Here is a 72,089-nt window from a genome sequence, read left to right as displayed (position 1 = left end):
GGACAAGGCCCTTGCAGTAGTCACAAATCTACATGTTAGAAAAACAAATTGTGAAAATTTCAAGCACTACATGTTGGATTCTAAATCAGTCAGCATGCTAATACTCTGAATTAATTTAAGTTGAAACTGATACCCTATGAGTCTTGAATAAGATTATAAAGATCACACAAATCACTGAAACATTAATTCACTTACTATTTAGAAGCTCACATTTTGCAGACAGTATTTGAAGCAGTTTATAATAATTTCCAGGTATAATAAAACCATTAAAACTAGAGTAAAACATCCAGCTAATATATAAACTATAGTCAAACTCACAACCAGGAATTTTCTAGGAGCCCAGGACAATACGGAAATATGAAATGGCAGAAAAAAATTTTTTAAATTCTCAGTTGGTACCACATTTTAAGAGGACATTATCATATGATCGAATCAGCTAATTATATTTAAATAAGAGCTGCTATATTCAAGACAAGACACAGCAAGAGTGATATCTTTAATTGGTAGGGATGTCCTGGAGCACTCCATTAAAAAATATTCTGAGGTTAAGTTTGGGCACAGCAGAAACAACAGAGTGACTGATGTCTACCGTGGACTCAAGCATGCGGACAGGTAGCCCTTATTATTTGCCATTCATAACTCAGTCCACCAATTTGCTTCATTTTTTTGAGAAAATCAAGGCTCAGATAATGATGTAAATTTTTCAAGGTCACATATTAAATATTTAACTTTGCACACCAACAAAAGAGGAGATTATGGAAAATCTAGAGATTTAACAGAGTATTATAGAAATTCTATTGTTTAAGAATTCAAACCATAACAAGTATCATTGTAGACTAGCTGAAGACAAAAAAGGAAAGCTTCATATGGGATGAGACCTTGTTTAAAATTTTAACCGGATTTGTGTGTAAAAATGTCACAATTTCCTTATACTTATTTATCCCTTATTTCCCATATGGCCCTGAACATAGTAGGTGATCAATACATGTCTGTTGAATTAATTATTGAAGTAATGAAATATTAGTGTATAAGTTATGAGGACAGAAACAAAATTAGGAGAGAAGAGAAATATCAGGTACTGTTTTGTGAAGAGCTTTTCTAATCTCTGCTAATTTTCCTCCTGTCATGATGCTTGGTATTTAACATTCAAGAATCTAGTGTTATTGGAAATATTTATTTCATTTTCATATTCTAATCTCTGCTACAAATTACCATTTCACCATTTCCAGTTCCTGATAGCTATATGTGGAGGCCTTTAAAAGATGTTGAGTGAAGGAGAAAGAATGACAGAATACAAGAAATGGGCCATTTTTATTCAAAACATTTGCTTGGACTTTGGGGATTAAGGTCCTATCAGTGGCAAAACAAATTGATGCAGCTGGTGCACTTCATTATGGTCACGGTGTACAGACATGCAGAATTTTGTTTAGAGTGAATGGTCTTTTGGCATAAGCTTTTGTGTTTTGCAGTCCTTTGGCAGTGAGAAGTTTCTGGCCAGCTCACATTTGTCATATCCCTCCCCTGACCGTGGAGACATCATGGAGGGTCAAATGGCTGGACCCTCTTTCTCAAGATTGTTGTTATTTTTCTTGCCTTCTTTTTTGTTAATTAAAATAAATAATGTTAGGCGCCAGTCCAGGGATGGACCAAATAGTGGTTTTATCCTCTTCCAGCAGGAAACAATGTGCATATATGGCTCTCAGGGAAGTTTCCCTAGTACTCTCTCCTCCCCAGCATGGAGCCTGGCATCTCCACTGTGCACAGAACAACTCTTATTGTTCCTGAAGTCAGCCTTCCAATCCATGTGCATCCCTCTTAACCACTCTGAGCCTTTTGTCCTTGTGCTTAGGCTGAGGGAGCTCTATACAATGATTTCTAAGCATTTCTCCAGATCTGACAGCCCACGCTAGGAGTTTTGACCAGCAACAATTCTTTTAAATAATACAAGTGATGTTGGGCTTTAAAGTTAGGTTGGGAATTTCCCTGGCAGTCCAGTGGTTAGGACTCGGCACTTTCACTGCCAGGGCCAGGTTTGATCCTTGGTCAGGGAACTAAGACCCTGCAAGCCACACGCAGAGGCCAAAAAAAAAAAAAAAAATTTAGGTTAACATGAAAAAAAAAAGCTACTTATAGACACATAAATGATACATAGAGGGTAGAAGGATATTTTAAAAGGCAATATTTGTAATGTAAAATGTTTCTTAACCTTTTACATTGTTTAATTGTAATTGTCAAAATTGCTATAATCTGAAATTTTTTCATTTACTATGTTACAAATATTGACCTAATAGTGAAGTCAAATTTTATTAGTTTTGCAGTGTAATAAGCCAGCATAAAACACACTTTAAAATTAATAATTGCATCAGTGAATATGTCATAGAGACAAAGAAACTAATACAAGAGAATCATATCACTAAGTGTTTTATTAGTGGAGACAAGTAATTTTTAAAATTTAATTCATAACACAATCACAGAGCACTTAGCTCTCTTAATGAACATACTTCTCATTCTCCAGGGAATTTTAAAAATCTCTCAATTCAATTACAAAATGCTCAGTGAGATTCAATCATACTGATTTCTTGTTCTATATTCCAAGGGTAAATAATATATTAGAACAAGCAAGAGGTACAAGATGGGGAGTGGTTAATTAGCATCCAATTCAAAGTGCTTATAGGTACATCAAAACAATGAACTAGCTGTTTTTTGTTTTGTTTTGTTTTCATAAATAATGCAAAATATTCCAAGAATCAAGCAAATTTGTACAAAATACAATAAATGTGACTGGAAAAGACTGAGTAGTTGTATAGCCAATTAGCTGAATAAATTATTTCAATATTTCAGGCAAGCTCTCCTTTTTTAATCAGAAAGTCTGTGCCTTGGTCAGTGATAGTTAAGAATGAAAATTGTCTCCAGAATTTTACATAAATGTTTGAATTTCATATCAGGAAAACAAGACAACATTATTTCTGTAGGGAGACACTGGTGATTAATGCTTACCATATATCAAAAAAAATTCTTAACTGTTGGAATTTGAGTATAAGCTGAAAAATAAAAAGTGAGTTTCTTGTGTTTCTAGACTATTACTAGTTCAAAACACTTAGAATCTTTTCAGCTATAGCCAGATATTTTAACAAGTAACATATTTAATTCAGCAGAAAACAATTATTTTGAGTTATGCTCAGAAAAAGTAAACACATTTTATTCAGTGGGATAAGAAACAAAGAAGCAGCAATGTTGGACAAAATCACATTATTCATGTGACTCTTACACGACAAGGATTTTTATATTAAGTAGAAACAAATTGCTTTGCCTCAGCTGGAATGCCCATCCTGGATGGACTAATTTCCATCGTAAAGTAAATTTGGTCAATAGAAAGTTTGTTTGAATTTTAGAATCTGGAAGAGTTTAGAGACAATCTACATATACCCTCTATTATGTTTTCTGTTTTTCTGTTCTCTTAATTTCTCTTTTCCTATCCAAACCCATTCTTTGACTGTTGTACACCTGAAACTGACACAACATTGTAAATCAACTATACTCCAATAAAAATTAAAACAAAACAGAGCAACAACAACAAAAAACCCCCCATTGTATGAATAGAGAAATAGCCTTTGGTAAATCCACCTAGCACAGCAACACCAAAATAATGACCCCTCTTTGGGGTCATAATGTTATTATTATTACCTATAAAGGTTTGGTAGAAATTCCTTGAATTGAATTAATTGTCCTCCTCTTTCCCTGCCTGTGATTTCTTGATGATCAGTGTGACCTTTAGACAAGCTTGTTTTCCACTCAGATTTGTTCACACTGTTAAAAGAAATGTCTTATAAACATGACTAGGGCTATTGCTAGTAGAACCGTCCCATAAACACCTTACTTATTTTTTAAAATTTATATTAATAAATTTATTTATTTATTTTTGGCTGCACAGGGTCTTATTTGCTGCCCGTGGGCAGCGAGTGGGGGCTACTCTTCGTTGCGGTGCACGGGCTTCTCATTGCAGTGGCTTCTCTTGTTGAGGAGCACTGGCTCTAGGTACGCGGGCTCAGCAGTTGTTGCACGCGGGCTCCAGAGCGCAGCTGCAGTAGTTGTGGCGCGTGGGCTTAGTTACTCCACGGCATGTGGGATCTTCCCAGACCAGGGCTTGAACCCATGTCCCCTGCACTGGCAGGCGGATTCTTAACCACTGCGCCACCAGGGAAGCCCAACACCTTATTTATTTTAAATGTGTCTAGTTGTCTGATTTCTTATGCAAAATGTCCTATTCTCTTTAGTTGTCAGATTTAAAAGCTTAAATTTGATAACCAATAAATCTGAAAATTAGTAATTAAATTTAGTGTTAGTTTTAAACTTATTTTTATTAGGTTAAAACACATGAAATTGCCATATATAAAGTAAAAATTACCCAATGTCAGTCACTTTATGTTTTGACCTGATATTTTCTCCTTTGCCATGAGAGGGACAGAATAAGAGTCAAAGGCTTGGGTTCAGGAATCAAATAGACAAGCCTTCAAATTATAGTCCAGTCATTTACTAGCTGTGTGATTGTGGACAATTATTTAATCTTTATTTGGCCTCAGTCTCTTCATCAGAAAATTAGGGATATAATCTTATGCAGTGCATTAAATTCTTTATTTTTTTTGAATTTTTGAGTTATTTTATTTTTTATACAGCAGGTTTTTATTAGTTATCTATTTTATATATATTAGTGTATATATGTCAACCCCAATCTCCCAATTCATCACACCACTACCACCCCTGTCACTTTCCCCCCTTGATGTCCATACGTTAGTTCTCTACATCGCTGTCTCTATTTCTGCCTTGCAAACCAGTTCATCTGTACCATTTTTCTGGGTTCCACATATATGTGTTAATATATGATATCTGTTTTTCTCTTTCTGACATACTTGACCCTGTATGACAGTCTCTAGATCCATCCACGTCTCTACAAATGACCCAATTTCATTCCCTTTTATGGCTGAATAATATTCCATTGTATATATGTACCACATCTTCTTTATCCATTCCTCTGTCGATGGGCATTTAGGTTGCTTCCATGACCCGGCTATTGTAAATAGTGCTGCAATGAACATTGGGGTGCATGTGTCTTTTTGAATTATGGTTTTCTCTGGGTATATACCCAGTAGTGGGGTTGCTGGGTCATATGGTAATTCTATTTTTGTTTTTTTAAGGAACCTCCACACTGTTCTCCATAGTGGCCATGTCCGTTTACATTCCCACCAACAGTGTAAGAGGATTCCCTTTTCTCCGCACCCTCTCCAGCATTTGTTTGTAGGTTTTCTGATGATGCCCATTCTAACTGGTGTGAGGTGATACCTCATTGTAGTTTTGATTTGCACTTCTCTAATAATTAGTGATGTTGAGCAGCTTTACATGTGCATCTTGGGCATCTGTATGCCTTCTTTGGAGAAATGTCTATTTACGTCTTCTGCCCATTTTCTGATTGGGCTGTTTTTTTTTTTTTTTTGTATATTGAGCTGCATGACCTGTTTATATATTTTGGAGATTAATCCTTTGTCCGTTGATTGATTTGCAAATATTTTCTGCCATTCTGAGGGTTGTCTTTTTGTCTTGTTTGTAGTTTCCTTTGCTTTGCAAAAGCTTTTAAGTTTCATTAGGTCCCATTTGTTTATTTTTGTTTTTATTTCCATTACTCTAGGAGGTGGATCAAAAAAGATCTTGCTGTGATTTATGTCAAAGAGTGTCCTTCCCATGTTTTCCTCTAAGAGTTTTATAGTGTCCGGTCTTACATTTAGGTCTCTAATCCATTTTGAGTTTATTTTTGTGTATGGTGTTATGGAGTGTTGTAATTTCATTCTTTTACATGTAGCTGTCCAGTTTTCCCAGCACCACTTATTGAAGAGGCTGTCTTTTCGCCATTGTATATTCTTGCCTCCTTTATCAAAAATAAGGTGACCATATGTGCGTGGGTTTATCTCTGGGCTTTCTATCCTGTTCCATTGATCTATATTTCTGTTTTTGTGCCAGTACCATATTGTCTTTTTTTTTTTTTTTTTTTTTTTTGGCTGTGTTGGGTCTTCATTTCTGTGCGAGGGCTTTCTCTAATTGTGGCAAGTGGGGGCCACTCTTCATCACAGCGCACGGGCCTCTCACTGTTGTGGCCTCTCTTGTTGTGGAGCACAGGCTCCGGATGCACAGGCTCAGCGGCCATGGCTTACTAGGCCCAGCCGCTCCGTGGCATGTGGGATCCTCCCAGACCAGGGCTCGAACCCGTGTCCCCTGCATTAGCAGGCAGATTCTCAACCACTGCGCCACCAGGGAAGCCCACCATATTCTCTTGATTACTGTAGCTTTGTAGTATAGTATGAAGTCAGGGAGTCTGATTCCTCCATCTCCGTTTTTTTCCCTCAAGACTGCTTTGGCTATTTGGGGTCTTTTGTGCCTCCAAACAAATTTTAAGATTTTTTTTTCTAGTTCTGTAAAAAATGTCACTGGTGATTTGATAGGGATTGCATGGAATCTGTAGATTGTTTTGGGTAGTATAGTCATTTTCAAAATATTGATTCTTCCAATCCAAGAACATTGTATATCTCTTCATCTGTTTGTGTCACCTCTGATTTCTTTCATCAGTGTCTTACAGTTTTGTGCATAAAGGTCTTTTACCTCCTTAGGTAGGTTTATTCCAAGGTATTTTATTCTTTTTGTTGCAATGGTGCATGGGATTGTTTCCTTAAATTCTCTTTCTGATCTTTCATTGTTAGTGTATAGGAATGCAAGAGATTTCTGTGCATTAATTCTGTATCCTGCAACTTTACCAAATCCATTGATTAGCTCTAGTAGTTTTCTGGTGGCATCTTTAGGACTCTCTATGTATAGTATCATGTCATCTGTGAACAGTGACAGATTTACTTCTTCTCTTCCGATTTGTATTCCCTTTATTCCTTTTTCTTCTCTGATTGCCATGGCTCAGACTTCCAAAACTTTGTTGAATAATAGTGGTGAGAGTGTACATCCTTGTCTTGTTCCTGATCTTAGAGGAAATGCTTTCAGTTTTTCTCCATTGAGGATGATCTTTGCTGTTGGTTTTCTGTATATGACCTTTATTATGTTGAGGTAGGTTCCCTCTATGCCCACATTCTGGAGAGTTTTTCTCGTAACTGGGAGTTGAATTTTGTCAAAAGCTTTTTCTGCATCTATTGAGATGATCATACTGTTTATATACTTCAATTTGTTAATATGGTGTATCACATTGACTGATTTGCCTATACTGAAGAATCCTTGCATCCCTGGGATAAATCCCACTTGATCATGGTGTATGATCCTTTTAATGTATTGTTGGATTCGGTTTGCTAGTATTCTGTTGAGGATTTTTGTATCTATGTTCATCGGTGATATTGGTCTGTAATTTTCTTTTTTTGTAGTATCTTTGTCTGGTTTGCTATCAGGGTGATGGTGGCCTCATAGAATGAGTTTGGGAGTGTTCTTTCCTCTGCAATTTTTTGGAAGAGTTTGAGAAGGATGGGTGTTAGCTCTTCTCTAAATGTTTGCTAGAATTCACCTGTGAAGCCATCTGGTCCTGGACTTTTGGTTGTCAGAAGATTTTTAATCACAGTTTCAATTTCAGTGCTTGTGACTGGTCTGTTCATATTTTCTATTTCTTCCTGGTTCAGTCTTGGAAGGTTATGCCTTTCTAAGAATTTGTGCATTTCTTCCAGGTTGTCCATTTTATTGGCATAGAGTTGCTTGTAGTAGTCTGATATGATGCTTTGTATTTCTGCAGTGTCCATTGTAACTTCTCCTTTTTCATTTCTAATTTTATTGATTTGAGTCCTCTCCCTCTTTTTCTTGATGAGTCTGACTAAAGGTTTATCAATTTTGTTTATCTTCTCAAAGAACCAGCTTTTAGTTTTATTAATTGTTGCTATTGTTTCCTTCATTTCTTTTTCATTTATTTCTGGTCTGATCTTTAGGATTTCTTTCCTTTTGTGCACTTTGGGTTTTTTTTTTTTTTTTTTTTTTTGGCTGTTTTCTTCTTTCTCTAATTGCTTTAGGTGTAAGTTTAGGTTGCTTATTTGAGATATTTCTTGTTTCTTGAGGTAGGATTGTATTGCTATAAACTTCCCTCTTAGAACTGCTTTTGCTGAATCCCATAGGTTTTGGCTCGTCTTGTTTTCATTGCCATTTGTCTCTATGTATTCTTTGATTTCTTCAGTGATCTCTTGGTTATTTAGTAACGTATTGTTTAACCTCCATAAGTTTGTGTTTTTTACATTATTTTCCCTGTAATTGATTTCTAATCTGATAGCATTGTGCTTGGAAAAGATGCTTGATATGATTTCAATTTTCTTAAATTTACCAAGGCTTGATTTGTGACCCAAGATGTAATCTATCCTGGAGAATGTTCTGTGCACACTTGAGACAAAAGTTTAATCTGCTGTTTTTGGATGGAATGTCCTATAAATATCAATTAAGTCTATCTGGTCTATTGTGTCATTTAAAGCTTGTGTTTCCTTATTAATTCTCTGTCTGGATGATCTGTCCATTGGCTTTAAGTGAGATGTTAAAGTCCCCCACTATTATTGTGTTATTGTTGATTTCCTCTTTTATAGCTGTGAGCATGTGCCTTATGTATTGAGGTGCTCCTATGTTGGGTGCATACATATTTATAATTGTTATATCTTATTCTTGGACTGATCCCTTGATCATTATGTAGTGTCCTTCCTTGTCTCTTATAACATTCTTTATTTTAAGGTCTATTTTATGTGATATAAGTATTGCTACTCCAGCTTTCTTTTGATTTCCATTTGCATGGAATATCTTTTTCCATCCCCTCACTTTCAGTCTGTATGTGTCCCTAGGTCTGAAGTGGGTCTCTTGTAGACAGCATATATATGGGTCTTGGTTTTGTATCCATTCAACAAGCCTGTGCCTTTTGGTTGGAGCATTTAATCCATTCACGTTGAAGGTCATTATTGATATGTATGTTCCTATTACCATTTTCTTAATTGTTATGGGTTTGTTTTTCTAGGTCCTTTTCTTCTCTTGTGTTTCCCACTTAGAGAAGTTCCTTTAGCATTTGTTGTAGAGCTGGTTTGGTGATGCTGAATTCTCTTAGCTTTTGCTTCTCTGTAAAGTTTTTGATTTCTCCATTGAATCTGAATGAGATCCTTGCAGGGTGATGTAATCTTGGTTGTAGGTTCTTCCCTTTCATCACTTTAAATATATCATGCCACTTCCTTCTGGCATGTAGCGTTTCTTCTGAGAAATCAGCTGTTAACTTTATGGGAGTTCCCTTGTATGTTATTTGTCGTTTTTCCCTTGTTGCTTTCAATAATTTTGCTTTGTCTTTAATTTTTGTCAGTTTGATTACTGTGTGTCTTGGCATGTTTCTCCTTGAGTTTATCCTGCCTGGCACTCTCTGCTCTTCCTGGACTTGGGTGGCTATTTCCTTTCCCATGTTAAGGAAGTTTTTGACTATTATCTCTTCAAATATTTTCTCGGGTCCTTTCTCTCTCTCTTCTCCTTCTGGAACCCCTATAATGAGAACGTTGTTGCATTTAATGTTGTCCCAGAGGTCTCTTAAGCTATCTTCATTTCTTTTCATTCTTTTTCTTTATTCTGTTCCATGGCATTGAATTCCACCATTCTGTCTTCCAGGTCACTTATCCCTTCTTCTGCCTCAGTTATTCTGCTACTGATTCCTTCTAGTGTATTTTTCATTTCAGTTATTGTATTGTTCATCTCTGTTTGTTTGTTGTTTAATTCTTCTAGGTGTTTGTTCTTTAATTCTTCTAGGTCTTTGTTAAACATTTCTTGCATCTTGTGGATCTTTGCCTCCATTCTTTTTCCGAGGTCCTGGATTATCTTCACTATCATTATTCTGAATTCTTTTTCTGGAAGGTTGCCTATCTCCACTTCATTTAGTTGTTTTTCTGGGGTTTTATCTTGTTCCTTCATCTGGTACAAAGTCTTCTGCCTTTTCATTTTGTCTATCTTTCTGTGAATGTGGTTTTCTTTCCACAGGCTGCTGGACCGTAGTTCTTCTTGCTTCTATTCTCTGCCCTCTGGGGGATGAGTCTATCTAAGAGGCTTGTGTAAGCTTCCTGATGGGAGGGACTGCTGGTGGGTAGAGCTGAGTTTTGCTCTCGTGGGCAGAGCTCAGTAAAAGTCTAATCCGCTTGTCTGCTGCTGCGTGGGGCTGGTTTCCTTCCCTGTTGGTTGTTTGGCCTGAGACAACCCAGCACTGGAGCCTACCTGGCTCTTTGGTGGGGCTAATGGCACACTCTGGGAGGGCTCACGCCAAGGAGTACTTCCTAAAACTTCTGCTACCAGTGTCCTTGTCCCCATTGTGAGCCACAGCCACCCCCTGCCTCTGCAAGAGACCCTCCAACAGTAGCAGGTTCTTGTGGTTCAGTCTCCTATGGGGTCACTGCTCCTTCCCCTGGGTCCCGATCTGCACACTACTTTGTGGGTGCCCTCCAAGAGTGGATTCTCTGTTTCCCCCAGTCCTGTTGAAGTCCTGCAATCAAATCCTGCTAGACTTCAAAGTCTGATTCTCTAGGAATTCCTCCTCCCATTGCTGGACTCCCCAGCTTGGGAAGCCTGACGTGGGGCTCAGAACCTTCACTCCAGTGGGTGGACTTCTGTGGTTTAATTGTTCTTCAATTTCTGAGTCACCCACCCAGCTGTTATGGGAATTGATTTTATTGTGATTGCACCCCTCCTACCGTCTCATTGTGGCTTCTCCTTTGTCTTTGGATGTGGAGTATCTTTTTGGTTAGTTCCAGTGTCTTCCTGTCGATGATTATTCAGCAGTTAGTTGTGATTCTGGTCCTCTCTCAAGAGGGAGTGAGCGCACGTCCTTCTACTCTGCCATGTTGATCCAATATCCGCTGCATTAAATTCTTTTGTATATTAAAGGAATTAATAAGCACAGTGTTGTTACAAAGTGAGTGCTCAAAAAACGTTAGTGAAAGTTATTAACATTGGATTTAATTAATATTTTGATTGTCTTTCCCACTGTTTTCTTTTTCCTATTGAATTTCCTGATTGGTGCTCCTGGTTTATATATACTGCTCTTGCATTCATAGCTCATTGCATTTTCATATATTATCTCATTTGATATTATGAATATTGAGGTTTATGGGGTAGGAATTATTATCCCCCTTTTCCAAACAAGGAAACTAAGTTTTGTTATCTTTTCACAGAGCACACAGTGAGTAAAAGGCAAAACCACATGAGAATTCACTAATCTTTTTTCACCAAGCTTCCTTTTATAAGGTCATTTGGAATGGATATTCCTGGGCAGCAAATATTCTAACATTGATGGCATTGGATTGACATGATCATTCTGAGGAAGTCTTCTCATTTATTACAAACATCTCTAATAGCCAACATTTATTTAGCACTTAGTATATACCCCATACTATATATGTATAAACTACGTGCTTCTTCTATATACATAACAACTCCATGAGACTGGCACTCTTATAGTCCCTGATTTACAGATAAGAAAACTGAGAGCTAGTAAGTGGTAAAGCCAAGGTCTGAAAGGAGGAAGTTTGTTTCCAGGGCCTGTGCTCTTAACCAGTACACTATATTACCTCTTAGTAAATTATACTGCAAACTTACTGCTTTCAATGTTTCATTTCTCCTCAACCAGTAAATTTCAACATGTCACATTGTTTCTAAAACAAAACAAAACAAGACCAAAACCAAAAAAAAAAAAAAAGAAAAAAGAAAAAAGAAAAACCCAAAACACTGTCCCCATTGAAATTTTGAGTGCTGAATAGAAATATTTCCTAGGATGTTTGTACTCTCACAGGCAAGACTGCTACATAATTTGCAGAGTCCAGTGCAAAATAAAATTAGAGGACCCTATTTTAAAAAGTTATTAAGAATTCCAATTAGAATGTGACAGTAGAGCATTAAATCAAGTATGTGGTCCTGTGGAGCATGAGACCCTGTGTGACTAAAAGGTAGTATGCCCATGACATGGGCCCAAGCAGGGCCCATAACCCTGTACCTGGCCTTGGCCCAGCACATCTATCCTATTTTAGGCTCCAATAAAGCCTCGTAATGGAACAGAAGCACTGGAGACCTCTTATTGAGTCTGTCTCAGAATTACTCTAGTTTTTCCAGTGAGAGCACCCTGAGGCAATGGGCCATTGGTGAAGTAAGACTTGGGAGGGAAGCAAGGCTACCAGATCTGCTGTGAGAAAGGAAAAGCAGAGACCAGATTTCATCTTAGCAGTCCAGAGTGAGATAGTGATCAGGATGTGGGGAGAAGAAAGAGGAAGTTCTGGGGAACTCCCACTATCCCACAAAGAGGGAATCACCCTTGCCTCCCATCAGAATGGTGGCAGAAACCTGTAAAATATATCCATTTATCTTGGTCATTTGGATGGGGGTCCATGTTAATTTGTTTAAAATTAGTAAGCCTGGCCCTGGCCATTAAAATGCTTTGCTTTTTGCACTTTTAAAATTGTAGACAAGAAATAGTTTTTAGTCTTCCTTCTAAAGGTAGAAAAGAGTTGCATTTCTGAAAAATAGTTGTCATTAATTTTTTAAAAATAAATTTATTTATTTATTTTTGGCTGCATTGGGACTTTGTTGCTGTGTGCGGGCTTTTTCTAGTTGTGGCGAGCAGGCGTTACCCTTTGTTGTGGTGCACAAGCTTCTCATTGTGGTGGCTTCTCTTGTTGCAGAGCATGGGCTCTAGGTGCACAAGCTTCAGTAGTTGTGGCACATGGGTTCAGTAGTTGTGGCTCAAGGGCTCTAGAGCTCAGGCTCAGTAGTTGTGGTGCATGGGCTTAATTGCTCCACGGGCATGTGGGATCTTCCCGGACAAGGGCCCGAACCTGTGTCCCCTGCATTGGCAGGTGGATTCTTAACCACTGCGCCACCAGGGAAGTCCCAGTTGTCTTTAATTTTTGATCTTTGATTCAATCTGTGGTGTACATCAAAAGTATTGTCATTCTATATTGGAGGCAATCAAGAATTAGAGCAGGTTTAGGGTTTCCCTGGTGGCGCAGTTGTTGAGAGTCCGCCTGCCGATGCAGGGGACACGGGTTCGTGCCCCGGTCCAGGAAGATCCCACATGCCACGGAGCAGCTGGGCCCGTGAGCCATGGCTGCTGAGCCTGCGCGTCCGGAGCCTGTGCTCCGCAACGGGAGAGCCCACAGCAGTGAGAGGCCCGCATACCACAGGAAAAAAAAAAAAAAAAAGAATTAGAGCAGGTTTGAATCAAAATACATAGGTTTAGCTCAGGTCCCTCTCCTCTGTGATCTTGAGAAAGTTAATTAACCTCTCTGAGCCTCAGTGTTTTTTAATCTGTAAAGTGAGAAAATTTTAGAAATAATAAACAACCTCAGAGGATCTTTATAAGTATTCAATACATAAAGGTGCTTAGTGCAATACCTGGCACATCACAAGAATTCAACAAATTATAGAGACATTATTTCATATAAATATGCATATATGAGTATATTTGTATTTCATGTATGTATATACTTTTAAGTATATAATATAGGTAAATAATTACATATGTGTGTATACTTATAAAATATATTTTTTAGGTTTCTGAGTTTTGAGTTCTTGTATATCAGAGAAGGGGAATACTTGGCTAGGAGGACTGGCTGCAATAGTTTCTTTTGGGGCTTCTGTCTGTCACTGCCAATTGAACATTCAACTTTTATGGCATTCAAATTAAATTACTACTGCCTGCACAATTAGGAACTTTTTCAGCATCATCCTTATGCTTCAAATCATATTTGAGTATAAATCTAATATAATCCTCAGAAAAAGCCAGGTGTGTTTCCTGTTTGAAATGGTGGTTATGTGTTTCCAGGTGTTATGCAGAGCATTGATTGGGATGCATGAATTTCCTTCTATTGAGGTTATCTTACTTAACTGTCACCTCTCTCCCTAATCCCTAGCTACCTGATGTATTTTTTATGTGTCTCTTGTTTTTAATCACTGAAAATAAAATGGGAAATACCTGAAGCTCTAGTATCCCTTTTGATAGTACACTGACAGCATATATCCAGCTTAGCCGCCAAAATATCAGTTTTATAGTTCCCTAAAATTTGTTGAAAACAGCTGTTTAGTTATTATATGCCCAATACAGAATTCACCAAAATTTGTGAATTTGAAAAATGAAGAAAAAACAGAAGCAATTGTAAACCCAACATAAACAGTGCTTTACCTTTTCTTATTATTTAAATATGCAAATAAACATGGAAATAATGAGTGCTTCTCTGTTGTTTTGCTAGTGAATGGAATAATTTCGACAGCAGTCTTTTAAAAACCTATATGTGAAATGTGTTTTCCATGAAATGAGTCATTTGTTTTGTGTCTGAACTTCTCAGGAAGTTCGCTTACATGAACATCTGACTTGGAGGCATGACTGAAGAAATTTCTCCTGGAGTTTTGAATTATTAATCTTGACTGCATGATATGCAAATCAGACTGCACTAACTATGGCCAGCAGCACAGCACTGGGTCAGAAGCTGTGTCAAGTGGCTGGTAAAGAATTTCTGTCAAGGGATCACAGCCTTCTGACACAATGGTGAGCTCTAATGCAACTCATGTTGTCAGGTATATAAAGTAATGCTAGACCTTCCATTAGTTAAGGGTTTCTTTTAAAAGTGGCCTGTGAACAATTAAGGTTTTAAGTAATGTTTAAATGAACTGTCTGAACTGTCATTTGTAAGTACATGTAGAACTGCAAAAGAAAAGAAGTCATAGTTGTTTCCTCATTTATTTTTCCCCAAATTTTGTCTTGTTTTAATTGCCAAATACTAAATTTATTTTATTATTATTTTAATAAAATAATTTATTTTATTAATTTTATTTTATTAATAAACACTAAATTTATTATACTAAATTTAATACTAAATTTATTTTATTTTATTGCCAAATACTAAATTTATTTTATTAAGTACTAAATTTATTTTATAATTTATTTTATAAATTTTATTAAATTTATTTTATTAAATTTATTTTATTTACTAATGTCTTGGTAACTGATATTTCAACAAAAAGAGTAATTGGATTTACTTAAATATATATAACTATTTATAGAATGTAATTTAAAGTTTCTAAATCAGATGAAAGAATCTAGTCTATAATATTTGCATGTTCAGAAAATAATGTGTTAAGAGGAAATTTTAAGGCATTCCAGAAATGAAATTTAGCATTTATGTTTGTAAAACTTACATTATTCAAGAATATATATAGTTCACCAAGGACAAAAAGAAAATTGCAGAAACTATTGCTATTACGCCTTTCAGAACTTTTAATAATTGGTGAAGTACTTTTAAAGAACTTCATAAACACACAAGTTGATACCATACTATCACTTTTTAATATCTTGATTTCTGGTGTAATTTTTGGAATATATAAAAATATATTAAAAATGAAGTCATCAATATTAAATGATTGTATATTTTCAGTGTAAATATTTTCATTCAGTTTATCAATGAAAAATTAATTTGTTTATAAATTACTCATGTTGCTATATAAACTTGTCTTATAGTTAAGAATTAAAACTTTATAAATGTTCTTTGTTTAATTGTGATGATTATAAGAAAAAGCAGTTTAAAAGCTAACAGGCTATCAAACATATTTTTAAATTTAAGTTTTAAAAATGTTCATTTTTAAAAGGCTGAATACAACTAAAGTGAAAGAAACATTATTCCCAAATTAAAAATGATAACTACTGATTTGCTTATGTAAGAAAATTGAATGTTATTTATAGTTTAATACCTCTAACAGGTTTGGATATATTTTTTATAAGTATAATTAAAGATTTCACTTTAATTGCCAATATCTAAAGGAAAAAAAAACTGTTAAAAATAATTAAACCAAATCAGCTATAACCTATTTATTATGATTTCTATTTCCTAAAAATTAAAAATATAACCACTACAAAGCAGGAGAGAAATATTAATTTTTCATGAGAGAAGTTTCTCTTCAATAGGAATTTTGCTTAAAGGACTAGCTTACTTCATCAGTTTGTAGAATTGTGATGGCCACACTAAAAACACATGCAGCTACAAATATCATCCAATTTGAAATCTAAAAACTGTGGGTCCTGGTGAGGTTAAATTGGTTTGCAAATATTAGACAACCTTACCTTTATAAAACCACAAATTACTAATACTGGACTTAGAAAAATTATTTTAAGAATGAAATAAATGTATCAAAAAAGCACATTATAAAACATCATAAAGAGTATAATATCATTTTTGTAAAGATAAATTCAAGTATATATCAAAGTGTAGGAGGGTATCCAAATATTAGGAATGGTTGGTTATAGAAATTTTTGATTTTTTTTTTTTTTTTTTTTTTTTTGCCTATCTGCCTTTTCTGAGTGAGTGTTACATAATAACAGGTGCTTTTAAAAGTTATTCTTTAAAAAAAGAATGAAGCAACCACTCTAAGCAGAACAATGGTTAGTCATTCACTTTCCTTATTCTAGTGGTATTTTTTATCCCTGCTACCTCCCTTAATCTCTTAATCCCAGTGGATGACTCAAAAGCAGAAGAATTCTCTGTGGCATCGACATGGCCCCTACCTGCCCGAGTGGTAGCTATTGGTAATCTGGCTTCTAGTTATACAAGTCTTCATGGATGTATTTTTCTTCCATGACAGACAAACCTTTATGCTACACATAAGCTACTGACATAAGTCAGTACATTTAAGAACTAACTAGGCAGAAAGATAAGAATTATGACTAGAAAAGGAGGAAATACAAAAATAAAACAAGTAAGTTTCTTGTCATAATGAGACTTCCTATTGTCTTAATATTCATTTGAGTGTGTGCATCAGAGTTTTGAGTATTCCCAGAATAGAGTTGCCTAGAACTGAGCCTTGAGAAACTCCAATATTTACAACGTGGGCAAAGAAGGATTAGAACATAAAAGAGTCTACAAAGAGAGGAAGGAGGACAAGGAGATTGCCATGTCATAGAAGGCAAGGAAGGGAGACTTCCAGAAATTGTGGAATGGGAAGTTGCTGGGAATAGAGTAAAAAATAATATTGAAAAATTACCATGAGCTAGAAACTAAAGCCTATTATTATCTTTTAAAAGACCATTGACCTTCAGCTGTATTCCTAAGAATTTTTAATTTTTAATATTATACATGCTGATCTGCAGAAAAAAAAAGGAAGTCCAGATAAACCAAAAGGAGAAAGGACACAATAAAAATTATCTGGAATCTCTTTACTAGGGATAAAAGTATTAATACTTTGGTACATGTCCTAAGCTTTCTAAGGTTTATTAATTTCAGATGTAAATTTCTAATTTTTTTGTTAATTTTAATTTAAAAAATTGATCTTAGAAGATATATATATATATCAAATTTTACCTTCTACAACAATATGTCTAAATCACAGCTATCACTACTCCAGTTGCCAGTTTTGATTATTTGTCATACTATATGCAGCATCATCTTTTATAGGGAAATAGAGCAAGGAGCTTAATTTGGTGGACTTACTACTTATCTGACCTTGGAGGAAATATTTATAAACATGTTTTGTAAACAGTCAAGTGTTTATATTCCTCTTTCCACTGAGCAAGAACTTACAGACCATCTACTTACCTGGTAGTCACTGTACCAGGTGTAAAAGGTAAACTGTGAGTAAGATAAAGTTGTGAGAAATGCTAAGAGCAAGATAAGTACACAATGCGGTGGGGAGGGGGTGCTAATTAGACTAGGGAGTCAGAGATCCTATCTTGGGAAACCCACACTTAAACTGAGGTCTGAAAGAATTGTAGATGTAAGACAGAGTATGTGATGGAGCAAGGATCATAGGGGGAAAATGTCAGAGAAAAATTCAATGAACTGAACATTAGGAAAGTTGTCTGTGCATTCAAAGAGCAGGAAGAAAGATGAGAAAGGAGGAGAATAATACCAGGTGAGGCTGGAGTGGAGTCCAGGGGCCAAACCATGCAGGCCTTGAAGTCTCATTAAAAATTTTGGACTTTATTCCTTAGACAGTAAAGAATTATTGAAACGTTTTGGTTGAGTAGAGTAATATGATTGGAATTTTGATTATAGTTTTTTTTAAGATTGTTTAGCTATCATGTTGAAGGTAGATTAAAAGGGGGTCAGAGAAGATGTGAGGAGACCATGGAAGGATATGGTATAGTCCAAGATGATAGTAGCCTGGATTAGAATGGTGATGAAGGAGATGGAGCAATAGTGGTGAATTTGAGAAATATCCAGACATTATAGTCAATGAGACATAGATAGTTTAGTTGTTATTGGAGGTGAGCAACAGATGACTTCAAGGATGTTGCTCAGATGTCTGAGGTGACCACCTGGGTAAATTCACTGAGTTAGGTGGAGGTACAGCAAGACTGAGAAGGAAGTTGGAGAGCTTATATAGGATTTCTGGAGGTAGAGGTACCTCTGAGAGATCAATCCGTGGTAATAAGTATAAACCACTAGAGCTTATAAGACAGGTCTGTGCTGGGATAAACGTTGAGAGGTTGATATGTGGATGGTCATTAAAGATAGAAAGTGGATGAGATCATTCGGGCAGAGCCTAGATAAAGAAAGAGTTCAATACTGATCCTTGAAGAACTTAACTTTTAATGCTTAACACAAAAAGGCTTAGATCACAAAAGAGCCTGCAAAGAACAACCAGGGAGAAAGAAGGAAAACTAGGAGACTGTCAAGTCAGAGAAGGCAAAGGAAGAGAGTGCTTCCAGAAGTTATGGTATGAAAAACAGCTGAGAAGTCAGGTAAGAAGATGACTGAAAAATGAGCTTTAGATGGAGCAACGTGGAGGCTATTTTGGTGGAATGATGGATCAGGAGCCAAATTGGAGTATGTTGAAAAGGGAATAGGGTGTCAGGATGTCAAAACAATTAGGGAAAGACAGCTATTTTTGTTGCTCAAGGTATGACAAGGAGAGAAACATGTGAAACCAGGGAGAGTTGTTGATGTCTTATCTATGCCTTGTTTATTTTATTTTTTCTTTTTTATTTATTTATTATTTTTTTCTTTTTGCGGTATGTGGGCCTCTCACTGTTGTGGCCTCTCCCGTTGCGGAGCACAGGCTCCGGATGCGCAGGCCCAGCGGCCATGGCTCACGGGCCCAGCCGCTCCGCGGCATATGGGATCCTCCCAGACCGGGGCACGAACCCGTATCCCCTGCATCAGCAGGCGGACTCTTAACCACTGCGCCACCAGGGAGGCCCTATTTTTTCTTTTTTAAACTTAACTTTCATATTGGAGTATAACTGATTTACAATGTTGTGTTAGTTTCAGGTGTATAGCAAAGTGGTTCAGATATACATATACAGATATCCATTCTTTTTCGGATTCTTTTCCCATATAGGTTATTAGAGAATATTGAGTAGAATTCCCTGTGCTATACAGTAGGTCCTTGTTGGTTATCTATTTTATATATAGTAGTGTGTATATGTTCATCCCAAACTCCTAATTTATCCCTCCCCCCCCACCTTTCCCCTTTGGTAATCATTAATGTATTTTTGAAGTCTGTGAGTCTGTTTCTGTTTTGTAAATAAGTTCATTTGTGTCAAATTTTAGATTCCACATATAAGTGATATATGATATTTGTCTTTCTCTGTCTGGCTTACTTCACTTAGTACGATAAAGATGAATTCTTATTAACTATTAAACTATTAACTTATTAAAGTCCACATTAGAGATATACATTAGAGATCACTCTTTGTGTTGTACATTCTCTGGGTTTGGATGATGCATAATGACAAGTATCCACCATTCCAGCATCATACAAAATAGTTTCACTGCCCTAAAAATCCTTTCTGCTCCACCTAATCATCCTTCCCTCCCTCCCCCCAAACCTCTGGTAACCCCTGATCATTTTATTATCCTTATAGTTTTGCGTTTTTCAGAATGTCATAGAGTTGGAATCACAGAATGTAGCCTTTTCAGATTGGCTTCTTTCTCATGGTAGTATGCATTTAAGGTTCCTTCACATCTTTTCATGGCTTGCTAGCTCATTTCTTTTCAGCACTGAATGATATTCCATTGTCTGGATGAACCACCGTTTATTTATCCATTCACTTGCCAAGGGACATCTTGACTGCCTCCAAGTTTTGGCATTTGGGAATAAACCTGCCATAAACATCTGTGTGTGTATTTTTTGTGGGCCTAAGTTTTCAAATCCTTTAGGTAAACACCAGGGAACGTGATTGCTGGATGTTACGGCAAGAGTATGTTTAGTTTTGTATGAAACTGCCAAACTATCCCTGAAAGTGACGGCACCATTTTGCATCCCCACCAGCAAAGAATAAGAGCTCCTGTCGTTGGCCCATATCCTCACAGATATTTGGTGGTTAGTGTTTTGGATTTTAGCTACTGTAACAGGTGTGCAGTAGTTTCTCACTGTTGTTTTAATTTGCAACTCCCTAAGAACATATGATGTGAGGCATATTTGCATATGCTTATCTTCCATCTGTATCTCTTTTTTGGTGAGGTGTCTGATCAGATCTTTCGCCCATTTTAAAAATTGGGGTGTTTTTTCTTATTGCTGTGTGTTAAGAGGTCTTTGTATATCTTAGATACCCATCCTTTATCGGTTACACACTTTGCAAATATCTTCTCCCAGTCTGTGGCTTGTCTTTTCATTCTCTTAATCAAATATACATTTTGAGTAGTGATACCATGTAGGGAGTAAGTTCATAGGTTTCAAAGTGGCTACATTTAGGTGATGAAGAAGTTTTCCCTAATTCTCAGTATGGCTCGTTTGGATCAGAAACCTTTATATTTGGGTGTTTGGGTGTGGTTGCTAAAAACTGCGTCTTACTTTGTGCCTGTGAGCCCTCGTGCTGACCAGGAGGGCCGTGCTGGCTGAGGACTGTATTCCTGGAAATATGCAGGCTCATTTCTAGAAATTCCTTGTGGCCACCACATGGCCTCTGACTGAGGTCTCTCCCCACTAATCCATTCTGCTACCAGCTGCCAGACTAATCTTAAAATACCGCTTTCATCACCACCTAGTGGTTCCCTGTTGCCTGTCTCAGCAAGTCTAAACAATTGGCTTCACTTCTTATGGTCTTTTTATTTATTTATATACTTATTTATTTATTAACATCTTTATTGGAGTATAATTGCTTTACAATGGTGTGTTAGTTTCTGCTTTATAACAACAAGAATAAGCTGTACATATACATATATCCCCCTAAACCCTCCCTCTTGCGTCTCCCTCCCACCCTCCCTATCCCACCCCAGGTGGTCACAAAGCACTGAACTGATCTCCCTGTGCCATGCAGCTGCTTCCCACTAGCTATCTATTTTACATTTGGTAGGGTATATATGTCCATGCCACTCTTTCACTTCGTCCCAGCTTACCCTCCCCCCTCCCCCTCCCCATGTCCTCAAGTCCATTCTCTGAGTCTGCGTCTTTATTCCTGTCCTGCCCCTAGGTTGTTCAGAACCTTTTTTTTTTTTTTTTTTTAGATACCATATATATGTATTAGCATATGGTATTTGTTTTTCTCTTTCTGACTTACTTCATGCTGTATGAGAGTCTCTAGGTCCATCCACCTCACTACAAATAACTCAATTTCATTTCATTCTATGGGAGAGTAATATTCCATTGTATATATGTGTCACATCTTTTTATCCATTTATCTGTCAATGGACACTCAGGTTGCTTCCATGTCCTGGCTATTGTAAATAGAGCTGCAATGAACATTGTGGTACATGACTCTTTTTGAATTATGGTTTTCTCAGTGTATATACCCAGTAGTGGGAGTGCTGGGTCATATGGCAGTTCTATTTTTACTTTTTTAAGGAACCTCCATACTGTTCTCCATAGTGGCTGTATCAATTTACCTTCCCACCAACAATGCAAAAGGGTTCACTTTTCTCCACACCCTCTCCAGCACTTATTGTTGATAGGTTTTTTAATGATGCCCATTCTGACTCGTGTGAGGTGATACCTCATTGTAGTTTTGATTTGCATTTCTCTAATGATTAGTGATGTTGAGCATTCTTTCATGGGTTTGTTGGCAATCTGTATATCTTCCGTGGAGAAATGTCTATTTAGGTCTTCTGCCCATTTTTGGATTGGGTTGTTTGTTTCTTTGATATTGAGCTGCATGAGCTGCTTGTAAATTTTGGAGATTAATCCTTTGTCAGTTACTTCATTTGCAAATATTTTCTCCCATTCTAAGGGTTTTCTGTTTGTCTTGTTCATGGTTCCCTTTGCTGTGCAAAAGTTATTAAGTTTCATTAGGTCCCATTTGTTTATTTTTGTTTTATTTCCATTTCTCTAGGAGGTGGGTCAAAAAGGATCGTGCTGTGATTTATGTCACAGAGTGTTCTGCCTATGTTTTACTCTAAGAGTTTTATAGTGTCTGGCTTTACATTTAGGTCTTTAATCTATTTTGAGTTTATTTTTATGTATGGTGTTAGGGAGTGTTGTAATTTCATTCTTTTACATGCAGCTGTCCAGTTTCCCCAGCACCACTTATTGAAGAGGCTGTCTTTTCTCCATTGTATATTCTCACCTCCTATCAAAAATAAGTTGACCATATGTGCATGGGTTTATATCTGGGCTTTCTATCCTGTTCCATTGATCTATATTTCTGTTTTTGTGCCAGTACCATACTTTCTTAATTACTGTAGCTTTGTAGTATAGTCTGAAGTCAGGGAGCCTGATTCCTCCAGCTCCATTTTTCTTTCTCAAGATTGCTTTGGCTATTCGGGGCCTTTTGTGTTTCCATACAAATTGTGAAATTTTTTGCTCTAGTCTGTGAAAAATGGCATTGGTAGCTTGATAGGGATTGCACTGAATGCGTAGATTGCTTTGGGTAGTATAGGCATTTTCACAGTGTTGATTCTTCCAATCCAGGAACATGGTATATCTCTCCATCTGTTTGTATCATTTTTAATTTCTTTCATCAGTTTCTCATAGTTTTCTGCATAGAGGTCTTTTGTCTCCTTAGGTAAACATTCCTAGGTATTTTATTCTTTTTGTTGCAATGGTAGATGGGAGTCTTTCCTTAATTTCTCTTTCAGATTTTTCATCATTAGTGTATAGGAATGCAAGAGATTTCTCTGCATTAATTTTGTATCCTGATACTCTACCAAATTCATTGATTAGCTCTAGGAGTTTTCTGGTAGCATCTTTAGGATTCTCTACGTATAGTATCATGTCATCTGCAAACAGTGACAGCTTTACTTCTTTTCCGATTTGGATTCATTTTATTTCAGTTTCTTCTCTGATTGATATGGCTAAAAGTTCCAAAACTATATTGAATAATAGTGGTGAGAGTGGGCAACCTTGTCTTGTTCCTGATCTTAGTGGAAATGGTGTCAGTTCTTCCCACTGAGAATGATGTTGGCTGTGGCTTTGTCATATATGCCCTTTATTATTTTGAGGTAAGTTCCCTCTATGCCTACTTTCTGGAGGGTTTTTATCATAAATGGTTGTTGAATTTTGTCGAAAGCTTTCTCTGCATCTATTGAGATGATCATATGGTTTTTCTCCTTCAATTTATTAATATGGTTATCACATTGATTGATTTGCCTATATTGAAGAATCCTTGCATTCCTGGGATATACCCCACTTGATCATGGTGTATGATCCTTTTAATGTGCTGTTGGATTCTGTTTGCTAGTATTTTGTTGAGGATTTTTGCATCTATGTTCATCAGTGATATTGGCCTGTAGTTTTCTCTCTTTGTGACATCTTTGTCTGGTTTTGGTATCAGGGTGATGATGGTCTCGTAGAATGAGTTTGGGAGTGTTCCTCCCTCTACTATAATTTGGAAGAGTTTGAGAAGGATAGGTGTTAGCTCTTCTCTAAATGTTTGATAGAATTTGCCTGTGAAGCCACCTGGTCCTGGGCTTTTTTTTGTTGGAAGATTTTTAGTCACAGTCGCAATTTCAGTGCTTGTGATTGGTCTGTTCATATTTTCTATTTTTTTCTGCTTCAGTCTCAGATGGTTGTGCTTTTCTAAGAATTTGTCCATTTCTTCCAGGTTGTCAATTGTATTGGCATATAGTTGCTTGTAGTAATCTCTCATGATCCTTTGTACTTCTGCAGTGTCAGTTGTTACCTCTCCTTTTCATTTCTAATTCTATTGATTTGAGTCTTCTCCCTTTTTTTCTTGATGAGTCTGGCTAAAGGTTTATCAATTTTGTTTATCTTCTCAAAGAACCAGCTTTTAATTTTATTAATCATTGCTATTTTTTCCTTCATTTCTTTTTCATTTATTTCTGATATGATCTTTATGATTTCTTTCCTTCTGTTAACTTTGGGGTTTTTTTGTTCTTCTTTCTCTAATTGCTTTAGGTGTAAAGTTAGGTTGTTTATTTGAGATGTTTCTGGTTTCTTGAGGTGGGATTGTACTGCTATAAACTTCCCTCTTAGAACTTCTTTTGCTGCATCCCATAGGTTTCAGGTTGTCCTATTTTCACTGTCATTTGTTTCTAGGTATTTTTTGATTTCTCCAGTGATCTCTTGGTTGTTAAGTAGTGTACTGTTTACCCTCCATGTGTTTGTATGTTTTACAGATTTTTTTCCTGTAATTGAAATCTAGTCTCATAGCATTGTGGTTGGAAAAGATACTTGATATGATTTCAATTTTCTTAAATTTACCAAGGCTTGATTTGTGACCCAAGACATGATCTATCCTGGAAAATGGTCCATGAACACTTGAGAAGAAAGTGTATTCTGTTGTTTTTGGATGGAATGTTCTATAAATATCAATTAACTCCACCTCGTTTAATATATCATTTAAAGCTTGTGTTTCCATATTTCTTTTCACTTTGGATGATCTGTCCATTGGTGAAAGTGGAGTGTTAAAGTCGCCTACTATGATTGTGTTACTGTCGATTTCCCCTTTTATGGCTGTTAGCATTTGCCTTATGTATTGAGGTGCTCTGATTGAGTGCATAAATATTTACAATTGTTATATCTTCTTCTTGGACTGATTCCTTGATCATTATGTAGTGTCCTTCTCTGTCTCTTGTAATAGTTTTTATTTTAAAGTCTATTTATCCTGATATGAGAATTGCTACTCCAGCTTTCTTTTGATGTCCATTTGCATGGAATATCTTTTAAAAGCCTTTCACTTTCAGTCTGTATGTGTCTCTAGGTCTGAAGTGGGTCTCTTGTAGACAGCATATATATGGGTCTAGGTTTTGTATCAATTCAGCCAGTCTATGTCTTTTGGTTGTTGAACTTAATCCATTTACATTTAGGTAATTATCGATATGTATGTTCCAATTACCATTTTCTGAATCGTTTTGGGTTTGTTATTGTAGGTCTTTTCCTTCTCTTGTGTTTCCTGCCTAGAGAAGTTCCTTTAGCATTTGTTGTGACGCTGGTTTGGTGGTGCTGAATTCTCTAAGCTTTTGCTTGTCTGTAAAGCTTTTAATTTCTCCATCAAATCTGTATGAGATCCTTGCTGGGTAGAGTAATCTTGGTTGTAGGTTTTTACATCTCATCACTTTAAATGTGTCCTGCCAGTCCCTTCTGGCTTGCAGAGTTTCTGCTGAAAGATCAGCTGTTAACCTTATGGGGCTTCCCTTGTATGTTACCTGTTGTTTTTCCCTTGCTGCTTTTAATATTTTTTCTTTGTATTTAACTTTTGATATCTTGATTAATATGTGTCTTGGAGTGTTTCTCCTTGGATTTATCCTGTATGAGACTCTCTGTGCTTCCTCGACTTATTTCCTTTCCCATACTAGGGAAGTTTTCAACTATAATCTCTTCAAATATTTTCTCAGTCCCTTTCTTTTTCTCCTCTTCTTCTGGGACCCCTATAATTCGAATGTTGGTGCATTTAATGTTGTTCCAGAGGTCTCTGAGAGTGTCCTCAATTCTTGTCATTCTTTTTTCTTTATTCTGCTCTGTGGTAGTTATTCCCACTATTTTATCTTTCAGGTCACTTATCCGTTCTTCTGCTTCAGTTTTTCTCCTATTGGTTCCTTCTAGAGAATTTTTTATTTCATTTTTTGTGTTGTCCATTGTTGTTTGTTTGCTCTTTAGTTCTTCTAAGTCCTTGTTAAATGCTTCTTGTATTTTCTCCATTGTATTTCCAAGATTTTAGATAATCTTTTCTATCATTACTCTGAATTCTGTTTCAGGTAGACTGCCTATTTCCTCTTCCTTTGTTTGGTCTGGTCGGTTTCTACCTTGCTCCTTCATCTGCTGTGTGTTTCTCTGTCTTCTCATTTTGCTTCATTTACTGCATTTGGGGTCTCCTTTTTGCAGGGTGCAAGTTCATAGTTCCCATTGTTTTTGGTGTCTGCCCCCAGTGGCTAAGGTTGGTTCAGTGGGTTGTGTAGGCTTCCTGGTGGAGGGGACTGGTGCCTGAGTTTTGGTAGGTGGGGCTGGACCTTTTCTTTCTGGTGGGCAGGACCACATCCTGTGGTGTGTTTTGGGGTGTCTGTGACCTTATTATGATTTTAGACAGCCTCTCTGCTAATGAGTGGTGTTGTGTTCCTGTCTTGCTAATTGTTTGGCATAGGGTGTCCAGCCCTGTAGCTTGCTGGTTGTTGAGTTGAGCTGGGTCTCAGCATTGAGATGGAGATCTGTGGGAGAGCCTTCACCATTTGATATTATGTGGAGCCAGGAGGTGTCTGGTGGACCAATGTCTCAGCTCTCCCACCTCAGAGGCACATTCGTCACAACTGGCCGGAGCACCAAGACCCTGTCCCCCACATGGCTCAGAAGTAAAGAGAGAACAAAAGAAAGAAAGAAAAATAAAATAAAATAAAGTTATTAAAATAAAAAATAATTATTAAAAATTAAAAAGTTAAAAAGTAATAAAAAAAGAAAAAAGAAAGATAGATATAAGAGAGCACCAAACCAAAAAACAAATCCAGCAATGATAACAAGTGCTAAAAACTATACTAAAAAAACAAACAAAAAAATCCCCCCAAAACAGACAGACAGAACCCTAGGACAAATGGTAAAAGCAAAGCTATACAGACAAAATCACACAAAGAACCATAAAATACACACTCACAAAAAGAGAAAAAGGAAAAAATATATATATGTTTGCTCCCAAATTCCACCACCTCAATTTGGGATGATTCATTGTCTATTCAGGCATTCCACAGATGCAGGGTACATCAAGTTGATTGTGGAGATTTAATCCGCTGCTCCTGCTGCTGCTGGGAGAGATTTCCCTTTCTCTTCTTTACTCCCACAGCTCCCAGGGTTCAGCTTTAGATTTGGTCCCGCCTCTGCGTGTAGGTCGCCGGAGGGCGTCTGTTCTTCGCTCAGACAGGACGGGGTTAAAGGAGCAGCTGCTTCGGGGGCTCTGGCTCACTCAGGCCGGGGGGAGGGAGGGGTACAGATGTGGGGCGAGCCTGCGGCGGCAGAGGCTGGCGTGACTTTGCAGCAGCCTGAGGCGTGCCGTGCGTTCTCCCGGGGAAGTTGTCCCTGGATCACGGGACCCTGGCAGTGGTGCGCTGCACAGGCTCCCCAGAGGGGAGGTGTGGACCTGTGCTCGGACACAGGGTTCCTGGTGGCGGCAGCAGCAGCCTTAACATCTCATGCCTGTCTCTGGGGTCCGCGCTGATAGCCGCCGCTCGCACCTTTCTCTGGAAATTGTTTATGCGGTGCTGTGAATCCCTTCCTCGCTCACCCCAAAACAATGGTCTCTTGCCTCTTCGGCAGCTCCAGACCTTTTCCCGGACTCCCTCCCGTCTAGCCGTGGTGCACTGGCCCCCTTCAGGCTGTGTTCACACGGCCAACCCCAGTCCTCTCCCTGCGCTCAGACCGAAGCCCGAGCCTCAGCTCCCAGTCCCCGCCTGCCCCAGCGGGTGAGCAGACAAGCCTCTCGGGCTGGTGAGTGCTGGTCGGCACCGATCCTCTGTGCGAGAATCTCTCCGCTTTTCCCTCCGCACCCGTCGCTGTGCTCTCCTCCGTGGCTCCGAAGCTTCCCCCCTCCGCCACCCGCAGTCTCCGCCCGTGAAGGGCCTTCCTAGTGTGTGGAAACCTTTCCTCCTTCACAGCTCCCTCCCACTGGTGCAGGTCCCGTCCCTATTCTTTTGTCTCTGTTTTTTCTGTTTTCTTTTGCCCTACCCAGGTACGTGGGGAGTTTCTTGCCTTTTGGGAGGTCTGAGGTCTTCTGCCAGCGTTCAGTAGGTGTTCTGTAGGAGATGTTCCACGTGTAGATGTATTTCTGATATATTTATGGGGCGGAACATGATCACCACGTTTTACTCTTCCACCATCTTGAAGGTCTCCTATATCTTGTTTTTAAGACTGACAAGATGAGAGTGTCTAAATGCTGATCAAAAGGATGCAGTTGAGGTGGAGAAGCTGAAGAGACAGTAAAGAGACAAGATGGATAACGTGTAGGAATCTTGAGAATTTGGGAATGAGTTGGATCTGGAGCAAGCCCAGAGGAATAGATATTGTCTGTTGTCACAGGAAGGAAGGAGGAGAGGACAGTAATGGAGGAAGGAACCAGAGAGTGGACACCCAGTGGACGGGCTCTGTCTCAGGGATTTGTAGGCAAAACTCATCCATGATGAGGACAGAGGTTTAAACAAATTGGAAAGGTATGACAATGAAAAATGTAATAAGTTGCAGGCAATGTGAGAGAGCAGTAGACTCACATAACCTCAAACACAGAGTGAAACCAATTTGCTTGGTTCTTCAGCATCGTTCAATGTGTCTGCTGCCTGACGAAGTTCCAATCTAGCTTCTTCTAGTGTTGGACTTTGTGGCAGGTTGCCATGGGAAGCCTTGAGGAGAGGCTCAGAGGAATTCAGGATGTTTTAAAGTAAGTGATTAAAAATAATGTATCAAAAGATTGCATTTATCATATCTACAATTCCATGAATTATTTTTGTAAATAAAACACTCTCAAAGTAGCAGCGATCTTGGGAACTCCCTAGCAGTCCAGTGGTTAGGACTGTAGGACTCGGTGCTTTCACCTCAGGGGAGCTCGGATCAATCCCTGGTTGAGGAACTAAGATTCCAGAAGCCTCATGGCACAGCCAAAAAAAAAAAAAGTAGCAGTGATCTTCAACTGAAATAAAACACTTGAATTTGACAAAAATCTATAAAAGTTCTCCATATGCCTTCATTACAGAAAATTCTGCTCAATGTTTGCATGTTTCCCAGAAGAGGCGGTTCAGATGCATTTGTTCTTATTTTGCTCTATTTACCAAAATACTATACTAAGAGAATCATTTGATTGCAACTAACACTCCAAGGCCTATTTGATAGGAAATTTTTAGAAAATTTTATTTTCAACCTTGCTTTTTTCTTACTAGAAATAAGTAGGATTTAATATTTCAAAATAGCAATCCAGTACATTTTTAAGAAATTCAATTCTTTAAATAGTCTATCCAACCACAAATAATCTTGCCTCTTTAAAGAGAGAAAGTGGCAGGTGAGTAAGACTTTTGAAGTTTGAATGAATCAGATTGCTTATTTTCATGGCCCCTATTCAGAAGGGGCTATGATTGTGGTCTATTACTAAATGTATGACCTTTCAAGACTCAGTGACTTTGTGTATAAAGTGAAAGTAATAACAATCCCCAGTCCCTTATGTCACTGTATTAAATGAGATAATCCTTGGAAAGTGGTGAGCACAGTGTCTAGTACACTATAAGCTTTCAGTAAATAGTGGCCACTGGTATTATTATTACTAATATTTTCAGCTTCATATTTTAAATTTTTAAAATCATGTTTTAACACTGGAGTTGTACAGATTCTATTAAATGTTAAGAAAACTATTTTAAGCACTATATTTGTTGCTAGGTCTGCTATAACAAAATGTTTTGGACTGGGTGGCTTAAACAACAGAAACTTATTTTCTCACAGTTCTAGAGGCTAGAAATCCGAGATCAAGGTGTCAGCAGGTTTGGTTCCTCTTGAGGCCTCTCTCTTTGGTTTGCAGATGGCTGTCTTCTGACTATGTGCTCACATGGCCTTTCCTCTATGTGCATGCATCCCTGCCGTCTCTTTCTCATCATATATGGACACAAATATATATGATCTCATGTAACCTTAATTACTTCTTTTAAGGTCCAGCTCCAAATAGGGTTAAATTCTGAGGTACTGGGCTTTGGGACCTCACCATATGAATTTGTGGGGAGCACAATCCATCCCATAACAAGCATGCTGAAGTATGTAGTGAAAGATCACTGTGTGTGGTGCAATAGGCTGAAGGCCAAATTCTGGCTCTGGCATTTGGTGACCTGTGATTAGTAATTTAATTCTTCACCCCAGGTTGTTCTCATGTCTAGTAGGATGGAAGTGGGATTGAGTTAAATGGATTCTTCTGAAAATTAGAGATAATATTTGTGATGTGCTGGGCATATAACATGTCAATAAATATGTTGTCTCATTGCAAAAATTTTTAAAAACAGGTGTTGTGGGGCTTCCCTGGTGGCGCAGTGGTTGAGAGTCCGCCTGCCGATGCAGGGGACACAGGTTCGTGCCCCAGTCCGGGAGGATCCCACGTGCCACGGAGCGGCTGGGCCCATGAGCCATGGCCGCTGAGCCTGCGTGTCCGGAGCCTGTGCCCTGCAATGGGAGAGGCCACAGCAGTGAGTGGCCTGTGTACCGCAAAAAACAAACAAACAAACAAACAAACAAAACTGGTGTCGTGTTTTATAAACTTAAAACAACAAGCATAATCCTTTGTCAATATGAAAACATAATCAAAGCTATTAAAATTGCAAGACTAGAGTTATAAGAATCCCTGTTTCCTCTTCTAGGTTATGGTTCAATTAAATTTAACTCAGAGGATTTGTTGAACAACTGTGATATGCTAGGGACCACAGTCAATCCTGAAGACACACATTGAATTTGACTCTTCACTTACTTCACTGCACTTTCTCTTGGCCTCCTTGTGTTTGTCAAGTCCTCTATGCATGTTTCCACGTCTGGGCCTTTGCATGTGCTTTTCTTTATGTTTGATACTCCTTATCATTACATGATATGCACTTATTTGATTATTTCCTGATTTTTCCCAAGAGAGTATAAATTATTTGAGATGAGGAGCTTTGTTTTACTCATGGCTGTCATCCTGTGTCTAGCACATAGTTCAAAGGAACTCAATAAATATTTGTTGAAATAATATATTAGTGATATATATGTACATGATTATGTTTGTATACATATGCACTCCTTACTAATGTTTTTTTTTTTTTTTTTTTTTTCCCTTTTTGCGGTATGCGGGCCTCTCACTGTTGTGGCCTCTCCCGTTGCGGAGCACAGGCTCCGGATGCGCAGGCCCAGCGGCCATGGCTCACGGGCCCAGCCGCTCTGCGGCATATGGGATCCTTCCAGACCGGGGCACGAACCCGTATCCCCTGCATCGGCAGGCGGACTCTCAACCACTGCGCCACCAGGGAGGCCCACTCCTTACTAATGTAACCAACTCTCTGCAGTTCAACTTTTAAGTGTTATTGGATGATGATGTTGATGATGATGCTGATGATGATGGTGATGATATTCTGCAGTTTTATCTTCAGTCGTAGTCTAGTGATTCCTCCTTATATTTTCTCTCTCTCTTCTTTAGGCATGGAATGCAACTTGTGAAAACTGGCAGGCAGTGGAGGCTGCTCTGGAAAAGTACTACCTTTCCATTTTTTACGGGTTTGAGTTTATTGTGGGAATCCTTGGGAATACTGTTGTTGTTTTTGGCTACCTCTTCTGCCTGAAGAACTGGAACAGCAGTAACATCTATCTCTTTAATCTCTCTATCTCTGACTTGGCTTTTTTGTGTACCCTCCCCATGCTGATGAGAAACTATGCCCAGGGAAAATGGACATATGGGGATGTGCTCTGCATAAGCAACCGATATGTACTTCATGCTAACCTCTACACCAGCATTCTTTTCCTCACTTTCATCAGCATCGATCGATACCTGCTCATGAAGTATCCGTTCCGGGAACATTTCCTGCAAAAGAAAAAGTTTGCTGTTTTAATCTCTTTGGCCATTTGGGGTTTAGTAACCTTAGAGCTCCTGCCCATACTTCCTGTTATAGCTTCCGAAGGCACCAACTGTACTGATTATGCAAGTTCTGGAGACCCCAATAACGTCCTCATTTACAGCATGTGTCTAACCTTCTTGGGGTTCCTTATTCCTCTTTTTGTGATGTGCTTCTTTTATTTCAAGATTGGTGTCTTCCTAAAGCACAGGAGCAGGCAGCTCTCTACTGCTTTGCCCCTTGAGAAGCCTCTCACCTTAGTCATCATGGCAGTTGGGATCTTCTCCATGCTTTTTACTCCCTATCACATCATGCGAAACGTGAGGATTGCTTCACGCTGGGGGATCTGGAAGCAGACGCCATGCACTAAGGCCACCATCAACTCCTTGTACATTGTGACTCGGCCGCTGGCCTTTCTGAACAGTGTCATCAACCCTGTATTCTATTTCTTTATGGGAGATCACTTCAGGGAGATGCTGATGAATAAGCTGAGATACCTCTTCACGTCTCTTACCTCCTTCAGAAGATGAGCTCACGGACTAACATTTTCATTCAGGGAAAACTGAGGTGCTTGTGTAACAGACTGTTTTACACATGTAGCTGTAGGCCAGTTAGAGTTTGATTTAACTCACAGACGTAAATCAGAGAGGGTCACAGATTTGACCCTGTTTTAAAGGCATGTTGGACCCAGGGTGTGTGAAAAGGAGAGGATGGGAAGTATTTATTTGTTTCTTGACCTAAGCACAGAAAGGAGTTGGACTAGCACTGTCTAATGTTTGAGCACATAAGTCCAAAATTCTAGGTGTTATAAGACCTTCTCAAGCAGTGTAAAAGGAACAGAAGATAGATAAAGCAGCAAGTTATCTGTGTTTAATCACTGGTCAGATTGTTAAAAAATCAATTTTGTTGGCACCATTCTGTATGTTATTCATACAATCCTATAACTGTGTGAGAACCAAATAATAGAAGATTGGTCATATGCTATTAAATATTGTTGCTAGAAGTGCTCTTGAGCATATTTAGAGTAAACAGTAAAAACAATGAGCAGAAAGCAATATAATGAGTTCAAGGATGCCTATATTTCTTTATATTGATCATGAATTGGGGTCAAGTTGTAATTTTAAGCCCTTTTTTATTGTATGGTTTTTAGTGAAAAGAATCCTATAAAATAGAAAGAGATGGTTTAATAAAGAGAGCAATATGAGATGGTTTAATAAAGAGAGAGACATATTTGAGCTTGGATCTCAGGAGACTTGGGTATAAATGATTTTATGAGAATGCTAGAGAGAGATACCAAGGATAACTGCAAAAATTCCAAAGTCATAGAACAAAGCACCTACCAGGAAACCCAAAGCAAGACAAAACAAAACAAAACAAAAGTGAGTGCACTGTTTTTATAATGAGTGTGCCATCTGGCATCTTATGATCACAATTTGATTGTCAGTGCATGGAAATATATTAAGTTCATTAGCCTTCCTGATCTTGATTAAGTAGTAAACTTTAAAATACATTAATATCATAAAACCAGCAAGTAAGAGGAAATGAAATGGTAAGACCAAAATTTGTTGGGTTATTTTCCCTTTCAGAGGGAAAAAAAATCACAGTTTTTCCACCTCCCCACATGCATTTTTTTTTTTTGTAAGCAATGGGATCATTTATAAGGACAACTTTATCTTGAGAAAGTGACTCACATCTTCAATGAGACATTTTCATAGAACATTACCTAAGACCATTGGAGGGAATGTTCTAAACAAAATGCACTATATGAACTTGCAGAATATATGGAACATTTATGTATATATCAATATAGATGATCTCAGGAGGGTTACTTAGACACCATTCCATGCCACAAAACAAATTTAGGGGAAAAAATGAGTTCTGCATTAGCTATCTGCAGTCAAAAAGTATCACATAATAAATCACTTATTGCATGTAATAAAATGTGCGCATGGCCACATGTGTATGCTCTTTTTCTTGAGGCCATTAGCTGTAATGTGAAGGATAAAATAAGCATTATGAGAGCAAAGACATAAAATTCCACTGTCCTTCCTGTTTTGAGATACTCTGGTAATATTATATCCTGACATTCCAAAAACCCAAAATATCCCCATTGAAATATTATAAAATCACATTACCCACAAAGGATTTGTTTTCCTACCTAACATTAAGCTTAAAATATTTTTTCATGCTTTGTCTTTATTATCCATATTTTTAAAATGTCAGTGTAATTTTATAACTGCCTGATAGTTAACCTTCTGAATTTTTTCACCAGAAAAGGCTGCAGAAAGGGTCTTAGGAAAGAAATATTTGCTTACCTGCAAATATTAGCAGATAAGCTTAGCAACATATAATTTAATTGCAATTTGTATTTTATGCATTGGTTTTCATTTGTAAAGATGACATTCAATTTGCCTCACACCTATGCCAAGAAGTGGCAGGGGTAGGCTCTTTTTAATAGTACAGTGAAATATTTTGTGAAACTATAAGCTCTTACATATATCTTTTAACCAAAATGTTAAGTCATTTTATAGCACATGTATCTTTTTCTTTTTTTGCTCAAATCTGTCATGTGGTAACTTAATCCTTAACAGACTAAAGAGACCTGCACTGAAATTATAAGAGCCACTCCGTTTGCCTTTTGTACTAGGTGATTACAATCACAAAAAATAAATAATGGAAATCCTTTCTGCATTTGTGGTTTTCAAAGGAAATAATGTTGGATTTTTGTATCTTGTCTTTTATTGTCTCCCTAGTATCTTCAGAATCATGTCTAAACTACTTGGTCCAGCATTTTTCAATCTGGACCCACCTGTTCTTTGCGCATTCTCTCTCGTTGCTTTTGTTACAAATTGTACCCTCCAGCCAAAGATAGCTACTTCATTTCATTATATTTAGAACTTTCTTTACTGGGTATACCTGGATGCTCACCCTTGTTTTTTCATGCCCGCATATAAAAAAAATCTAAGCCTTTATTAAGAGCCATCTTATCTGTCACGTCATCTTAAAGCCTTACTTTTAGATCTTCTCCTCCCAAAATCTGGAAATAAATCTGCCTACCTCTAGGGCTTCAGACTACACTTGAGTACTGTTTTTATAAAACACATTATTTTTGGCCTTATATTATAGTTGTTCAGATTCAAGTCAACTCTTAGGTCTGCTAATGGAAAAACCATATCTAATTTTTAAATTTAATTTTTGTTGTCTTCATAGCACCCAACAAGGTACATTTTAAACGATTCTTCATTATGAATGAATATCTTATAGAACAAATTTGAATTCAGTGCTCCTTTCGAGGGTACATATCAAGCTATTTTCTGTCATCACTACTTTTATAATGAATGCTATTTTATATGAAGGATAGAGTGTCTATACACCAATACATGTGCCAGCCACCATTGCCCTGTCCCTTATATTTTCCTCTATCGTTTTTAGCATAGTTTTAATGAATGCTTAAGATCTGTGCCTGCTAGTTCCAAATCTGGGTCATGTTGAAGTTGGTCTCCATTGATTGCTTTTTCTCTTTAAGTTCTTTAAGTATGGGTGACAATTTCCTGTTTCTTCCCATATAATAAATTTAACTATACTCTGAGCACTATGAATAACACCTTGTGGAGACTTTGGATTCTGTTATGTTCCATTGAAAAGTACTGATATTTTGTTTCATGGCTGAACTCAAACTCCAAACTCTGCAATCTCAGTTCAGTTATTTTGGCCAGCTTAGAAACTAAGCTGTTTAGAATCTACCCAGCACATCCATAATTCAGAGGTCAGCTAGAGACTTGAGCAGTTTATACACAAGATGTATATAGACTCTTCTGTAGGATCTTCCCCCACTTACTTTCCAGATGCTGAGTTTATTCTGAACTTGTCCTTTGCTTTCTCATGCCAGATAGACACAACAGGTTTCTTTCTGGATTTTAACAACCCTGCATTGCCTTACAAGGACCTGCACCCACGCCACAAGCTGTTTAAAAAGAAAGTTCTTCACACACTTAACCTTGGAATATTATGCTATTTTGAAACTTGAGTGATAGAATATCCATTGGTGATAGTGGTTGTTCCCCAATGCCAGATCTAAGTGGAAGTACTTACTCATCAGGAGCACAGTGGTTAGTCAGATCTCTTGGGTTCAGCAATCCAAGCAGGATGCCATGAAAAAGAATCTGCAACAGAAGAAGAGAAGGAAACATGAGCACATTTATGAGTATAAATGAGACATATTCCAGGGACCTTACAAAAATACATACCCGGGCAGGATTTTAGACATATTGAGTAGGTGGAGTACAATCAAGAAAAAGCATTATTATTTTATGATTCTATTTGCACTCCCAAATTGGTGGACCTGGAGAAAGTCTTGGCATACATATACAAATTTTCTATATATAGAGATAAATATATACATATTTAATACATATAACAGGAAAGTAAACTCATGACATCAATCACGCAATCACTTAGTTTCTATGAGACATTTTCTCATTAAACTTTGTTTATACCAGGAGACTGATGAGACTTAAACTGAGATGTGCCTTGGATGCTAAACACATTTAAAATAAAAATAAAAATCATATTATGTATTATGTAAACAGGTAGAATCATGTGGCAGCTTGCCACTTGTATAAAAAAATACTTATTCAACAAATATTTCCAGTGTTTGCCAGAAATTTTGTCGTTGGTTAAGCTATGAATAACAAATATTTCTTGCCTTCAATTAGCTCCTGGTCTTATAAGGAAAACAGACACGCAAACAGACAGGAGTAAGTACAGGGCAAAAATAGAGATGTGCCCAAATTGCTAAAAGTGCATGGAATCATTCTGTCACAGTAGGTTGGGGAATGATTTGGAGGTGACACCAGTCCTGCTGAGGGCTGCCATGTGGAGGGGGGTGGGTGTGGGGAGGGCAACAGAAGGGGGAGCTGAAGCATAAGGGCATATGCCTGGAAGGTAGACATTTGCAGGCAAATCCCATGAGGGATCAATTCTTTTCTAAGTGTGCATTTTTAGATGAGACGGTCAGTGGTGTCTTTGTGGAAGTAGAGAAACCATACATGTATGCAAAGCTGTTCAGCTTGCAACGCAGTGTACATGGAACCCTTCAAGAGTTCTCCAACTAGGACTTTTCCTAAAAGGGTTACTTTAGGGAGGCTTAAACAAAGACAGAACATAAAATGTACTGAACAGTTAAATCATTCATCTGACATACTTTGTCCTGCTCTCTTTCTTTCACTGCTCTACCAGCTCTGTCACTCTTACCCCGGTCTTCTCAGCTCCCTCTTCTTTTTCACGCTTTCCCTCCAGAAAATTTCATTGATTTATGTCTTATCTCTGAGCTTAAATTGATTCCTGTGCCACCTCTACAGGGAAATTTGATTGTATCTTCAAATCTTATTTCAAGATTTTATAGATACCCTGTCAATAAAGAGATATATTTTAGAAATATTGGTATCATATTAATTATCGCATCAAATAATTAAATCAATGAGATAGAGTGTCACACTTTATCTGTTTATAGCAATGTTTCTCAAGATACATAAAAAGAGGATTGAGATCAACATTATCTGCACATCTCTCAAAATATATATTTTTTCATTCGTGAAAAATTTCATGCCCCTTCTGAGGTAAAGGAATCGCTTTGAATGTCTGTTCATTCTCAGAGAGCCTCCAGTGTGCAGCCTCAAAATGTTAATACAACAGTATAGAAATATCTACCCCAGTATCAATTATAGAAAGCAACCTCATTTTGTAACTATGGTTTCCTTTAGAGAGATCACAGATAAAATATTCAGTATGCAACACACATCATTTTTTGATTTATCAGTCTAGGTGCAATTATCAGTAAAATTTATATTGCTTAGAAATAGTTTCTAATCTTTTTACTAATTATTGTTTATAATTACTTACAAAAAGGAGGAATTTTGTTTTGGCCTTGTAACTAACTACCCAGAGCTTTAGTACCCATTACTCTATTTCTGAGTCACATAGTTCAAAACAGTTATTGGGAAACCCCATGATTTAATTTAGACAGCGTTTAAATGTTTTAAAATATTGTTAAATCAGTCTGACACAAATAAATCAATAAAATAAAATAAATAAATAAAAGACCATACCCAGTACCACGGTTTACTAATATTTTCAAGGTTGTGGGCAGGCAAGGGGCATAAGCAAAGCAGGGAATGCTCTGGAACATTGAGAGCACCTCCCTAGGTCCTTCCTTCTCCCAATGGAAAAGCCCTCTGACCCAAAGTAATGGATGAGGTATCTAAGAAAGTTTGCAAGGCACTTTAGATTGCCATACATAGATGTTGTGTGTCCTAGATAGTTATAGCATATGTTACATTTCACAGGAAGCCATGCTTCATAAAGCCAGATTCTAGCTTTATTCATCAATATGTCAATCCTAAACTATGGGAATTCTGCTAAAAAAGATTCCATACATAAGCAGTCTCTTATGAATAGCATTAGTCTATTTTCCAGGAGGCCCAATCACCATGTTTACAAAATTAGACCAGGTCTTCACTAGACTTTTTCTTTCCTAGGTGACTCTCCACTTACCAGAACAGGAGAGAATGAATCATAGGCATCTGTTTGAAATCTTTTCTTCCCAATCCCTGCTAGGTGATTTGAAAAGGAGTTGTGGAGTGCCCTGTCTGTTGCTTTCAAATTCGGTTCCAGTACACTCCTGTTTAGTCAGTTACAGTTTGTAAATATCACCAAACCTGTGTTCAGTTATCAATAGTATAAACTTTTCATACTCAAATCACATATGGAATCAAGTAAGGTCAAAAATCTATTTATTTTCAAACCAGCATTACTTAAATAATTTCTACTGCACAAAATACTTCTGAGTAAATATTTTAATTTGTTAGAACATTGCACTATTTTATGATTGCTTTTATTGTTGTTTAAGGACTTATGATACAGACTCAATGAGTTGGGAAGAAATATCAGTTCTAAATGTTTGCCTATTAATTAAGAAAAGCACTATTCAGTTCTAAATGTTTGCCTAGTAATTAGGAAAAGCACTTAAAAATTTTTTTTCATCTCTGTTTTTTCACGTTTGGAAGGTACAGTGAGCTTTTGTAGAGTAATGAAGATGAAGCTGATAAAAGGATACCTAAAGGGCTTATGTAAACTTCAAATATAAGTTATAAATATCTTGAAATCTAGATAAATAAAATGAAGAGCTAAATAACCTCAATAACATCATATCATTAAGCAAAAATGTGAAGTGTTAGGACGATCTTGGAAACAGAATAAAAGTTTGTAAATTTGGCAGTAATTTGGTTATGTAGAGTATGGGTAAGAAAAGAGGATTAGAACTTTATTTTTTATTGCATCCAGTAACTGTGATATGTTGAAAAGACAAATGATCATTCATTTTGCTGAATCACTGAATAATCACTAAATAGGTGATTGTAGATATATCTTGTTTATAGAATTGAAATGGTTTTCTTGGGAAACATCAGTCATTTATATTTTTGGCATGTATTACTCAAAAGTTTTTCAGAAAGAACAAACATACTTGGTTTGTTATCTGGCCTTTCACAATTCAGAATTACTTCATTTTTAAGAAATCCTACTTCCCTAAGATGGTACTTAAAACTATTTATATACCTAAGAATGCTTAGCAAATATTTGTTCATGATTCTATGGTCTACAAATAATGACGAAAGACATCAAGTATTCGTTTTTTAAGTATTCTGAAATTTTTAACTCTTTATGTTGGAATAAAAACAATAGTAAAATGAACTTCCAATGTTCCTGTCACGTAGCTACAATATTTATCAATTTATGGAAGACCCTGTTTTGTAAGTACCCTCACCTTTATCATATTGAAGTAAATGCCAGGCATCATATCATTTAATCTATAAATGTTAATATTTATCTCTAAAAGATAAAAACTTATTTTTAAAAGTTATAAGTATATCGTAGAATGGGTTACTGATCTCATGTTTTCACTTCTACTTTATTATAGAATTACCCATTTATGACCTTTACCATGTGGCTTTACAGTTCCACCTCTGTGGACAGAGTTTGTGTCTTTACCTGTAGATGTTGAACTTGGCCATGAAAATAGCTTGAAATGTTAGTGCTCATGACACCAGCAAAGACTGCATAGTGCTGTGTGATTAAGTCTGACCTCTGTGGTCCTGTCATCTGTCTTAAAAGAACATGAGATCTAGGGAGACTGAGAAACTCATGGGACACATTTGAACACAAGCCCATAGCCTGAGGCAGAATTGTCCAGACAATGCACAAATACTGGGGAAAGAGAAAGAAATATGTGTTGAAATTTGAGATTTAGATGCAATTATTGCATCTAAAATTATTTAACAGTATTTTTTTACTATCATTGAATATCAAATATCCAGTTTTAAAATTTCCAATTCTGTCAAAAAATGTGATATATATCATAAAGTGTATAATGTATACATATACACAATAAGTATATAATGTGTATATGGGTGTGTATACACACATATATATACACACATGTATATATATATATAATATAGTGTGTGTAAAACAAATTCTTTTTTACTTTTAAAATTAAAATTACACATTGTAATTGATTAATGTCTCTAAAATCTGTAGGCATCTTCTCTGTATCTTTTATTATAATTTATTTGTTGAATAAATTAGGTTGCTCATTCTGTAGATTTTCCTGTGGTCTGAATCTTGCCAACTACATCCTTGTGAATGCCATTTAACGTGTTTCTCTGATTACTGAGTTTCTTATAAATTGGATTTTGAATCTGGAGCCTTAATCACTTTGCTGCTCACTTTTTACTTGGATGCTTTTGCAAGACTACTTCATAAATGCTGTTTTGTTCTTTCATCAAGAGGTCTGGTTCTCTCTATACTGTGATGATAGAGGCCCTTGATTATGAATGGATACATTCACTATTTCTTTGGAGAATTGAAATATGGTGATATCTAAGTCTAATATTCTTTCATTACTTATTAACTACAATACTTCTATAAAGAGGCGCATTACACATCTACTATATGGTTACCCAGGAGTAGCCAAATACATATAGAAGAGAAAGGATAAATGCTTGTTCTTTTCCTTTACCAGTTTTAAAAATAATAAGCTGGTTTCCTAGCATCCTCCAATATTGAGCTATAAGCTTTTTTTTTTTTTTTTTTTTTTTTTTTTTTTTTTTTTTTTTTTTTTTTTTTTTTTTTTTGCGGTACGCGGGCTTCTCACTGCTGTGGCCTCTCCCGTTGCGGAGCACAGGCTCCGGATGCGCAGGCTCAGCGGCCATGGCTCACGGGCCCAGCCGCTCCGCGGCATGTGAGATCCTCCCAGACCGGGGCACGAACCCGCGTCCCCTGCATCGGCAGGCGGACTCGCAACCACTGCGCCACCAGGGAAGCCCTATAAGCTTTTTTAAAACTATTATTAGGAACTTGTAGATTTAAACTATGTGATATGTTTAAATTTATTATAGTTATATCCTTGTTTACGGCCAAATTGTCCCTCATTTGGCCACTGAGAAATTCCTCAAGTGGGCTCCTGAGTACTTTTGGTATGATTTTTTTTTTTTAAGATTTTTTGTTTTTGATGTGGACCATTTTTTGGAAGTCTTTATTGAATTTGTTACCACATTGCTTCTGTTTTATGTTTTGATGTTTTGGCCGCGAGGCATGTAGGACCTTAGCTCCTCAACCAGGGATCGAACCCGCACTCCCTGCATTTGAAGGTGAAGTCCTAACCACTGGACCACCAGGGAAGTCCTGGTATGATTTTTTTATGTCTTTGATAGTTTCCTTGCTATTTGGTATGCCCATCTTGCACATTTCGTACCACCAGAATCAGCCATTTTCCCAAGGAACTCTCATTCTTTTTAGTGAGACATAATATTTCAACTGAGTGCTAAATGTGTATTTCTTCTAGGTTGCTTATTTTTTCAGAAATTTTCAGTGGACAATATTTTTAAGGTAAAATATAAAAAAAATAAGATAAAATACATCATGAGTTTATACTGTCTTCTTTCTCCCATGCCACGAATCCTGATTCTTAATAACATGATAAAGTTAAATATCATATAATTTTCTTTTTTTCCAGCTTATACACAAGTCCCAGATTGTCAATACCAACACTACCACAAATAGTATGATTTCTAAAATCATTTTAAGATATATATTTTACTTTGTTATTTTTGTCCTTAAAATATACCTACTAAAAATGTATAATCTAGTACTACTTTTTTTTTTTTTTTTTTCTTTTTGCGGTATGCGGGCCTCTCACTGTTGTGGCCTCTCCCGTTGCGGAGCACAGGCTCCGGATGCGCAGGCCCAGCGGCCATGGCTCACGGGCCCAGCCGCTCCGCGGCATATGGGATCCTCCCAGACCGGGGCATGAACCCGTATCCCCTGCATCGGCAGGCGGACTCTCAACCACTGCGCCACCAGGGAGGCCCTCTAGTACTACATTTTAACGTCAGTTTTGGAATAGTTTCTCTCAGCATAGTTATATCAACAACTGGATACACTTTTAGGTTCATTCTTTGCATTTTAGTATAAGCATATATGGTAAATAGTCTCGAAAGATGGCCTCCATCAGTTCTTTTCTTACTTGACAAATGTGGTACTCTCCTCTTGAGAGGTGGAATTTATTTCCCCACACCCTGAATCTGGGTTGGTCTTGTGGTGTTTTGACCAGCAAAGCTGATTTCTTGGAAATTCTGAGTCCTGGACTTAAGAGAACTGACAGCTTCTGCTTTCTGCTTTCTTCTTATAACTCAGCCATAAGGCTTGAGGAAGTTCAAGAAGCCTTGATGATAGACCCATCTGGGAAAGGTCAAGACCTCTGCTGAGAGTCTCAGCTAAGGCCCCTGCAAATGGCAAGCAACTATGTGAAAGGAGTTATTTTGGACTCTCCAGCTCTTCCAGCACCCCAGCTCTAGAACCTATTCTTCCTTGCTTTTTTGTAAAGTAAATTTTAAAATTGTCATATTCTTCCTGAGACCTCCTGGCTTTGCCCTCTGACCCACCCATTCCTTATATAAGGAATCTTCTCTTTCCTTTATTCCCATTGACACTGTCCTCAATTTGGATTCAATGTCCAGAAGTTTCCCATTAGAGTAGGACTTCATCCTAGAAGACAGCTTCAGTTGATAAATTTAAAAAAAAATTCATAGGACCATGGATTGTGCCAGCAACCCCACACCTGACTGTGGACCACTTGTGCTATATGCTGTATCAGAGAGACTTGGATAATAATAGTTTTGCTACCTAACAGCTATGTGAATTTGCACAAGTTTCTTAGTATCACTAAATCTCAGTTTGCTTTTCTATAAAATGAGGAAAATAATGGTCTTTTGGGCACTTCCCTGATGACGCAGTGGTTAAGAATCCACCTGACAATGTAGGGGACAGGGGTTTGATCCCTGGCCCGGGAAGATCCCACATGCTACGGAGCATCAAAGCCCCCGTGCCTAGAGCCTGTGCTCTGCAACAAGAGAAGCCACCGCAATGAGAAGCACACTCACTGCAATGAAGAGTAGCCCCTGATCACCACAGCTAGAGAAAGCCCACATGCAGCAACGAAGACTCAACGCAGCCAATAAATAAATAAATAAATAAATAAATAAATAAAATAAATGCCTTTTGCCCCATAGAGTTATTGTAATGGAGACAGTGCATGATGCACCTAATGCACTTAACACAGTGAATGACACATAATAAGCACTCTGAAACTTTCACAAAATTTATTAATTAGAAGTGATTTCAAATGTCTCTATGACATTTTAGTCTTAAAATCTAAGATTAAACCATACCTAGGAACAGTACGAAAAACGAAAGTAATTATTTTTCTTTCTTCATATGTTGACACATTGAACACTTTCATCAAAGAAGGCCAAGAATAGCAGGAGAAACATTCTAGGTAAAACAATAATTACCAATGTAGTTATTGCTATCATTGGGCACCTATGTTGTGTCTAGTATTATGCATACACTCACACATTTAATCCCTAATGCAATTTTTAAGTTAGGTATTACCACTTCCATCTCTATGAGGCATTAAAGAGGGATCTAATAAACAGCCCAGGGCTTCCCTCGTGGCGCAGTGGTAGAGAGTCCGCCTGCCGATGCAGGGGACACGGGTTCGTGCCCTGATCCGGGAAGATCCCACATGCCGCGAAGCGGCTGGACCGTGAGCCATGGCTGCTGAGCCTGCATGTCCGGAGCCTGTGCTCCGCAATGGGAGAGGCCACAACAGAGAGAGGCCCGCGTAATGCAAAAAAAAAAAAAAAAAAAAAAAAAAAACCAAACCAAAAAACAGCCCAGGTTAAGCACATGGAAATTTGATGTCCACCCAATATGACTCCAAAGGATTCCATGCTGTTCTTATACAAGCAACAGTGGAAGGAACTTAGCTTCAAGAAAAGGGAAACTCAGCCTAACACAGGGGAGAGGAATAGACATGGATGCTATTCACAAATATTTGAATAATTTCCATAAGGAAGAGAAACTATATTTAGTCTGTGATGCTTTCTAGGGCTGGACTTGTCCAGTGGTTAGAAGGGAATTGAGATTCAGTTCCAGACAAGAACCAACTTTCTTTCCTATGACTGTCTGAAAATTGGCTGCCTTGAAAAGTAATATGTTCACCTTCACTGGCTATGCCCTGTGTTGTCCAAGGTACTATAAAGAGTGTGCATGTCTTACATAGGCCAGAAAAACCACTGGGTTTCCTCCTACTTGGAGATTCTATGACTGGAGGTACTGCTCCAAGCATAACAGAGTCCTAGAAAAAAAAATTAATCCTAACCTTCAGGCACCTGAGGTTAGTTTGGACAGTCATACAAAAAAAAAAATCACTCTCCTAAAAAGCTAAAAAGTATCCTATTTTATGTTCAAATTGCCACTGATCTCCTATTCATAGTTCCTCTACACCATTTAAAATTATACAGATGGGGGCTTCCCTGGTGGCGCAGTGGTTGAGAGTTCCCCTGCCGATGCAGGGGACATGGGGTCGTGCCCCGGTCCGGGAAGATCCCACATGCCGCGGAGCGGCTAGGCCCTTGAACCATGGCCGCTGAGCCTGCGCATCCGGAGCCTGTGCTCCGCAACGGGAGAGGCCACAACAGTGAGAGGCCCACATACCGCAAAAAAGAAAAAAAAAATTATACAGATGGACTATAAACTAACAGAGTGCTTACTATTTACAGGATCTAGTTGTTCAATTGTCCACATGTATTAAATCATTGATTCCTCTTAACAAACTCATAAGATAGGTATTAGTATCTTCATTATACAGATGAGGACACTAAGGCACATCAAGGGTAAATATCCTGCAAAGGGTTACTGAGTTAGTAACTGATGAAGAAAGGATTTGAACCTTAATAGTCTGACTCCAGAATCCATACTCCTGCCATGTACTGGAGGTGATGATGATAATAAAAGAATTAATATTAGCTGCCAAGAGCCAAACATTTTCTGTTTATGGAGATAAATCCTATACTATGCTCATGATATCATTTTCTTCTTTAATCTTATCCACAACCCTAGCAGATACAGCTGAGGAGTCTATTTCATAGCATAGCTATGTATCTTGTCTCCACAAATGGTTGGTGGATGAAGGATTTGAGCCCAGGCATGCATAATTCCAAAACCCCTAACCTTAAATACTGTGCTCTCCATATAATTTTGGGCAGCTATGGTCTATGTGCCCCATGTCATTATTTTCTTTTGGTGTGGTCCAACTATACTTTGTTTTCTCTCTCCTAGGAAAACCTGCTTCAGATGTTCATTCATGCTGGTGTAATGAACTGGCAACCCCCAAGAAAATCAGCACGTATGAGATTGAGCAGTGACACTGCCTCATGGGATCACTCACACCACCCTCCTCTGGTTCTCTTTTAAGCAACTTTGTACCAATTACTGGGTGACATTACCTCTCAGGGAGAGTTATCCACATTAATTAGAGTTCAAAACTCTAACCTGAAAGGAAAACAAAGATGGTGTGAGATTTTAGGCATGAGTTAATTTCTTATTATATTTTCCTAAAACCATAGAATTTATAGCAGGTTAGCATTTAGACAATTTATTATATATAAATCTGGCTCTGACTACAGAATTCCTTTTCACTGCTATCTTAAGACGATATTTGTTAAATCTCTCCACTCATTTTTCCTTTTCAGCAACCTTTAGCAATCTGTTTTTAATAGCCAATGGTTGGTCAAGTTAATTTAAAGGTCCACTATCCTGATGTTGCACTTCATGAAAAACAGTAAAAGAAAATAGAGTTCTCATTTCTTTCCTAGGGTAATTCCAGAGACCAAGGTACTGATGAGTCCTTACAGAGACTGGTGGCCAACACAACTATCACCCCTGTGTCAGCCATGCTAAGCACATTAATAAGAGCTGATAAGGCTTTCTGTTTTACCTTTTAATATTTTTGTCTTTTACCAAAAACTGATGTTGAGTAATAATCGGTTGTCGACAAAATCTTTCTTCCTGATTTTCTTTGCTACATTAACTCTTCAAGGTCATGACTAATGATTTCCTCATGACCCTGAATTTCCTGGACTTGTATTCAGAGCAATTAAACAGGTAGTTCTACACATATCTTAGAATCTCAATGAATAAAACTGTGTCAGTTGACAGTGCCAAAGATTATGAATGAAATTTATAAGGAATATAAAAAATGTGAATATATAAACATATTTCTGCCATCTGTGTTCCTAGATGAAGTAACACCACAGGCAATTGTATTCAAAGTGGAATACAAATGAAATCTGAATTATATGATGTTTTAACAACAGATTTTCCTTCCTTTAAAATGCCTTACTCCAGTATTAAAATTAATTTGCATTCTTTAAAAACAAACAGACTGGGCCTCCCTGGTGGCGCAAGTGGTTGAGAGTCCGCCTGCCGATGCAGGGGATACGGGTTCGTGCCCCGGTCTGGGAGGATCCCATATGCCGCGGAGCGGCTGGGCCCGTGGGCCATGGCCGCTGAGCCTGCGCGTCCGGAGCCTGCGCGTCCGGAGCCTGTGCTCCGCAACGGGGGAGGCCACAACAGTGAGAGGCCCGCATACCGCAAAAAAAAAAAAAAACAAAAAAAAACAAAAACAAAAAAACCAAAACAAACAGACTGGTGTAGGCAGCAGTTTATTATACTAGATGGGGATAAAAAATTGCCCCAGAATTTGTAATTTATCTTAAATAACACACACACACACCCTCTTGTGAAAATCAAGAGTTGCTGTATTTCTTTTTCTTAGTTTTTATATCATATGTCTTAATTTCTACATCATTACATAAGTCCAAACCAAATCAATTTTTTACATACATTAAAAACTCTACCTTTAGGCACCCCACGAAGAGAATACCTAACAGTGAATCATAGACATGGGGCTCAGATTCAAGACAGAAGAAGCTAAGTCACAATACTGAAGGAAAGCTGAGGGTCAGAGGAATCTAGGAAAGGTCAGAAACCAAAGGCAGGCACTTGACTATGAGTCAGGGAGCACTGTCACCTCTGTAAGTGCCCCAGCAATGAGAGAGCAGGAATAGGTCTGGGGCTTCCTATGCAGGGTCAGAAGGTATTTATTTCAAATTCTGACTCAGTCAGGTATACCTACATAGCTAGGGGCAAGTGATTAAGTCTTTCTCAGGCTCATATTCCTCAAATTAAATAGGGATAATAACACACCTTTGCAGGTCATTGTGAAAATTAAGTGAGTAAATGAGTTCTAAGTGCCAGACATCATGGAAACTCATAATGGTTGTTTTCTCTTACTAAGATCAAAACAGAAGAAGCAAACTGAGTCCAAAGTGGGATAGTAACTTACACTTTAGCAAATTAGTGTGGGGATTTTACAATCTAGGTTATTCACAACCACTTTTGAGGGACTCAAAAGACTGAGTTGCCCAAAGTAGCTTGTGATCCGCAGGAGAAGGATTCTGATAGTGAGGACAGGTGGAGGGTGACACCTATGAAGGGAATGGATATTACGGAGTATGGCTTATCTGTTCTGTATGTTGTTTTTACTAGCTGATGGACTGCTCACGATCCTACGAGGCAAGGTTGTTATGTCAAAAGTGAGGTTCTAAGAGTAATCGACACGTTCAAAGCCAAGATAAAGGCAGAGCTGGAATTGAAAGAGTTATTCTCAAGGCATGCTGTACCATCTCCAACATGGATAACTATAATCCATAATCCATAACCCATTTTTATAAAATCATAGATCCACAAAAGTTTAGAAATGAAAGTTACAGTAATACTTATAATAATAATTCCAAAACCAATATAAATAACAACCAAAGGTAACATGTTTGATTAAAATATAAATAATTACTTTAAAACATAAAATATGAATAAATGAAAATTGTTTAAGATTTAAAAGAGCTAAAAAACGTAAATGTCTTCTAACTGCAAACTAATTAAGACTCTGCCGTAACTAAAACTATATTTTCACTTTTGTTCTGCTCTTTTTTTTTTTTTTTTTTTTTTTGCTGTACGCGGGCTTCTCACTGCTGTGGCCTCTCCCGTTGCGGAGCACAGGCTCCGGACACACAGGCTCTGCGGCCATGGCTCGCGGGCCCAGCCGCTCCGCGGCATGTGGGATCTCCCGGGATCGGGGCACGAACCCGTGTCCCCTGCATCGGCAGGCGGACTCTCAACCACTGCGCCACCAGGGAAGCCCTTGTTCTGCTCTTGATGAACTCTTATTTGAAATCAGATACCAGGATTTCTGGGTTTAAAGGAAAATCTGAGTGAGAAAGGGGTTAATGGCTTTGCTGGTAGGAAATTCTTGGTCACTGACAGTTTAGTGACCTTATCAGAGCAAGTCTAGGTACAACTCCTGATATCTACTAACTTAATTAAGAGCAAAGCCTCTGCAGCTCTGCAGCAGCCCTGACTTCCTCTTATAGACAGAAACTTATCTTCAGCGCCAGCCCAGCCCAAGGCCCAGACCCATCTCCAACTTAAATCTATGCCCAGATCTAGTGCAGAACGAGGCACAATCCCAAACCCAGACCCAGGGTTAGGCCTTGTTCCAGCCCCATCACTGCTCCCAGTCCCAGTTCCAGCCTCTTTCAGCACCAAGTCCAGCCTAAGACCCAGTCCCAGACCCAGGCTTAGGGACCTAGACCCAGACCCAAACTCAGACCCAGACCCAGACCATGACTCAGGCCCAGACCTGGTAACAGACCCAGGCCCAGGCCCAGACCCAGACCCAGGCCCAGACCCTGACCCAGGCCCGGACCCGGACCCAGACCCAGACCCAGACCCAGACCTGGTCCCAGACCCAGGCCCAGACCCAGACCCAGGCCCAGACCCTGACCCAGGCCCAGACCCGGACCCAGACCCAGTCCCAGGCCCAGACCCAGTCCCAGGCCCAGACCCTGACCCAGGCCCTGACCCAGGCTTAGGCCCAGACCCTGACGCAGGCCCAGACCCTGACCCAGGCCCTGATCCAGGCTTAGGCCCAGACCCTGACGCAGGCCCAGACCCTGACCCAGGCCTGGGCCTGGACCCAGACCCAGTCCCAGACCCAGTCCCAGACCCAGACCCAGACCCAGGCCCAGACCCAGACCCGGCTCTGGACCCAGGCCCAGACCCAGGCCCAGACCCAGACCCAGACCCAGACCCAGACCCAGACCTCGACCCAGGCCCAGACGCAGGCCCAGACCCAGACCCTTCTACCCTTCTATTGCAAGACGATGATGACTTTGGTTGGGAACAGGTACACTAACAGGGCTTATCTTCGAGGCTTGCACTCCCTCAGGCTTCATGGCAAACTCTCCTCCTCTGATCCAAGATTCCTACCAAATCTCTCTGTGGTCTGCATTTACGCCATCCAGAGCTTGGTGAGGCCGAGAGTAGGGCACAACATGCTGTCTCAGTCACCCTCGGTTTCCAAACTCTAGCTCCTTCCCCTCAGATAACACTCTTCCCACTCACTTATTAAACTTCATCTCCTTTCCTCTGGGAAAATACTCTTAGCAAGCTCCCCTCCCTCACCCCCAACTTTATCCTCAAGACTCCATGTTTAATATTCTCCAGAGGCTTAGCCTTTTGTAGCTCAGAAATCCTTTGTGATCTCAAAAAGCTTGGCTCATAAAAGGCTTGGATTTCAAAATGCCTGGCTCAGAGGAGTTTTAACATATCTCTTTCCCCTTCTCAGCTACACATATCCTCCCCTAAGAGGGTGAAAGCTGCTCATTTGACAGGTAGAAATCAGAGCAGCAACCAGAATATGTAGGAGGAAAAAAACAATGATCATTTTCCCTAAATCATATCCCACAACAAGAGGAGTAAAGCAGAGTATCAGGCAATTGGTAGCTAAAAAGTGTTAGTTTTAATCTTTAGTTCTATCTACTCCCCACCTTTTCCTCAGATTACTAAATAAGACATTTGCATTATTCCTAAGATCCTAATGTTTACAATAAGAGTTAAATGTCCATCTCCTTCTTATAGAACATTGTTCCAGGAAACTGGGAAGTTTTTTCTACTAGATGGCTGTATATCCTAATAACACCTCTAAAGCTTATAAACAAAGAAATTAAAAGCAATATCAATGCAGGGGAGAAAAAAATCAATGCACGTTCTAAATCCTTCAACTTATAAATCACAGTAACCTCAACTCCTGCCACATTTCACAGTTTGTATGATCCATGAGTTAGCTGACTGCTACAAAGACCACTGCGTGCAAATAATATGGTCTCTTCTGAGATGTAGTCTATTTCCTTCTGTCTGCCAACATCATGTATTAATCAGTTTTAACCGGTCCTGTCTACAGTATTCTAAACCTGTGCGTGTGGCTGTCTGTCTCCTATAGTGCTACTCACTCCCAGCCATCATCCAGACACTAAAAACTGTATCTGGTTTGTATTAGGTAGGACAAAAACCAAGTTGCTATTACAAAGGGTTCAGACAACGCTGTTTGAAGCAAAAAGTAGTTTGCTTTCTTCTTATGTGACTGGCCAGCAGGAAACAGTCAGGACAAATTAGGTAGGTGACTTTGCTCCATGAGACCAGGTTTCTTTTATCCCATCACTCTGCATCACTCTGCATTCCATGTAAGGTTTTTTTTGTTTTGTTTTGCTTTTTGTTGTTTTTTGTTTGTTTGTTTGGCCACACCAGCAGGGCTTGTGGGATCTTAGTTCCCCGACCAGGGATTGAACCCGGGCCATGGGCTGTGTCAGTGATAGTGCCAAGTCCTAACCACTGGACCATCAAGGAATTCCTTTCCTGTAATTTTATCTGTATCCACATGGACAAATATCATTCATACCCTCCACATCCATGTTATAATTTACAGGAAGGAAAGAATGAAGAGTGCAAAAATTTTCCTTTTTAAGGACACAAAGCACACATCATTTCCACTCCTTTTCATTGGCAAGAATTTACTCCCATCCTCAAGCTTGCCTACAAGAGAGGATGAAAGCTGGAGTCTCTAGTTGGTAGTCAAGGATCCAGCTAAAACTCAAGATGTTCTATTATCAAAAGAAATAAGGGGAGAATTGCTATAGTGGGGCAAAAAGTACCTTTGGCACCAGATGTTGGTATTAGTAACTGAAGCCCAAAGGTGTTGTTTCTGCTCCAGTCATCAAGAAAAACTCTTTGATCAGAGGAAACTCTAGTATTTTTCAACCTTGGTACTATTAACATTTTGGAGCAGGTGGAGGGTGGAGAATAGAGCCGTTCTAGGCATTGTAGGATGTTTAACAGCATCCCAGGCCTCTGACCACTAGATATTAGTAGCATACCTTACTCCTAGTTGTAACAAACAAAAATGTCTCCAGGCATCACCAAACATCCCCTGGGGGACAAACTAGTCCTGCTTGAGAACCACTACTCTACCCATAATGTAACATCTCAGAGTGTCTCTTCTTTTTTTTTTTTTTGTGGTACGCGGGCCTCCCACTGTCGTGGCCTCTCCCGTTGCGGAGCACAGGCTCCGGACGCGCAGGCTCAGCGGCCACGGCTCACGGGCCCAGCCGCTCCGCAGCATGTGGGATCTTCCTGGACCAGGGCACGAACCCGTGTCCCCTGCATCAGCAGGCGGACTCTCAACCCCTGCGCCACCAGGGAAACACAGAGTGTCTCTTCTTTTAAGGTATATTCCCTTTGTTTTCATCAAATAAGCTATCCCTGAGATAGGGCTATCTATCCATTAGTTCCAATGAGACTAATCCTAGTTCCCCATCATTTTCACTCTTGACAAATACCTATTAAGCACACTATATACTAAATAACAGACTCCATGCTGGTTGATGGGAAAATATAAAGATGAATTAGGAACTTATGTCCTCAGAGCTTCATAGTCTCATAAGGAAGATAATACGTGTAAAATGGCATATGGGCTATAAGGTATATAATAGGAATAATACATGATAGCAATTGTTACCAACCCTTCCGAGTCGTCCCTAACAAGGGTCCTCCGTCAATAGAACGAGGGTAAATTTGGCTCAGAAGCAAAGGAAAGCTTTATTCTTTGATTAAAGAACGGAGAGGCGCGAGCCAGAGATACAGAGTCCACGCTCTCCCGGACCGGCTGTGCGCGGGGCTGCTTCGCGGGAATCTCGTCAGCAGGGGGAAGGGGTGGGGCTCGCGCCAGGCGAGTGCGCGCGCCTGCGCAGCTCACACTCCGGAGTGCCGTGTCGGGCGTAGGGTCTCTGCACACGGCGCGCTGCCACCTTCTTAAATTGAGTGTCCTGTGGAGCGCTTCTGCCTGCAGGTTGACGGCCTGATGAGCTGAAGTGTCAGGCGCAGCCCTTTCGCACTAGGGACTCTGGTATGAAGTCCCGGGGGGTGAGGCCTCTGCGCAGCACCCTATGAGCAAGTGAAACCAAAGGAGGCACAAAGGAAAAGAAAAAAAAAGGTTAGACTTTATTTTATTACCCAGATTCTGTTATTATCTCCTGGGAATTGTTAATGGGCTTTGCCAGGGACAAATGTGAGACATGCCCCTCATATTACCCACGTCTTTCAAGTGTGCCTGCTCCCCTATGTAGCTGAGTTGACAGTTTTAATTTTATTTGCCGTCAGGATGACTGAGTTATCACCTGAACCTTCGGTTTTCCCCACATTTTAAAAATTATTATTATTATTATTATTTTTTTTTTTTGCGGTACGCGGGCCTCCCACCACCGCGGCCCCTCCTGTTGCGGAGCACAGGCTCCTGACACGCAGGCTCAGCGGCCACGGCTCACAGGCCCAGCCGCTTCGCGGCACGTGGGGTCCTCCCGGACCGGGGCACAAACCCGCGCCCCCTGCACCGGCAGGCGGACCCCCAACCACTGCGCCCCCAGGGAAGCCCCCCCCCCACATTTTGACCTTAAGTCCTTCCATAACTTTCAGAGGTTGGTCTCGTTACCCGAGGTGTTCCCTAGTTACTTCCATTAGGTATTGACTAGAAAAGGAAAACGGTGTGGTTGTCTGACGAGCTACTTAAGACCACAGTACTTCATATTTTAGTCTGGGGTCATTTGGTTGCAAGTAACAGAGATTCACATAAAATACCTTAGGCAAAATTGAGAAACTTATTGAAAGGGTGTAGAGTTATTTCATGAACCCCAGAGGAAGAGCGTTCAGACTCGATGAGAAACCAGTCTAGTGCTTTATCTATAAAGACTGGGAGAAGACTCGTTTTGCCAGCTTTCGCTGAGTTAGGCAGGAGTAAATCTAGTGTTGATCTTTAAATTGTGGAGATGATATGTATCTATTTACTTTAGCTTTGAGACTCGAGTTGTAATTATAAGACAACATGAAAATTGCCACAGAATATCATGGTTTACTTGTCTGTCTCATACTTATCTTTAAACTCTGAAATAAAATCTTTCACTTAGTAGCAGGCTAAGTTTTGTAACTGGCTATGCAAATGTTAACTACTGTAAGAAACGTCCATTTTTCCATTTTCTTTCCTGTCTCTTTAAAAACTCTAATCAGGGTGCTTCCACTGATTTTACTTATCTTGTCAGATGAGTGAGTGAGGCCAGTAAAGAATTTACAAAAACCAAAGTATAATTATTAAAGATCTACTCTCTTCTAGGTATCCCGATTTCTGAGTTCTTCTCTCCTATCCTTGATATTTATACCTTAGAGAATTATACTTTGGAGAAATAGTGGACATGAAATTATTTCTTTCCTCGGTACCCCACTCACCCTTAATAAATCTGCTCTAGCCCTGTGATTAGAGAGTCTGCTCCCAGAGAAACTTCTAAACGGGCAAGGCCCCCATAACCCCATATCCTTGGCCACAGCAGATAGAACTGGGGTTTAATATCTGACCCAAATCAATTGCTGTCTCAAAGGAAGTTCTTGGAGTAAAGACCAAATAAGGACAATAATCGCATGACAAAATTTTTTATTATGTGATCAGCAAAAGAAGAGAATATCAGTCTACAGGACAGAGTGCAGTAAGAGAGTTCTTAGGAGACCAGACATGTGTCCCTGGAAGTTCAAATGCATATGTGAGTGTAATGACCTAAGCTGTTTCTTACCCAAAAGATGAAAAACTTGCTAAATTAGTCCATGTTGACAAAGATATTGAAAGAAGCAACAGCAGTGTAGCCTTTATTAGCCTGGCAAGGACATGCAAGTTTGCCATCAGTCAAGGGACATTAGGTTTGAGCCATTTACCAGTCCCCAATCCAGAGGCTATCATCTAGGTAAGAAGAAGGTAAGAAGGGGCAAGTTGGATCTGTGAAGTCATTGGAAAAAGTCATCTAGAAAGCACATGACCCACACCAGACAACTCTACAGCGAGGACACTCCCTATAGGTCCTCTAAAGAATTTGTACTTGTGGCCATGCAGGATATCAAAGACAAGGGACTGAAGCAGAATGAGTTACGTGAAAGATTGCTTCTTTCTTTTAATCCCATATCTCCACAATCTGATTTTAGAGGAATATGAAGCAGAAGAGGGAAGAGAGTACAATCATAAGGCAGGAAAGGCTTTGAATTAGAATTTTCAGTGGAATTTTAACTTAGATTGGTCTAAACTTTTTAATGTTAAAAAGTGATTATTATTGTGATAATATGTTCTAATAACAGAATATGGCTATAGCTACCCACATGATTTTTGAGACTGACAGATGTCAGAAGACCCAAAGAAGTAATTTCCGACATGTCCCAGCTAGTGTTTCTAAATGAGAGGAGCCTGAAACCTGAGTTCAGACAATTTTGACTTCAGTGACTCCTTAGAATGCATGCAATAGAAGGAGAGAATAGGAAAGCTACCTGATAGGAATGCGATATTCTCTAAGAGTGAGATTGGGTTGTTGCAAAGGGGTACAAAATAGAACATAATTATTATAAGACACATTACCATTTAAGGAAAATGGTTAAAAAGCCATCAGACCCTGTTAAAGACCTTGTAACCATTACAGAACTGAGTTTTGGAATCCAGATGTCTTCAGAAATCTAGAAAGGTTAAAAATAGATATTGATGGTCATATACTAAACCAATGGACAAAATCTGACCAATATACCTTGATGTTAATACACCCTAGGATTACTGGTGGAGACAGTGGTTCTCACTGTTAGATTTAAAGAATGGCTATTGTTTATGACGGTGAAGGAGATGAGAAAAATTTAGGATTCATTTGTCCAGAGGAAATTTTTTACAGTCTGAAACAGTGCATCAAGATTTCTCCAGATATCATTTACCTACCAGTGACTGGTGTGGGATGGTATTTGAAGGTGTTGGAATATTTAGGTAGTATAATTGTATTTGGAAAGACTTCAGGAGGGAAAATCTGAATCCTTAGAGTGTTATACTATCTCAAGGAAGCTGAATAGAAAATATTTCCTAAGAAGTATTAGTTCTGATGTGACCATGACTCTGTTAATTATATAGCAGACATAGTTTCTCATCAGGGGAAATCTTGTCCTTATCTACTACCCTCCTCCCAGTTGATGTAGAGAAGTGACAATGCTTTGGAAGTTCAGCTGGTGTTTAGGAATGTCAGTCAAAGATTCCACCTGGGGGCTTCCCTGGTGGCGCAGTGGTTGAGAGTCCGCCTGCCGATTCAGGGGACACAGGTTCGTGCCCCGGTCTGGGAAGATCCCACATGCCGCGGAGCGGCTGGGCCCACTGAGCCTGCGCGTCCGGAGCCTGTGCTCCGCAAAAAAAAAAGATTCCACCTGGATCCTGCGTCTCTCACTGATTTGATTTGTGAGCATTTGGTTAGCACCAAGCTCCTTCCCATCTGTAAGCTAATGCCCATGGCAGCTGTGGGAGAGAAAGGGCTGACACTACCACCACCTGGAGCAGGTATTCTAAACTCTAGACCAGTGTTTCTGAACCATGTCTGATTATGAGAACCACCTGGGGAGATTTTTTAAAATTCAGAAATTCTGATTCAGGTAATCTGTTTTTCCTTTTAAAATCTCTCCTTGTGAATTTAATATTTTGCAAGGGTTGAGAACCACTGTTTGGTTTTGTTAAGGTAACATTGGTTTATAGCATTATATGTTTCTTGTATACAACATTATATTTTGACTTCTATATACACTGCAGCATGTCCATCACTATAAGTCTGGTTTCCACTCATTACCATATGGTTGACTCCCTTTACCCATTTTACCCTTCCCCCACCCCCTTCCCCTCTGGTAACCACTAATCTGTTCTCTGTATCTATGTATTTTCTGTTTGGTTTGTTCATTTATTTTGTTTTCTTTTTTTTTACATTCCATGTATGAGTGAAATCATACGGTACTTGACTTATTTTACTTAGCATATTAATGCCCTCAGGGTCCATCCATGTTGTTGCAGATAGCAAGATTTCATCTTTTTATGGCTGAGTAGTAGTATTCCATTGTATGTATATATGCCACATCTTTATCCATTCATCCATTTATGGGCACTTAGATTGTTTCCATATCTTGAGTATTGTAAATAATGTTGCAATGAACATAGGGGTGCATATATCTTTCCAATTAGTGTTTTTGTATTGTTTGGATAAATACCCAGAAATGAAATAGCTGGATCATTTAGTACTTCTAGTCTTAATTTTTTGAGGAATCTCCATTGATATAAGTGGGGTGTTAAAAGTTCTAACTGTAGTTGTGTTCCTGTCAGTTTCTCCCTTTGGGTCTGTTAATAATTGCTTTAAATATTTTGTTGCTGTTATATTAGCTGCATATATATTAATAACTGTTATGTCTTGATGAATTGTCCTGTTTATCACTCTATAATGTCCATCTTTGTCTCTTGTTACCTTTTTTGATTGAAGTTTATTTTGTTGGATGGGTGTGGCTATACCCACTTTCTTTTGGCTGTCATTTGTTTGGAGTATCATCTTCCCTCCCTTCACTTGGAGCTTCAGTTTGTCTTTAGAGCTGGATGAGTCGCCTAGATATAGCATATAGTTGGGTCTTGTTTTTAATCCATCCATCCACTCTATTTCTTTTGACTGGTGAATTCAACCCATTTACATTTAGGGGGATTACTGATAAATGAGGACTTAGTACTGCTATTTTGTCTTTTGTTTTCTGGTTCTTTTATATCTCCATTGTTTCTTTTTCCTTGTGTTTATGTCTGCCATTTTAGTCTGGCAGTTTCTATGATGTTTTTCTCAGTGTTCTCTTTTTTTATATTTCATGTCTCTGCTCTAGATTTTTATGTTTCGTGGTTACCGTGAGGTTTGTATAAAATGTGTCATAGGTAGAGAAACAACAGTGTGGCGTGAACATGGGGAAGCAAAAGAAAACACGGAAGTATGCAACCCTGAAGCGAATGCTTAGTCTCAGAGATCAGAGGCTTAAAGAAAGGGATAGATTGAAACTGAAAAAGAAAGAAACGAAAGATCCCAGTGCACTCAAGGAAAGAGAAGTCCCCCAACACCCCTCCTGCTTATTCTTCCAATATAGCACACAGCTGGGCCCACCTTACCACATCCTGGTTGATACCAACTTTATCAACTTTTCCATTAAAGCCAAACTGGACTTAGTGCAGTCAATGATGGACTGGCTGTATGCCAAGTATCCCTTGTATAACTGACTGTGTAATGGCTGAAATTGAGAAATTGGGGCAGAAGTATTGAGTGGCTCTAAGAATTGCCAAGGATCCAAGATTTGAACGATTACCATGCACACACAAAGGAACCTATGCAGTTGACTGCTTAGTACAAAGAGTAACTCAGCACAAGTGTTACATTGTGGCCACAGTTGACCAGGACCTTAAACAAAGAATCCGGAAGATCCCTGGAGTTCCCATCATGTACATTTCTAACCATAGGTACAACACTGAGCAGTTGCCAGATGATTATGGGGCCCCTCGGTTCTAATTCTTAAAAGACAAATTTCCGGGCTTCCCTGGTGGCGCAGTGGTTGAGAGTCCGCCTGCCGATGCAGGGGACATGGGTTCGTGCCCCGATCCCGGAAGATCCCACATGCCGTGGAGCGGCTGGGCCCGCGAGCCATGGCCGCGGAGCCTGTGTGTCCGGAGCCTGTGCTCCGCAACGGGAGAGGCCACAGCAGTGAGAGGCCCGCGTACAGCAAAAAAAAAAAAAAAAAAAAAAAAAAAAGACAAATTTCCTCTGCCTTCCTTTGACCAACTTTATCTTTTGCCAGTTCATTAAACATGCTATAGCATGAATTATTATTCCACTCACCCATATGCTCTGTAATGAGCTGAGTATGGTTAAACTTTTTAATGTTGTTTTGAAAATTATATTTCGCGTCATTTTAAAATCTGTTGCATCTTTTTATAAATCAAATACTTGCTCACATAAAAAAAAATGTCTCATAGGTAAAATAGTCCTTTTTCTCCTGATAGTGTCTTATCTTCATTTGCCTACATGGCCTCCATCCTTTTCCTATTCCCCTTTTATGTTTTATTGTCTCAAATAACCTCTTTTTATGTTGTGAGTTTGCTACCAAATAGAAGTAGCTAATGTTAATTTATACTGCTTTTTTCTCTTTAACCTTTATGCTATAATTAAATGTTTAACAATCTATTCTGATACAGAGTAGCAATTTTTTGATTCTGTCTATTTATCACCTTACTCAGAGTTTTCTGTACTTTGCCCTTTTTTTTCTGGAAGAAGAGTTCCTTTCTACATTTCTTGTTAGACAGGTCTAGTGGTGATGAACTCCCTCAGCTATTGTTTGTCTGGGAAAGCCTTTATTTCTCCTTCATATCTGAAGCATAACTTTGCTGGATAGAGTACTCTTGGCTGATATTTTTTACCTTTTGATATTTTGAATATGTCATTCCACTCTCTCCTGGCCTATAGAGTTTCTGCTAAAAATTTTGTTGATAGACTAATGGGGGTTCCTTTGGGGGTTACTGTCTTTTTTCCCCTGGTTGCCTTAAAAATATTTTGTCATTGAATTTTGATAGTTTACTATAATGTATCTTGGAGAATGTGTTTTTGCATTGAAGTACTTAGGTGTTCTCTTAGCATCAATGACCTGTATATCCAGTTTCTTCTCCAAGTTTTGGAAGATCTCAGCTATTATTTCTTTAAATAAGCTTTCTGTCCCCTCCTTCATCTCTTCTCCTCCTGGGATAACTATTATCCCTATGTTGCCTTTTCCAGTGAAGTCAGATTGTTCTTGTAGAATTTCTTAATTTATTTTTAGTTCTTAGTTCTCTCTCCTCTTCTACCTGAATTATTTCTAGATTTTTATCTTTGAGCTTGATAATTCTCTCTTCCATATGGTCTGCTCTATTTTCAATGTTTTCTAATGCATTTTTCATCTCACTTTTTTTTAGTTCTTCCACTCCAGAATTTCTGTGGTTCTTTTTTTTTTTTCCTTTTTTTTTTTTTTTTTTTTGCAGATAGCATTTTTAATTTACAGAGGGGTTTGCCTACTTTCACTTTTTTTTTTAAAACATCTTTATTGGAGTATAATAGCTTTACAATGGTGTGTTAGTTTCTGCTTTATAACAAAGTAAATCAGCTATACATATACATATATCCCCATATCTCCTTCCTCTTGCGTCTCCCTCCCACCCTCCCTATCCCACCCCTCTGGGTGATCACAAAGCATTGAGCTGATCTCCCTGTGCTATGTGGCTGCTTCCCACTAGCTATCTGTTTTACATTTGGTAGTGTATATATGTCCATGCCACTCTCTCACTTCATCCCAGCTTATCCTTCCCCCTCCCCGTGTCCTCAAGTCCATTCTCTACATCTGCGTCTTTATTCCTGTCCTGCCCCTAGGTTCTTCAGAACTTTTTTTTCCTTTTTAGATTCCATATATGTGTCTTAGCATATGGTATTTCTTTTTCTCTTTCTGACTTACTTCACTCTGTATGAAAGACTCTAGGTCCATCCACCTCACTACAAATAACTGAATTTCATTTCCTTTTACGGCTGAGTGATATTCCATTGTATATATGTGCCACATCTTCTTTATCCATTCATCTGTTGATGGACACTTAGGTTGCTTCCATGTCCTGGCTATTGTAAATAGAGCTGCAATGAACATTGTGGTGCATGACTCTTTTTGAATTATGGTTTTCTCAGGGTATATGCCCAGTAGTGGAATTGCTGGGTCGTATAGTAGTTCTATTATTAGTTTTTTAAGGAGCCTCCATAGTGTTCTCCATAGTGGCTGTATCAATTTACACTCCCACCAACAGTGCAGGAGGGGTGGTTCCCTTTTCTCCACACCCTCTCCAGCATTTGTTGGTTTTAGATTTTTTGATGATGGCCATTCTGACTGGTGTGAGGTGATACCTCACTGTAGTTTTGATTTGCATTTCTCTAATGATTAGTGATATTGAGCATCCTTTCATGTGTTTGTTGGCAATCTGTATATCTTCTTTGGAGAAATGTCTATTTAGGTCTTCTGCCCATTTTTGGATTGAGTTGTTTGTTTTTTTGATATTGAGCTGCATGAGCTGCTTGTAAATTTTGGAGATTAACCCTTTGTCAGTTGCTTCATTTGCAAATATTTTCTCCCATTCTGAGGGTCATCTTTTCGTGTTGTTTATGGTTTCCTTTCCTGTGCAAAAGCTTTGAAGTTTCATTAGGTCCCATTTGTTTATTTTTGTTTTTATTTCCATTTCTCTAGGAGGTGCGTTAAAAAGGATCTTGCTGTGATTTATGTCCTAGAATGTTCTGCCTATGTTTTCCTCTAAGAGTTTTACAGTGTCTAGCCTTACATTTAGGTCTTTAATCCATTTTGGTTTTATTTATGTGTATGGTATTAGGGAGTGCTCTAATTTCATTCTTTTACATATAGCTGTCCAGTTTTCACAGCACCACTTATTGAAGAGGCTGTCTTTTCTCCATTGTATATTCTTGCCTCCTTTATCAAAAATAAGGTGACCATATGTGTGTGGGTTTATATCTGGGCTTTCTATCCTGTTCCATTGATCTATATTTCTGTTTTTGTGCCAGTACTGTACTGTCTTAATTACTGTAGCTTTGTAGTATAGTCTGAAGTCAGGGAGCCTGATTCCTCCAGCTCCATTTTTCTTTCTCAAGATTGCTTTGGCTATTCGGGGTCTTTTGCGTTTCCATACAAATTGTGAAATTTTTTGTTCAAGTTCTGTGAAAAATGCCAGTGGTAGTTTGATAGGGATTGCACTGAATCTGTAGATTGCTTTGGCTAGTATAGTCATTTTCACAATGTTGATTCTTCCAATCCAAGAACATCTCTCCATCTGTTTGTATCATCATTAATTTCTTTCAGTAGTGTCTCAGTTTTCTGCATACAGGTCTTTTGTCTCCCTAGGTAGGTTTATTCCTAAGTACTTTATTCTTTTTGTTGCAGTGGTAAATGGGAGTGTTTCATTAATTTCTCTTTCAGATTTTTCATCATCAGTGTATAGGAATGGAAGAGATTTCTGTGCGTTAATTTTGTATCCTGCTACTTTACCAAATGCATTGATTAGCTCTTGGAGTTTTCTGGTAGCATCTTCAGGGTTCTCTATGTATAGTATCATGTCATTTGCAAACAGTGACAGGTTTACATCTTCTTTTCTGACTTTGATTCCTTTCATATCATTTTCTTCTCTGATTGATGGGGCTAAAATTTCCAAAGCTATGTTGAATAAGAGTGGCGAGAGTGGAACACCTTGTCTTGTTCCTGATCTTACTGGAAATGGTTTCTGTTTTTCACCATTGCAACAATGTTGGCTGTGGAATTGTCATATATGGCCTTTATTATGTTGAGCAAAGTTCCCTCTATGCCTGCTTTCTGGAGGGTTTTTATCATAAATGGTTGTTGAATTTTGTGAAAAGCTTTTTCTGTATCTATTGAGGTGATCATATATGGTTTTTCTCCTTCAGTTTGGTAATATGGTGTGTCACATTGATTGATTTGCCTATATTGAAGAATCCTTGCATTCCTGGGATAAACCCCACTTGATCATGGTGTATAATCCTTTTAATGTGCTATTGGATTCTGTCTGCTAGTATTTTGTTGAGGATTTTTGCATCTATGTTCATCAGTGATATTGGCCTGTAGTTTTCTTTCTTTGTGACATCTTTGTCTGGTTTTGGTATTGGTGTGATGGTGGCCTTGTATAGTGAGTTTGGGAGTGTTCCTCCCTCTGCAATTTTTTGGAAGAGTTTGAGAAAGATAGGTGTTAGCTCTTCTCTACATGTTTGATAGAATTCACTTGTGAAGCCATCTGGTCCTGGGTTTTTGTTTGTTGGAAGATTTTTAATCACAGTCTCAATTTCAGTGCTTATGATTGGTCTGTTTATATTTTGTATTTCTTCCTGGCTCAGTCTTGGAGGGTTGTGCTTTTCTAAGAATTTGTCCATTTTTTCCAGATTGTCCATTTTATTGGCATATAGTTGCTTCTGTTAATCTCTCATGATCCTTAGTATTTCTGCAGTGTCACTTGTTACTTCTCCTTTTTCACTTGTAATTTTATTGATTTGAGTTTTGTCCCTTTTCTTCTTGATGACCCTGGCTAATGATTTATCAATTTTGTTTATCTTCTCAAAGAACCAGCTTTTAGTTTTATTGATCATTGCTACTGTTTCCTTCATTTCTTTTTCATTTATTTCTGATGTGATCTTTATGATTTCTTTTCTTCTGCTAACTTTGGGTTTATTTTGTTCTTCTTTCTCTAATTGTTTTAGGTGTAAGGTTAGGTTGTTTATTTGAGATGTTTCTTGTTTCTTGAGGTAGGATTGTATTGCTATAAAATTCCCTCTTAGAAATTCTTTTGCTGCGTCCCATAGATTTTGGGTAATCGTGTTTTCATTGTCATTTGTTTCTAGGTATTTTTCAATTTCCTCTTTGATTTCCTCAGTGATCTCTTCGTTATTTAGTAGTGTATTCTTTAGCCTCCATGTGTTTTTATTTTTTACAGATTTTTTCCTGTAATTGATATCTAGTCTCACAGTGTTTTGGTCGGAAAAGATACTTGCTACGATTTCAATATTCTTAAATTTACCGAGGCTTGATTTGTGACCAGGATATGATCCATTCTGGAGAATGTTCCATGAGCACTTGAGAAGTGTATTCTGTTGTTTTGGATGGAATGTCCTATAAATATCAATGAAGTCCATCTTGTTTAATGTATCATTTAAAGCTTGTGTTTCTGTATTTATTTTCAATTTGGATGATCTGTCCATTGGTGAAAGTGGGGTGTCAAAATCCGCTACTATGATTGTGTTACTGTCAATTTCCCCTTTTATTGCTGTTAGTATTTGCCTTACGTATTGAGGTGCTCCTATGTTGGGTTCATAAATCTTACAATTGTTATATCTTCTTCTTGGATTGATCCTTGGCCATTAGGTCGTGTCCTACTTTGTCTCCTGTAATAGTCTTTATTTTAAAGTCTATTTTGTCTGATATGAGAATTGCTACTCCAGCTTTCTTGTGATTTCCATTTGCATGGAATATCTTTTTCCATCCCCTCACTTTCAGTCTGTATGTGTACCTAGGTCTGACATGGGCCTCTTGTAGACAGCATATATACAGTTCTTATTTTTGTATCCATTCAGCCAGTCTGTGTCTTTTGGTTGGAGCTTTTTATCCATTTACATTTAAGGTAGTTATCGATATGTATGTTTCTATTACCATTTTCTCAATTGTTTTGGGTTTGTTATTGTAGGTCTTTTCCTTTCCTTGTGTTTCCTGCCTAGGGAAGTTCCTTTAGCATTTGTTGTAAAGCTGGTTTGGTGGTGCTGAATTCTCTTAGCTTTTGCTTGTCTGTAAAGGTTTTTATTTCCCCATCGAATCTGAATGAGATCCTTGCTGGGTAGAGTAATCTTGGTTGTAGGTTTTTCTCCTTCATCACTTTAAATATGTCCTGCTACTCCCTTCTGGCTTGCAGAGTTTCTGCTGAAAGATCAGCTGTTAACCTTATGGGGATTCTCTTGTATGTTATCTGTTGTTTTTCCCTTGCTGTTTTTAATATTTTTTCTTTGTATTTAATTTTTGATAGTTTGATTAATATGTGTCTTGGAGTGTTTCTCCTTGGATTCATCCTGTATGAGACTGTCTGCTTCCTGTACTTGACTGACTATTTCCTTTCCCATATTAGGGAAGTTTTTGACCATAATCTCTTCAAATATTTTCTCAGTCCCTTTCTTTTTCTCTTCTTCTTTTGGGACCCCTATAATTTGAATATTGGTGCATTTAATGTTGTCCCAGAGGTCTCTGAGACTGTCCTCAATTCTTGTCATTCTTTTTTCTTTATTCTGCTCTGCAGTAGTTATTTCCACTATTTTATTTTCCTGGTCACTTTTCTGTTCTTCTGCCTCATTTATTCTGCTATCGATCCCTTCTAGAGAATTTTTAATTCCATTTATTGAGTTGTTCATCATTGTTTGTTAGCTCTTTAATTCTTCTAGGTCCTTGTTAAATGTTTCTTGTATTTTCTCCATTCTATTTCCAATATTTTGGATCATCTTTACTATCATTACTGTGTATTTCCTATTCATTTGTTTGGTCTGGTCGGTTTTTACCTTGCTCCTTCATCTGCTGTGTGTTTCTCTGTCTTTTCATTTTGCTTAACATATTGTGTTTGGGGTCTCCTTTTCACAGGCTGCAGGTTCGTAGGTTCCATTGTCTGCCCCCAGTGGGTAAGGTTGGTTCAGTGGGTTCTGTAGGCTTCCTGGTAGAGGGGACTGATGCCTGTGTTTTGGTAGGTGGGCCTGGGCCTTGTCTTCTGGTGGGCAGGACTGCATCCGGTGCTGTGTTTGGGGTGTCTGTGGACTTATTATGATTTTAGGCAGCCTCTCTGCTAATGGGTGGGGTTGTGTTCCTGTCTTGCCAGTTGTTTGGCATAGGGTGTCCAGCACTGTAGCTTGCTGGTCGTTGAGTGAAGCTGGGTGCTGCTGTTGAGATGGAGATCTCTGGGAGATTTTTGCCATTTGATATTACGTGGATCTGGGAGGTACCTTGTGGACCAGTGTCCTGAAGTTGGCTCTCCCACCTCAGAGGCACAGGCCTGACATCCGGCCGGAGCACCAAGACTCTGTTAGCGACATGGCTCAGAAGAAAAGGGAGAAAGAAAGGAAGGAAGAAAGGAAGGAAGGAAGGGAGGGAGGCAGGAAGGAAGGAAGAGGGGAGGGAGGGAGGAAAAGAAAGAAACTAAAATAATTAAAATAAAAAATAGTATTAAAATAAAAAAAATTAAAAAGTAATTAAAAAAAGAAAGAAAGAAGAGAGCAACGAAGCCAAAAAACAAATCCACCAATGATAACAAGCACTAAAAACTATATTAAAAAAAGACAAAAAAAAAAAAAACCCTGACAGACAAAACCTCCTAGGACAAATGGTAAAAGCAAAGCTATACAGACAAAGTCGCACAAAGTTCACTGCCTCAATTTTGGGATGATTCGTTGTCTATTCAGGTATTCCACAGATGCAGCGTACATCAAGTTGATTGTGGAGATTTAATCCGCTGCTCCTGAGGCTAATGGGAGAGATTGCCTTTCTCTTCTCTGTTCATACAGCTCCTGGGGTTCAGCTTTGGATTTGGCCCCGCCTCTGCATGTAGGTCGCCTGAGGGCCTCTGTACTTTGCTCAAACAGGACAGGGTTAAAGGAGCCGCTGCTTCGGGCGCTCTGGCTCACTCAGGCTGGAGGAGGGAGGGGCACTGATGCGGGGTGATCCTGCGGCGGCAGAGGCCAGCGTGACATTGCACCAGCCTAAGGAGCGTCGTGCGTTCTCCCAGGGAAGTTGTCCCTGGATCACGGGACCCTGGCAGTGGTGGGCCGCACAGGCTCCCCGGAGGGGAGGTGTGGATAGTGACCTGTGCTTGCACACAGGCTTCTTGGTGGCGGCAGCAGCAGCCTTAGTGTCTCATGCCCGTCTCTGGGGTCCGTGCTGTTATCCGTGGTTCGCGCCCGTCTCTGGAGCTCCTTTAAGCAGCGCTCTTAATCCACTCTTCTCTCGCACCAGGAAACAAAGAGGGAAGAACAAGTCTTTTGCCTCTTCGGCAGGTCCAGATTTTTTCCCACACTCCCTCCCGGCTAGCTGTGGTCCATTAGCCCGTTCAGGCTGTGTTCACACCGCCAGCCCCAGTCCTCTCCCTGCGATCCGACCGAAGCCCAAGCCTCAGCTCCCAGCCCCGCCCGCCCCGGCGGGTGAGCAGACAAGCCTCTCGGGCTGGTGAGTGCCGGTCGGCACCGATCCTCTGTGCGGGAATCTCCCCGCTTTGCTCTCCGCACCCCTGTTGCTGCGCTCTCCTCCGTGGCTCCGAAGCTTCCCCCTCCGACACCCACAGTCTCCGCCCGCAAAGGGGCTTCTAGTGTGTGGAAACCTTTAGCTCCCTCCCACTGGTGCAGGTCCCGTCCCTATCCTTTTGTCTCTGTTTATTCTTTTTTCTTTTGCCCTACCCAGGTACGTGGGGGAATTTCTTGCCTTTGGGGAGGTGTGAGGTCTCCTTCCAGCGTTCAGTAGGTGTTCTGTAGGAGTTGTTCCATATGTAGATGTATTTCTGATGTATTTGTGGGGAGGAAGGTGATCTCCATGTCTTACTCCTCCACCATCTTGAAGGTCTCTCTCTTTGGTTCTTTATTAGAGTTTCAGTCTCTTTGGTAAAGCCTTCTTTCTGTTTGTTAATTTTATTCATGAACTCATTGGATTACCTTTCTGAGTTTTCTTGTAGCTTATTGAGCTTCATGACAACTATGTTGAATGTTTCTCAGTTAGATCATAATATTCCATGCCTTTAAATTTGGTTTCTGAAGAATTTTCATTTTCTTTCAGTGGCACAGTGCTACTGGGGTTCTTCATGGTGTCTGATAAGTTGTTCTGATGTGGTGCATTTTAAGTAGTGACTACCTTTCTTCTCTAGGTAAAGCTTTTTTTATTTGCGTCGAACGCTCCAATAGATTGGTAATTAGAGGCCTTTCTTTTCTTTTCCACTAGGTGGCGCTATAGCACAAGTTGTTGGTTCTCTTCCCTGCGCTGCCTCCGGCTGTTATTTGAGAACGGGAACTTTCCCTTCTCCAACACTTCTGTCAGAGGTGTCACCTGGCGCCCGCGTTGTCACTGCTTGTGCCTCCAGGGTTGCTGATGCCTCGATGCTGTCAGTGTCACTGCTGTCACTGGTGTTGCTGCTGGGGACACCAGGACGGCAGGGCACCTCCACGGTGTTCAGGATTGCCTGGGCTGAGAGCACCACCATGATAGGGGAAGGGGGAAGGTATGCAGGGAGCTGGGGTCGTGGGTGCCTTTGCCACGTTTGGGGTTGTGGGGTCATGGATGCCACCACTGTAGGTGGGGGAGCCAGAGTTGCAGGTGCCACCATAGCTGGAAGGATGGGGTCACAGGTCTCACTGCTGCTGCTGCTGCCAGTTCCCTGTGGTAGTGTGTACTCCTGCAGCCAGGAGGCTGGAGTCACGTGCACTCCTTCTCTTGGGCTTCAGGCTTAGCTGCTGGAGCGGGGAACCCAGGATTTCGGGCACCACCTCTGCTGTACCCCTGGTTCTGCCTCTTCTGTGTGGTCAGTTCACCCACCGTTCGATATACAGATGTATGGAGCCCTCCGACGTCCTGACGTATTGGGCAGAGGAACGTTTTGTTGAGTTACAGATGTTTTACGGGTGGTAGATTGAAGAGGAGAGACAGAGAGTGTCTCACGTCACCATGGTGCCGCTGTCACTCCCAGGAACCTCTCTCTTAATCAAAACATCTCCATTTGAGTTCTACGAATTTCAGTCATTACATGTCATACGTGGGTGCTGGCGCATAAGTCCTATGAGTGGTATTATATTTTTAAAAATTAAATATGTGGAGAAAGAAAATGCTGGCATTTGCTAGTCTATGGCTAAAAGCTCAATCCCCCATTCATAAACTAGACTTTTTAGCACTGAAGCAGGCTACATGGTTAAATTTAAGGTATATATTTGGAGGGTCTTTTCAAGAGTAGACTGGTAACAGCAGCCCTCGCTTCCCAATTATGTCCTTACTTGTCCCGAAGTGAATGGGATAATACTATAAAGTTAGCTAGCCACAGGAGTATGCTTAATCATTTGTTACTGGTCAGGGTTCAGCCAGAGAAGGCGAATGCTCTGTAAGACAGTTTTTACCCTCAGAGCACTGACACCCTCTGCTGGGTTATAAATTGGCTGGGCCTCTCAAAGTTGGGGTGGGCAGAGACATGACTGATAATCTGGGGCTTCCATCAGAGGTTTTACCAATAGCAGCCGAGGATTATATAACTTTAAATCTAGTATCTCTCTACGTAGAAAGGAAGGACTGAAAAATGCATCCTTTGGGAAGATTTGCAAGTGCAGATGAGAGTGGAGTGAGAAATGAGCATTCCTGGCATCTTTCCTAAAAGTGTGAGAACCATATTCTGAGAATGAGAGAAATTATCATTAATGAGTGGTATATGATATGATGTACTAACGCCTAGTGCATGGGCTATGGAAGCAACCGATATTGCTTCAGAAACACTGCTCCTTCGTGCTGAGAGTGATACATGATGACTTCAGTGCTCTAGGGAAGAAACATGCCAGAGCTGATAAGAAAGAAGGCATGATTTGGCTCCATTATGGCAAAGGATGTTTACACAAAATGTGACTCCCTGCCCCCAAGAAAAATATCACCAGTAGGTCAGCCTATTTAGAAAATGATCCAGCCATCCAACTCTATAATCAGCATGCATTGGCTTTCTTTCTTTAGTACCAGAAAGACAATATCTGGACAAACTTTTCCAAGTTGTGAATCACTTTATAATTGCTATGTCCAGGAAATTCCAAACTGAAATCCACCCCATCCCCTGTTTCCTTTCCAACCAAGTGGGGTATTTTTTTACTCAATTAACCTGGGAATTTTTTTCCTTGTTGGAGATCTAAATGTCCCTTTCATTGCCAAAGGGATCCATAACCTAAAAGATTTAATAAGATTTTATTAATCATACTAGGAACTCTCCGATGGGGGAAAATAAAAGGGGGGAACAAAATTCCAAGTTAAAACATCCAGTGTCACAAAGAATGCTGCTGTTGGCTTCCCTCTGTATCCATTAATGGACAAATCAGAGTCTGAGGCCTATCCATTTCTCTTTGCGGACTGTTTCTCACACACTGAAGGAGAAGCTACAAAAGGTTTTTGTCTATTGCCTCTAATATTGATTCCTCATAGCAATGAGATAGAAAAAAATTCAAGATGCCCTGTGCAAAGCTTTGCTATGGATTTTAGTTTTGAATGGGCATAACAGAGTTTACGGGTAAAGTGGAACCCCTTGTCTAAAAGTACATAGGTTGGGATTCCATCCTGTGTGTATGGTGGAGCCAGAGACTCAGATATGAGGGGTAGTTCTATTAAAGAGGTTCTTAAAAGCCATCTGTCAATCAGGAAGCTTCAGAAAAGAAGCTCCACAATCCCCGCTGTCACCCGCAAGCTCAGGAAACTAACACAAAACCCATGACAGAACTTAATTTTAATCACCCATCTTACCTCAGAAAATTGTCTGACTGTGAGCTCCCCAAGACTGTGGGGCCGTCTTATTAATTTGCATATCAGTAGAACTTAAGACTGGTTGCTACACAAAGGAGTTGCTCAAAATATTTGTTAAATGGAATTTATTTCTCGTATTGATGAAGTTATTGACATCTTTATAGAACTGGGACTACTTAAAATGTTTCTCAAATACTTTAATTTCAAAATCCCTACCTTTAAGCAAAATTTTGTTGTCATAAATGATGTGGCTGAGCACTGTACTGGGACTCTTTCTCTGTTTCTGCTGAGTTTCCTAAAGGCTGAGAACAAAATAGCACGGGGCAAGAACTTGCAGTTTTCAGAGCGAGGCTGAACTCCCTACACAGACCCTGCATAGCAGGCGCCCAAAACTGAAGTTTTGACCCTCAGCTTCTCACCCATCTTGAGGGTATAAAAGAATTGAGGTGAAGAAGTCAGGGAGCTAGAGGAGGGATTGATTTGTTGACAGTATCTAGAGGAGGAGGGGCTTCAAGGAGCACATGGAGAGCTTCAGTGGGACCGTCATTGCTTAGGAACAGAATAGAATCATCTGGCTCCTGCCTGAGAAAAAAATCTCTGGGGAGAGGTTGGTTCCCCAGAGAACTTGTGGCACTATTAGCATAGAGCTTTCCAATAGCCGTATGTACTCCCCAAAGTTCTTGCTTTTTTGGAGCAAAAGAACCTAAGTAGGGGTATTGGCTTGTGGTCTCAATGCACAGAATACTGCCCAAGGGAGTTTCTGCCAGATATGTAATCTGACCAGAAAGAAGCTGAGGGGGAGATTATAAATGGACAGCTGAAGGAGAGGCACTGCCCTGCAACAGAGCTGAAGTTGGAGGGGCTCAGTCAGGACCTGCTTTGTAACTTGTGGGACCCAGTAAAAAAGGAAAGCTCAGGGTTCTCTTCTTCAAAATTTATTAAAAATTTCAAGATGGCCATGACAGAGCATTTAGACCAAGCCTGGGGCCCCTCTAACCTGGTGGTCCTGAGCATCCACACAGGACTCACACCAGTGAAGCTGGCCCTGGACACAGTAGTGAAATCACACAGCTCACAAAAGTTCCCAAAAGTTGCCTCAAGAGAACTTAAGCCTAAACTTCTGCCACAGCCAGAGAAAATCAGTGGGGATTATAGAGATTTCAATGAAAGACGTCTCTTTACCTCTCTTCCCTCTTCCAATCCTCCAGGAGTAAGAGGCAGCCTAGTAAGCAGGAAGATGAGTAGAAACTAGGCAGAGAAGTCAGCCTGAATGTTTGTCATCACCGCACCACTTCTCCCCACTGCAGAAGCAGACAAAGTGACGAAGGGGAAAGCTTAGCTTTACATGAAGTTTAGAATTTTAAGTATTTTATAAGATGGACATTTTAATTACTGAAATAAGATATTTTGAGAAGGAAACAAAAGTAACTTGACAACTTTTTTTTTAACATCTGAGACTTGCCCAAGATTTTTGCAAGGTGGTCATGAAAAAGAGGCCGACATATGACATAGTGGGTTTACATGACAGTGATGGGAAAGAATAAAGGTACTTTATGAATGTGCCCCCGAAGAATTCTGCTGGTTCACTGTAATAGTTTCAAATGTTTTTTAACTTATTTACTCAAACTCTTCTGGGTAAACGCGCATGCACACACACACACACACACACACACACACACACGGGTGCCCACATATATAGATGGACTTTAGGATATACTTACATGAACATAACAGATTATTCGAGGTGAAGAAATTGAACTAGTGACTTAATTGAGAAATGTTTCAGAATTACATCAGTTACAAGCCGCAGCAAAAACAGAGCTGATAATCAAAAAAAAAAAGTGTGCATTTAAAATACTTTTTGTTGTTGTTTCACCTACATGAGAGAAATGCTCTAGGAATCTGAACTACGGAGGTGGGAGATAGCTCTAGATCAAGAGAGAAATACAAAAAAGGGCATTTTGGTAAAGTGTTCAATTTTAAAGTTATAATTAAATCATCTGCAGCCAACCGGCAAGAAATGTGCTTTTACTGCCCTCAAGTGGTTTTAGTTTATCACTGCAACATCTCTATTTCAAGAGTGCTTCCATCATGTTCACATCTTAGAGACTATTTGACAAAAGATATCTGGAATAAAGACTTTTAATGCTCAAATATTTTCCAAATAATCCAGTAGATTAAGTAGCTTTATGTAATTGTGTTTAAATATGTCCACTCTATACAGATTTGCAAAATTAGTTGGTTTTGTCTTTTTAAAAAAATTTGTATGTGATTGCTTCATGAGCTCTAAGTTAACTGGTTAGTGTTTGGGTAGGGAAAGGGTTTGGGGATAACTTTATATTCCAAATTAAACACGCAAGCAGTCTCATTTCA

At 39.1% G+C, this 72,089-nt stretch overlaps 1 protein-coding gene, 1 non-coding gene and 1 pseudogene across 2 annotated transcripts; 2 read left to right on the top strand and 1 right to left on the bottom strand.

Annotated features, from left to right (window-relative positions):
* Positions 1-14,462: 14,462 nt before the first annotated feature.
* On the top strand, positions 14,463-32,437 carry SUCNR1 (succinate receptor 1). Its single transcript, XM_060098886.1, has 3 exons — positions 14,463-14,551; positions 18,604-18,736; positions 31,496-32,437. Exons 1-3 carry the CDS (start codon positions 14,463-14,465, stop codon positions 32,435-32,437), a joined length of 1,164 nt encoding a protein of 387 aa, XP_059954869.1.
* An 18,597-nt stretch (positions 32,438-51,034) lies between these two features.
* TRNAD-AUC (transfer RNA aspartic acid (anticodon AUC)) lies at positions 51,035-51,113 on the bottom strand. Its single transcript has one exon. It is a non-coding gene; the product is annotated as a tRNA-Asp (tRNA).
* Positions 51,114-57,553: 6,440 nt separating this feature from the next.
* Positions 57,554-58,171, top strand: LOC132491316 (rRNA-processing protein FCF1 homolog; annotated as a pseudogene).
* The last annotated feature ends 13,918 nt before the right edge of the window (positions 58,172-72,089 follow it).

Source organism: Mesoplodon densirostris, chromosome 5, assembly GCF_025265405.1.
Source record: "Mesoplodon densirostris isolate mMesDen1 chromosome 5, mMesDen1 primary haplotype, whole genome shotgun sequence".
Classification (NCBI taxonomy): Eukaryota; Metazoa; Chordata; class Mammalia; order Artiodactyla; family Ziphiidae; genus Mesoplodon; species Mesoplodon densirostris.
This window is presented reverse-complemented; position numbering and strand designations above follow the sequence as displayed.

Coding starts and splice junctions, on each gene's coding strand:
- SUCNR1 (XM_060098886.1), top strand. CDS start 14,463: ATGGCCAGCAGCACAGCACTGGGTCAGAAGCTGTGTCAAGTGGCTGGT. Junction 14,552..18,603: donor CACAGCCTTCTGACACAATG/GTGAGCTCTAAT, acceptor TAACACAAAAAG/GCTTAGATCACAAAAGAGCC. Junction 18,737..31,495: donor AAAAACAGCTGAGAAGTCAG/GTAAGAAGATGA, acceptor TCTCTTCTTTAG/GCATGGAATGCAACTTGTGA.